Source organism: Mixophyes fleayi, chromosome 1, assembly GCF_038048845.1.
Source record: "Mixophyes fleayi isolate aMixFle1 chromosome 1, aMixFle1.hap1, whole genome shotgun sequence".
In the NCBI taxonomy this organism is placed as follows: domain Eukaryota; kingdom Metazoa; phylum Chordata; class Amphibia; order Anura; family Limnodynastidae; genus Mixophyes; species Mixophyes fleayi.
The window spans coordinates 229,275,379-229,347,467 of record NC_134402.1 but is presented as its reverse complement, the minus strand read 5'-3'; the positions used below and the strand labels follow the sequence as shown (position 1 = coordinate 229,347,467).

General features: G+C 42.1%; 1 protein-coding gene across 3 annotated transcripts; it reads right to left on the bottom strand.

Moving 5' to 3' along the window:
- Positions 1-18,505: 18,505 nt before the first annotated feature.
- Positions 18,506-59,937, bottom strand: B3GNT3 (UDP-GlcNAc:betaGal beta-1,3-N-acetylglucosaminyltransferase 3). 3 transcript variants are annotated; one of them, XM_075190720.1, is made up of 3 exons: positions 59,773-59,936; positions 46,435-46,603; positions 18,506-19,853 (listed from the first exon to the last, which is right to left on the bottom strand). In XM_075190720.1, the coding sequence occupies exon 3, from the start codon at positions 19,844-19,846 to the stop codon at positions 18,689-18,691; it is 1,158 nt and encodes a 385-aa protein (XP_075046821.1). In that variant the 5' UTR covers positions 19,847-19,853; positions 46,435-46,603; positions 59,773-59,936; the 3' UTR covers positions 18,506-18,688. The 3 variants fall into 3 exon arrangements, with proteins under 3 accessions (XP_075046821.1, XP_075046830.1, XP_075046839.1); XM_075190729.1 differs by lacking the exon at positions 46,435-46,603 and having other exon boundaries at positions 59,773-59,937; XM_075190738.1 differs by lacking the exons at positions 46,435-46,603; positions 59,773-59,936 and adding an exon at positions 59,062-59,221.
- Between the last annotated feature and the right edge of the window lie 12,152 nt (positions 59,938-72,089).

Here is a 72,089-nt window from a genome sequence, read left to right as displayed (position 1 = left end):
TACAGGCCGCGTCCAAGCTAGTGAAATGACGAACAGGACATCACTTCCGCTCTTCATTTATTTATTGCAGCAGATGTGCAGCCGAGTTCTGGCGCATTTGGCATCTATTAATCAAGCAGCCCCTCGGGCTAATTATAACATGTCTGATCCTGGTCTCTGATTGGATGTATTGAGTATTTAAGGCAGAGATGGGTTAATATCCCTGCAGGTTATAGTGTCCGTGTGCTGCACAATTGTTGACCAACTCTGTTCTTTGCTGTCCTGTGGAATCTCTGCATCAGACCTGATTCCTGTTGTAACCTTTGGCTTTGACTTTGACCTTGCTTTACCGCGGATTGCCCCTGACCTCTGCCTGTTTACTGGATTACCCCTGTCTGCAATCTGCCGTGACCTCTGGTTTACCCATTTTCTGCTGACCACGACCTTTGGCCTGTCTCTGGTATCTGCTTTCTGTATTCCGGTGTCCTCCATCTTGAGCTACGGTAACTTCTGGTAAGCATTTACTACCCTAGGGTTAAGTCCTGGGGGCATCTGAATACCTCTGTACAAGATCAGTTATATGAGAAAGGTGGCTGCTATAGGTGATGACCTCTATCAGTCTGGTTCTAAAAGCTTATCTTATAGCCGTTACTTATATTTATGGCCGGTTATAATGTTATAGTTATCAGAGGACTGTGCTTCATGAACCCCAGCCAGAAAACTCCTGGTCCTGCCCAGGCCTTGGCAGGTCAGATCCAGACCTTGCCTCCAGTTGTCCAGGAACTGTCCCACCAGTGCCTCTCCAAGAAGAAGCTGCTAAGTCCTCACAGGATACTCTGGCATCATTTGTGGAGCCGAAATGCAATCTCACTTCTCTGGGCATCAAACCTTATTCCGGAATTTAAGAAGAGTGGTATTTCCGCTTAAGGGATTCGTGATCTCTCTCCTCTAGGGGAAACCCTCAGACCTGCGCATTCAGCCTGAACCAAAGCAGTCCTATCCTGCAATCAATTGATGCATCTTTTAACACTTTAGGTCTGCTCTACAGTGATCCAGATCGGGTGGCCTCAGCGGAGTCCCAACTCAGGTCTCTGAAACAAGTCCGGGGCTCTGTCGAGGAATATTGTGATGAGTTTCGGTGATGGTCTACTGACAGCGAATGGAACGATGCTGCCCTACACAGTCAGTTTTGGCTATGATTGTCCGCACAGATTAAAGATGCCCTGGTACAATATCCTTTCCTTGCTTCCTTAGAAACCCTTATGCAACTTGCTATCAAAAATTGATAGACGTATCAAGAGAAGAAAAGCAGAAAAAGAAGCATCTTCATCTTTTGTTCCTTCTGCCTTTTTGTCTGCACCAACGGAAGGAGTGAAAGCCATGCAGTTAGGGGTTTACTGTCTTTAATCGGAAGAAAGGACTAGAAGACGGACCCTTTACTGCGACAATAAAAGCCACCTTCTTCGTTCCTATCCAAATAAGTTGGGAAAAGATCAGGCCTAGAGAATGTAGAAGAGATTTGTCTAGGCCTACAGACCATTTCTTCCAAAAATGCCTTACTGGTTCCCGTTATATTCTTTCAATTCACACTCCACCACTATCTTGGCTTTCTTAGACAGCAGGGCTACTGGTAACTTTTTGAACAATTGAATCTGCCAAGTCTTTTGGGATTCCTCTTGTGGAAATCGACACCGCCATCCCAGTTTGCGGCCTGGATGAGGTACTCTACCCAGTGGCAAGATTTTCTACGAGACGCTTCCACTACAGCTAACAGTGGGGACTCTCAATTTTGAAACCTTACCTTTGTATCCTATTAACTGCCCCTCCCTTCCTGTTATCCTGGGTCATCCCTGGCTCCATCTCCATAACCCAGTTATTGATTGGAACAAAGATGAGATTGCTTTCTGGAGCTCCCATTGCTGTCCCAATTTCAGGATGTGTTCCCCAAAAGAGCGGCTGATTCATTGCCTCCTCACCACGATTTCGATTGTGCCATCAATCTAATTTCAGGATATAAATTACTAAAAGGAAGATTGTATTCACTTTCCGGTCCTAAAATCAAGACAATGCAAGATTATGTGGAGGAGAATCTACAGAACGGCTTTATCAGGCCTTCAAATTCTCCACTGAGAGACAGATGTTTTTTTGTATCCAAGAACGACAGCAGTTTGTACCCTTGCATTGATTTTAGGGTCCTTACCAAGATTACCATAAAGAACACACCTCTAATCTCGGCCTTATTCGAACAGCTTAAGGGTGCTACTATTTACACCAAGATTGATCTACATTGAGTTTATAACCTCATCTGCATTAGAAAGGGCTTCTAGTAGAAGACTGCATTTAACACTCAGTTGGGCCATTACGAATATCTGGTCATGCCTTTCGGCCGTTGCAATGTGCCCGCTGTCTTCAAAGACCTTATCAATTGAGTCCTCAGTTCCTAAGCCAGTTCATTGTAGTGTACTTGGGTGACATCCTGAAATATTCCCAGTCTCTGCCACATCATTATTTCCACGTCAAACAGGTCCTCCTGAGACTCAGAGAGCATCACCTCTTCGCCAAACTTGATACATGCGAGTTTGAAGTCTAGAAGGTGTCGTTCCTTGGATACGTAATTACTCCCAATGGATTCTCCATGGAGCCCGGCCAAGCCATTCTGTATTAGGTGCGTCCCACTAGTCTGAAAGCTATCCAGAGGTTCTTGGGCTTTGCAAACTATTACCAGAGATTAATCCGTTCCTTTTCTAATTTGGCGGATCCCATTACAGATTTTACCTACAAAAGGGCATTCATTTTTGCTCCTGTCCTAAGACTTTCCAATCCAGATTTACTGTTTGTACTGAAGGTGGACGCTGCACTATCGCAAAAGGACCCTGGGGATCACAGACTGCATCACTGTGCTTACTTTTCTCATAATTTTCTGCTGCTGAAGCTAATTATGATGTAGGCAACCGGGAAATTTTGGCCATCAAATGAGCTTTTAAGAATGGCGTCATTGGCTAGAAGGGGTTGTCTATACCATTTTGGTTATCACAGATCACAAAAATCTTACCTGCTTTGGATTTATTATTACCTATAGACCTGGGTCTAAGAACATCAAGGCGGTGCACTGTTTCAAAGTTTTGTCTCTTCTCATGTGCCTAGTCTCTGGAACAATTACCTAGTATTCCATCCTCACTTATTCATGTTGGTCTGACCCAAGACTTAGGTATAACTCTCCATATGTTTCAGAAGATGGCTCCTTTAGAAAAACCTGGGGATCGTTTATTTGTACTAGTTCACCTTAGAAAAGCAGTTCTGAGTGTCACAACAATAAGACTGCTAGACATCTTGGTATCATCAAGGTACATGGTTTAGTAATGAACCTTGTACAGGCGTTGCCACCTTAAATTATTACCTGAAGAACTCGGATCACATTCAGTCTCTTCAATGTGACGTCATCAACCGCTGCCGGCTTCTTCAGGTGCCTTAATTAAGGAAAGTCTACGTTTGAAGGTGCCAGTCTTTTCAGTGAGTCGGCGATGAGCTGTTCGGTTTCATCCTGCCGGGGTAAGTAGTGTCAGCTTTTACAGGTTCGTAAAAGTGACTACCAGCGCTGTAAAAGGCTTGGTCCTAGATTTATTAGGCCTTTTCCCATCATTAAACAGGTTAAACCTGTCGCCTTCAGGCTAAGGCTCTCTTGCTTCCCAAGTATCCCTAATACTTTCCACTGTTCTCTTCTCAAGCCTGCCATATCTTTAAACAAGTTTAGACTCCAACAGCCAAAGAGATCTCGGCTTGGCCACTTGGATTGACATCAGAAGTTTGTAGTGGAGAAAATGCCAGGAAACTGGGATGTTGGGGTTCCTTAACTCCTCCTCAAGGGGGAGTACTGTTACCAGCTGCTTGCTTACAGGCTGTGTCCTGACCGTTGTCATGATGATGAGGACGTCACTTCTGGTGTTGTTGTCCCAGCCATCACCTAGGAAACGGTCGGGATGCTCTTCTGTCATTTATCCTGCGGCTCGTCCCTGCATGTGTGCAGCCGGGCACATGCGCATTTGGCACCTATTAATAAATCTTTAAATTATGACATGTCGGATCCTGGTCCCTGATTGGATGCATTGATATTTAAGGCATGGAGGGCTTAGTCTCCCTCCTGGTTATAGTGTCCATATGCCGCACAACTGCTGACCAGCTCTGTTCTTTGCTGTCCTGGGGATATTCTGCGTCTGACCTGATTCCTGTTGTGACCTTTGGCTTTGACATTGTGTGACAGACCCGGGCCTTATATTGAGAATATCGTGCCAACCCGGTCTGTCCTCAGTGGACCAATTGAACAACCATGGCCCACTCTGATATTAAATGCCGCCCGGTGGCCAGATCTGTTATTGCTGTGGTGTCCAGAGAGGGAGGGGGGAGGCAGCTCACAGGAAGTGTGAATCAGCTGTGGACCCTGTGACATCAAAAAGTAGTGGAAGGGGTTAAAAAGAGGAGGGTCAGGACCTTATGCTAACTATTGTTCTAGCAACTCTGCAACACAGTCCGAATGGCACCATCACCGCAGGGGGAAGACCACTAATGTCATGCACTATTTCCACCCCTGTTACCACCCAAACTCTTCACACCACCAATCACAAGAGGACAATGAGTGGGGGGTTGACCCAGGGAGGTGGCCAGGATCAGATGTCTTGTGAGAAGGGGCAAAAAAGAGCTGTTTGGGGGAGGGGGTTGTTGTTGGAGAATCTTGAGACAGCGAGGACTTGGACTGTTTGAGAGTAACCATATTCTCGCAGGGCCTTAAAGGAATGCTTGAGGCAGGAGCTTCTTGACAGAGATCGGACAGTGTACCTCTAGGACTGATTCTGTTACCACTCCATCGGGAGACACTCGCAGATTCTGGGGAATTGGTGAGCCTACATCGGTAGGGAGACTAATACCCAGGGTCCCACCAAGCTGGTGGAGAGTTGGCCAAGCGGCTGGGATCAGCAAGATACACAGACCCACCTTAAGGATCATCCTGGCCCACTTGGATTGTCAGCTGTGGATTTTATTACCATATTACCAGGAGTTTGGGCCTGCTAGGACTCTGTGCTTGGAGGTAACCTGCTGGGGACTTTGTTGGGGAGTTTTTACTTGCACTGATGATTTTCTGACACTTGATATATTTGGTGGGGGAACAAGTTTCTCCTTGGGGAGCACTGTTGTATTTTACTAAGTGTGTGCACTTTGTGTAATAAAAGGGATTATTATTTATTTTCTGTCTCCTTACCTGTGTGACCTGTGAACCTAGAGGACGGGATATCTAGAGAGCTTTGGTTATACCCCGGTGTCCTCACACCTTGCTTGAAAGCTGATTGCTCCTGACCTCTGCCTGTTCCTTGGTTACCCCGCTTGCTGCTGACCCATAACCTTTGGTCTGTCTCTAATATCTGCTTTCTGTATTCTGGTTACCCTCCATCCTGCGCTACGGAAAATTCTGATAAGCTTTTACTACCCTAGAGTTAAGTCCTGGGTGCATCCGAGTACCTCCGAACAAGACAAGTTTTACGGGAAAGACGGCTGCTATAGGTGAAGATCTCTATCAGTCTGGTTCTAAAAGCTTATCTAATAGTCATTAGCCATAACATGGAGGTGAAATCTTCTTTGAACTTGGCCAAGAGATGTGGCGCATGAATTTCTTTAGCATTTGCCCAAGACCTTTCCTCTGGACCATAACCTTTTCCTCTGGACCATAACCTTTTCAATCGAGAAGGTAATGCTGATAACTCTTGAAAGTTCGGAAATCCAGAAGCTATTTAACCTGAAATTCTTCTCCAAAATCTGTCTTAAGAACAGAAGGTTCTTTGAAAAAATTGTATTTAGTATAAAGGCTTTTAATAGAGAGATATGGAAAACATTATGGATCTTGAGTGAAAGGGGGTAGTTTGAAAGTCATAGGGTTTATTACTTTTGTGATACAAAAAGGCCTGATAAAGTGAGGAGCAAGCTTCATAGTGGGGACACAAAGTCTCAGATTACGCGTCGATAACCACACTGTCACCAATCCGAAGAAGGGGTTCCAGGTTACCAGGTTACATTTGCAGTCAGCATGTTTCTTATAGTGTAGGGAAGACTCAATTTAGACTAGGTCTGAGACCAAATATGAGAAATATCCCAACTCTACTGCTTGGAGAGAACAATTAGAGATCAAGTAGAATTCGGGCAATAAGGAATGAGAACCATAGACGATAAAAACTGGAGAAGAGCCGGTGGACTCGTGAACATGATTATTGTGAGCGAGAAGGTTGCTCCTGTCGGTATGTTTCTCAGATGAGTAATTTATTAAGAAGAGTTCTAAGTCCTGGTTTACTCTCTCAATTTGGTTACCTGAAGAGAAATTAAGACCTTTACCCATTTCCTTACAAAATGATTTCAAGAGGACATTCATGAAGGAGGAAGATAATCTCATTGATAAAAAAGGGTTGCCAGGATAGATGCATAGGGAAGCCCTTTAAGAGGAATTAAGTGTGCCAATATGGAAAATAGATCTACTAATACCCAGGTGGTTTTAAAGCCATGACTAACAGGTAATTCAGAGACAAAATCCATAGAGATGCTAGACCATGGTATATCCGGAATGGGTATGGAGAGCAGAGAACCAGAAGGAAGATGCCAAGGAACTTTATGCCAGACACAAACATTGCATAGCTGGCAAACTTGGGAGTTGTGAGCCCATTTAAGTGCCTTGGTACACAGGTTAGGGCTCAAATAGGAGAAGAGCTGGTGGACTTGTGAAAATGATTATTTTGAGCCAATTCTGCGCAAGCAGGAAGGTTGCTCCACAAATGAATTGGATACCTCAATCAGAGAAGATTTCAAGAGGGAATCCATGAAGAAGGAAGATCTCATTGACAAAAATGGTTATTATGATTATTATTGTAGATTTGTAAGGTAGTGAAGACAAGGACATACATAAAACAGGACATACATAAAACAGGAAGAGAAGAGGCTGGCCAAATGAATGGAGACATGAAAACAAAGGGTATGGAGGATCCTGCTCATTAGAGAGCTTACATTCTAAAGGGAAAAGGGCGCAGCTTAAACAAGAGTGTGGCTCAGAGTGGAGATTGGGATAGTTGTGAGGGTGCATTAGTGTGAATAGTGTTATCGAGGATAAGGTCACCTCTAAAAAAGAGATAGGTTTTGAAAGAGCATCTAAAGATTTGAAGGCTGTGGGAAAATCTGATTGAGCGTGGTAAGGAATTCCATAAGTGGGGAGCAGCATGGGAGAAGTCTTGTAGGCGGGAGTGAGAGGTGGCTATAAGAGATGAGACAAGGAGCAGGTCAGAGGTAGATCTAAGTGGGTGGGAGGGAGAGTATATTGATATGAAATTTGAGATGTATGCAGGGGTGTTGTTGTTGAGGGCTTTGTAGGTAAGGGTGAGTAATTGGAACTTGATTCTGGAGGACACAGGGAGCCAGTGTAGGGATTTGCAAAGTGGTGCAGCAGATGTGAAGCGGTGAGAGAGGAAGATCAGTCTTGCAGCAGCATTTAGGATGGATTGAAGTGTGGATATATAGGTGTCAAGAATGCCAGATAGCAGGAGGTTGCAATAGACAAGACGAGAGCTGATGAGAGAATGGATAAGAGTTTTGGTAACATGTTGAGTAAGAAAAGTGCGTATTCTGGCAATGTTTTAAAGGTAGAGTCGAAAGGACTGGGAGACAGTCTGGATGTGAGGAATGAAGCAGAGGGTGGAGTCAAGTGTGACACCAAGGCAGTGGGTTTCGGAGAAAATTGTGGTGTGATTGACAGTGAGGGAGATTTAAGAGCAGGTGGTGTTTGTTTAGGACATGTTGAGCTTTAGGTAGCATTGGAACATCCATGTGGAGATAGCAGAAATACAGTTGGTTACACGAGATAGTACAGAAGGAGAGGGGAAGAGATATAGATTTGGGTGGTATTGGAGGCCCAATGAGTGAATTAGTGCCCCAAGAAAAGAGGTGTATAATGAAAAAGGCAAAGGGCCAAGAACAGAGCCTTGTGGGACCCCAACAGATAGTGGGAGTGGAGGGGAGGATGTACCAGAACTAGAAACACTAAAGGAGCGGTTCGATGGGAAGTAAACCAGGAAAGGACTGTATCTTGAAGGCCAATGGAGTAAAGGGTGTGTAGGAGAAGAGGGTGATCAACAGTATCAAAAGCAGCAGAGAGGTCTAGGAGAATGAGTAAGGAGAAATTACCTTTAGATTTTGCAGTAAGTAGATCATTGGTCACTTTTGCTCAAGTAGTTTGGAGGCAAAGGGGAGAAGAGCAATAGGGCGGTAGTTGGAGAGAGAGGCTGGATCGAGAGATGGTTTCTTTAGAATAGGTGAAATGAGCACATGTTTAAAGGAGGATGGAAATGTGTCAGTGGAGAGAGACAGGTTGAATAGGTGAGTTAGAGGTGGGCATGCAGTGGAGGAGAGGGGGTGAAGTAGTTGGGAAAGAATAGGGTCGAGTGGACAGGTTGAAGGGTGAGATGATATGATAAGTGCAGAGACTTCATCTTCAGTTACTGGAGAGAATGAATTCAGGCTGGATTGGGGAGTGTAGGTAAAGGTGGGTAGAGTGAGTGGTATTTGGCATGAGGAAATATCTTGTCGAATGGTGTCAATTTTGTCTTTGAAATAGGTGGCAAAATCATAGGCAGTGAGGGAGGAGAGAGGAGGAGGTGCAGGTGTGCAGAGACATGAGTTGAAGGTGGCAAAGAGGCAACGTGGGTTAGAAGACTGAGTGGATATTAAAGATTTGAAGAATGTTTGTTTGGCAATTGAAAGGGCAGTGCTGTAAGATGAAAAGATGAATTTATAGTGGAGGAAATCGGGATAGGATCGAGATTTCATCCAGTGGCGCTCTGCACTGCGGGAGCACTTTTGCAGGTACTGGGTCTGTTTGTTGTGCCAAGGCTGGGGTTTGGATTGTCAGTATATGTAGTAGCTGGAGCTGCATTGTCGAGGGCTGAAGTGAGTGTTTTGTTATAGAAGACTGCCAGATTAGGGCAGTTATTGGAGAAAATAGTTGTGGATTGGGTCAAGAGTACTTAGGTTTCGTTGTGTACGTTTGTATTTGGGTGGAGGGGAAAGGGCATGGGGTAAGGTGAGGCTGAAGGAAAGGAGGCTGTGGTCGGAGCGTGGGAAGACTAAATTGGAGAAACTTGAGATGGAGCAGTAACGGGAGAAGACAAGGTCAAGGGAGTGCCCATCACAGTGAGTGGGAGATGAGGTCCATTGGGAGAGACCAAAAGAGGAAGTGAAAGAAGTTTAGTGGCAGAAGAGACAGTGGGATTATAAATGGGAATGTTGAAATCACCTGGCAGGTCAAAGGATAGGAAATAAGTGAGCCAGGCTGCAAAAAGTTGTCAAGGAATTAGGAAACTGGACCTGGGGAGCGATAAATGACTGCAACACGAAGGTGGAGAGGATAAAATAGACGGATTGTATGAACTTCAAAGGAAGAGAATGAGAGGGAGGGTTCAGAGGGTATGACCTCGAAGGTGCAGCTTGGAGAGAGTAGAATGCTTACTCCACCACCTTGTCCGTTTCCGGGTCTGGGAGTGTGGCTGAGGGAGTCTCCCATAGGAGAGAGCTGCAGGGGATGTAGCGTCAGAGGAGGTGAGCCAGGTTTATGTAATGGCAAGGGTTGAGGGATTTAAAAATGAATAGATCAGTGGTTCCCAAACTTTTGCAGTTCGCGGCACCCTTAGAGTCTCCAAATTTTTTCAAGGCACGCCTCCAATATAATTATAGTAGTTGGGTCAAAAAATTGTAATAAGTATTTAGGTCAGGAAAGAAATACTCATTTAGTTGTATGCAAAAATGCCCCCTCTGCATCCAGACACACTGCCCTCTCTCACACTGCCCCCTCTGCCACGCTGTCCCCCCTCCTCTGCTCTCTGTCACGCTGTCTCATTCTCTGCCCTCTGTCACGCTGTCCCCCTCCTCTGCACTCTGTCATGCTGTCCCCCTCCTCTGCCCTCTCTCACGCTGTCCCCCTCCTCTGCCCTCTCTCACGCTGTCCCCTCCTCTGCCCTCTCTCACGCTGTCCCCTCCTCTGCCCTCTCTCATGCTGTGTACCCCTCCACTGTCCCTCTCACGCTGTGTCTCACTCCACTGTCCCTCTCACGCTGTGTCCCACTCCACTGTCCCTCTCACGCTGTGTCCCCCTTCACTGTCCCTCTCACGCTGTGTCCCCTTCCACTGTCCCTCTCACGCTGTGTCCCCCTCCACTGCCCCTCTCACACTGTGTCCCCCTCCACTGCCCCTCTCCTCTGCCTCGCTGTGCCCCTCCTCTGCCCCTGCTGTAACCCTCTTCTGCCCCTCTGTCACCCTCCTCTGCCCCGCTGTCACCCTCCTCTGCCCCGCTGTCACCCTCCTCTGCCCCGCTGTCACCCTCCTCTGCCTCGCTGTCACCCTCCTCTGCCTCGCTGTCACCCTCCTCTGCCTCTCCTCTGCCCTGCTGTCCCCCTCCTCTGCCTCTCCTCTGCCTCGCTGTCACCCTCCTCTGCCTCGCTGTCACCCTCCTTTGCCTCTCCTCTGCCTCGCTGTCACCCTCCTCTGCCTTGCTGTCACCCTCCTCTGCCCCTCCCGCTGTCACGATCCCTCTAACTCCTCTGCCGCTGGCCAGCCATATAAAAAAAAAAAAAAGAACACAGTAACTTACCAATCCGCCGGGCGCCGGGACCCAGCAGCCTCCTCTCTCCTGCGGGAGAGAGGAGGCTGCTGGGTCCCGGCGCCCGGCAGATTGGTAAGTTACTGTGTTCTTTCTTTTTTATTTATATGGCTGGCCCGCGGCACCCCAGTGACAGCGCCGCGGCACCCCTGGGAGCCACGGCGCACAGTTTGGGAACCGCCGGAATAGATCATTAATAGATGTAAGTTTGTTGCAAACAGATCTGGCGTTCCATAGTGCACAGGAGAAGGGAAGACAGGGTAGTGGAGTCATGTGGATAAGGTTGGCAGGATTGGAAATATGGGATGGATGGAAAGGTTTGGGGTGCAGCGAGGAGAGTGAGCAGAAAATGGGGATTGTGCGTGGCCCAGGGTTAGGCGAGATATCACCAGAAGCCATGAGAAGGAGCAGAGTGAGAAAGAGGACATACGAGGAGAATTTCTGGGTGTGAGGTTTATTTCTATTTACGTAGGCTGGTGAGTGTGGTGTGTGCAGTAGACTAAACAGTTCTACAGACTAGTGAGGATGGAAGTAGTGAAGGGGAAATCATAATCGGGAAGGGAGGAATAGGATGATAAAGAAAGAAAAGTAGTTTGGAGAGAAGTATGGTGACCGTAAATAGGAGACTGTAATTATAGTAGGTGCATGATGGAAAGATGTGAATGAATGTGTATTAGCTAGGGTAGGTAATGAGAGTGTAGAAAGGAACAATTAATCCAAATTGTGTGGGTCAATGGAAGAGGTGAAGGATACTTTACCGCCGCCTAGCTGGGGTTAATGGAGTAGGCAGTTTCTGCCGCTCTGACACGACGAAGTCCAGGAGGATGCTGACAGTTGGGTGCAGAGAGTCCAGCAGCCAAACAGAGATGGTAACAGCGATCACAACTGAGCTCAGTGGGTAGCTGAACAGATTTTGAAACAGCAATGACAGTTGAGCTCTGTGGGTCTCACAGCTGGACAGAGATGTTTTTCAGTATGAAGTCGATCCTCAGCGCTGCTGTGACATTTCCAACAGTTTTTTTTTAAATATCCAAAGCGTTATATTTTTGAGAATAAGAAAAAGTTTGAGCTTGGTCTGCCGGGGTAGGTGCAAAGGGAAGCCCTTTAAGAGGATTAAAGTGTGCCATTTTGGAAAATCGGTCTACTAATGCCAAGGTGGTTTTGAAGCCATGACTAAAAGGTAATTCAGAGACAAAATCCATAGAGATGCTTAACCATGGTATATCAGGAATGGGTAGCAGGAGCAGAGGACCAGAAAAAAGCTGCTAGGGAACTTTATGCCAGGCACAGACATTAAATGCCTGGATTTACTGTTGCACATACGAATGGATAATAGGCCACTAATAATAGCTTGAGAGAAGGAAAAGATCTTATTCATTCCAGCATGGCCAGCAAACTTGGAGTTGTGAGCCACTTTAAGTGCCTTGGTACGCCGGTTAGGGCTCAAATAGGAAAGAACAGCAGATGGGGTCTTGCTGCATGTTACCATTAGGGCTATGATATTGGTAGGATGGGTCTAGGGTCTGGAGTAAATTGGAGATCAGAATTGTCATATGAACACGAGAGGGAGTCTGTTCTTGAGTATTTGGATCCTGCAGTGATGGTAGGAATAAGATTAAATTGTGCGAAGAACAGGGACCAACAAGTTTACCGAGGATTAAAGGAATGTCTGGATTGGAGATAAGAGATTCTTAAGATCTGTACATACCGTAAGCAGGGGAGCAGCCTGCAGAGCAAAGGGGAAGGAGTTCCAGCTCTGCCTCCAACAAAGACACACCGAGGAGTACCAGCACAGGAGCTTAGGCAAGTATGCTGTGCTGGGGAGGGGTTAAGATGGGTTTGGGGGGGGGTTATGATGTGTCTTTGGGGGCCGCGTAATGTGGTTAGTGCGTGCCATGTTAAATGTAATGCTTTATTTCTAATGTATGTATTATATATTGCATGCTAAAAATTAGGAGGCACTCAAAAACCGTCAATATATATATTGGGAGACTCAATTAGACACAATGTTTCTCAGGAATGTCCACAAGACACCTCGCCATGGAGATTTCTAGTGTAATTTCCAGCAATGCGCGCAGCACAATGTCCATGTTCAGCATCGCCAGCAACTGAATATCCCCCTTATTTTAACTTTATAAAGAAATTATTTTGGAATTTAAAATATTATGTAATTTTCTCTCATTATTATTGAATTTATGTTTAAGGGTTTTTGAGTGTTATCTTTGTATGGAACTGCAGAGCCCCTAGAGACAGCCATTTCTCTTCAAACATATAGATATCTGTGATTATTTTTATCACACATATTTTGCTTGTTATATCATTATATAATGCATGGTGTGTTGTGTACTGTGTTTACTAGCTATTTTCCATATTTCATGTACCTATACATTTTCAAAACAGATCCCAACATTTCAGGATCCATATAAGAATCCAGTACCAGGTTGTGAAAGCTGCAATAACAGGTAGGTGAGAGCAACACCATTTTAATACACGATGGGGAGAATTCAATTGCTGGTGATGTGACAAGTGAACATGAATATGGGACCACGCCCCCTTCGGCATCAATTCTACTAGTATGGGGGTGGGGCAAAAGTTGCTGTACCATGGCCCCAAATTCCTCTTGGCAGCCTTGCGTGTAAGTAACTCTTTATCAACAAGAATCCCCCGAAAGAAATCTTCCTAAGGTGTTCTTTTGGAACAGGATAGCGCCAATCCATACAGTAGAAGCATCCACCTCGAAGAAAGGCTGTGAAAGATCAAGTTGAGCTAAAACAGAGGCAGAAGAAAAGGCTTTTTTCAATGTTTGAAAAGCGTGAATGGCTTTGGAAGACCAAGACCTAGTGGGCACACCTTTGCGGGTGAGAATGGCAATGGGTGCAACAACTGATGAGAAGTCCATAATAAACTGCCGTAACAGTTAGCAAAACTAACAAAGCGTTAGATGCCTTTTAAACCCAAAGTTTGGGGCCACTTGAGTATTGCATCCCCCTTCTCCAAAGCCATCTGCAACCCTGATCCAGATACAATATACCCAAGTAAAAGCACCGTAGATAGTTCAAGAAGGTTGCAGTACAAATGATGGTTACGGAGGTGGCAGGGAACCTCTTTCACAGGAGTGTGGTGAGAGGACAAGTCTTTGGAGTAAAACATAATATCATCAAGATAGACTACTACAGAGTGGTATAACAGGCTATTGGTATGTCCTTTAAGTCCCCACTAACAGTCTAGATGCAGATTCCTCTGCTTAGGGAGAAGACAAGACCTCAGGACAAATTCAGGGCGTACCAAGGCAAATTGGCCGGAATAAGCCACATGCAATGGTCTCAAATTTAAAAGCTACTCCTTCGACCTCTGGTGCATCAGGGTAGATGTCTACTTCGGCAGCATAATGAAACTAATGTGTGTCAATGTCCGTGGTATTTTCATTAAAGGTTGGCACATCTCTATCTCCAAAAGGGTCACCTGTTCACCGTCTCCATTGGTTCTGGAGTCCTCTCTGACAACTGCACCGACACATGAAGTACTAGTTCCATTAAATAGGGCCTTTCATGGTCCTTAGTGTTGGGTCCTAGGACTTTAAACATCTCCTCCATCTGTTCAGCTTAGGCCATAAAGAATTGCCCTATATTCCTACTGCTCCTAGACGCATTCCCTGGCCCATTCGCTGTCTCCAACATCTCCTCCATACCCTTCTCGGATTGATCTGTCAGATGCTCTTGCTCCCATTGAATCAGCTTGGCTACCAACATATCCTTTGTGTCACCTTCAGTGACCGCAATTTCTCTGCCTCTGCAGATGCCTTGTAAGTGACATTTTCGCATATTTTTGTTCTCCTGTTCCAGTCCAGCCATTTCCCCTGTGCCGCTCCTTAGTGATATTGTTGGCCACGGGTGTCTATGTGTGGTTGTGCACTAGGTGGTCCTACTGTAGCTGCCGCCAAATGTAAGATCCAGGTGGGTTCTATGAAAATCACCTAGGCGAATTGTTGCAACCAAAATCGTAATTTATTCAGCAGATGGAAAAACAGGCGAGTCGTCTGGATGTACAAATAACAGGCAGAAGAATTCCTTACAAGCACAGCGTATGCACGTGATGTAAGCGAAGTTCCTAGTCACCACAAAGACACCCTGACAGACCAAAAGCACAGGCTAAATCACCTTCCTTATTCCCATGGTGTTGGAGCTAAAGGGGGGCCTATTAGAACGGTAGCTATCTTGTAATTGGTGGTAAGATGCTAGGGCTGACCCCAGAGTATCCTCCATCTGCTGGCAGTGGACCATTGGAGTGGGTTTGCCTGTGGCTAACCCACTCCCTTTGTCACAATATGTAAACATTTGTTTTTTTTTAATGCATATAAACTGCTGTTTATATTTAGTGAAGGATAGACATTTGAAATACATAATGACTGTATTCGATGGCTCTAAAATAAATGCATTTATTTAATTTGTAAATTATGCTTTTATATAATAAAAAGGATCACTCCATTACACAATTGACCACTGGTGTTTTTCCATTAGTGTTCAGATTCATCCTACATATAGGACACTACAATACGAAGATTTTAGGAGTTCATTATTCTCGTACTCTATTTTTCCAGTATTTAAATCATTTACGTGTTTATTTTGAATTGCACATATCTTACAATACATAAAATTCAAAATGAACACATACATTTGTCTACATCAAGATACGCTTTAAGCAAATTTTGATACACTTGAGACAATAGTGTAAATACAAAGCTTTAAAGGAATAATATATTTTCTTTTTTAATTATGACAAGCACCAGTGATCATATCCTGGGCTGATTACAGCAATTGCGGGGAACAAACAGATTGAAGGATCATCCCACAATAGCCACAACTAGTACCATGTTATGACAGACTGGGCTGGTCACATTATAACTAGGAAACTCGCAGAGTGTAATACCCCAATCTTAAAGCGACAACGCCTCAGGCTGTTCAGCATGGGGCTGACCTCCCTTAGGGAATAGGGCCCTCAAAAATCCAATTCATCCACACATTAGTAATAAAAGAGCCCCAAGCACTAGATCTCTCATCAACAAAGTGCCCAGTGGTTGTTGTGGTAATACCCAGTGAACTGTAAGAAATCACCTAATTTCCTACATTTAACCGATTTATTACCCCAATACCCACTGGCACTTGCTTGGGTATTGAGAATAATCCTAGTGTTTTCAGCATGGAGCTGTTTTTATCTAGGTGGAGGTCCTGATTTCCCTAGGAAATAAACTGATGCCGTCTCACATTAAGATAGAGGGACACAGGTTATAGTGTGCCCATGACCAGCCTGCCTTTTGTGGCAGGACCTCATGCTGTTTGTTGCCCCAAAATTCCTGGAAACATACCAGGCTATCAAAGATGTTGTTTGCATCACTTATGAAGGGAGGTACACACTGTATTTTTGTTTGTTTTTTGTTTTAAATGGTCATCAGAATGAATTTTTTCTCCAGGGCTAGTGCACCCCACAACAGATACACCACCTGATAGGTGTATCTGCAGCTGTGTTGACCTCTATCTAGAGCAATTCTGTAAATGCGCCTTTACTGTACTTGGCCTACTCTAACCGCCCCTTCCCTCCCTAGTTCTGCCTCTCCAGACACAAGGAAGCTTAATATGGATGCAATTATATAATAATATTCTGCGCTAGACCTAAGTATTGAATCAATAATGAAATGTCCTAATATGGTAATATTGATCTTTATCAACTGATAATAGACAATACAGTTGGTGGAATACAAGACATGTAAACATTAAGCAATATTGTGAATATACATCATGGATACATCATGTCATGGAGCTATAAAACATTGTAGTTGTCATGGTGCCATGCTGCACTGATGCTGAGGGATGATTTTGATCGATGAGGGATTGATCAATAGTGTAGCGGAAGATCCTGGAGATAAAATGTCCAGAAATACAATAGTGCCCAAAAATAAAATAAGATAAAATAAAATAAAAGGGGAGGAGAGAAAAAGCGATACTTGCACTTGTAGACAGTCTCAAGTATTCCAGCAGGTAAAACAATATCCAGAGAAGGGGGAAAAAAAGGAAAAAGAAGGGGAGGTTGTGTTACTTGCGCTTGAAACAATCCAGGATATAGCGGTGATCCTCAAGATGTCCAATATAGTCCGTGTGAGGTCCAGATGGTAGATAGGTAATCCTCGCGATAGATGTAAAGTGCCGGATATACGGGAGAATATTATGGTAGGTGTGTCGGGCAGAGTACCGAGCGGGATGTTGGCGTGCGTGCCAACGTGGAACGCACGCTTCCTGAGTGTCAACGACCGGATGTGCACAAATCCGTAAGTAGCGGGTGATAGGCCAACGTGTTTCGTCACCTAGGTGACTTTTTCAAGGCAGTGGTATACGTGTAGATGGAGGCGGGTCTTATATACGTGTACACCTTATATATGCATCTCCATGTATAATTATACATATCCACATGTAGTGGTATGTAAGGCATATGCCCCAAACCGCACCCAAAATGTTCTGATCAGATAAACCCCCCGCCCCATGTTGTCCCTGTATTTTGACACATATCAATAATGCTTACAAGCATTTTTTTATATATATGTATATTTGTAATGGTTCATATGTCTTTTTTGTTCCAATCAACATCCATCAACGCGACAGGACATATTCTGTTGAACATCAAGGACACTTAACAGACGGGGAATCACAACAAACATGTGATCCAGACTGTTGAATATCTTGGCACAGCGTATATAAGACCCGCCTCCATCTACACGTATACCACTGCCTTGAAAAAGTCACCTAGGTGACGAAACGCGTTGGCCTATCACCCGCTACTTCCGGATTTGTGCACATTCGGTCGTTGACACTCAGGAAGCGTGCGTTCCACGGTTGGCACGCACGCCAACATCCCGCTCGGTACTCTGCCCGACACACCTACCATAATATTCTCCCGTATATCCGGCACTTTACATCTATCGCGAGGATTACCTATCTACCATCTGGACCTCACACGGACTATATTGGACATCTTGAGGATCACCGCTATATCCTGGATTGTTTCAAGCGCAAGTAACACAACCTCCCCTTCTTTTTCCTTTTTTTCCCCCTTCTCTGGATATTGTTTTACCTGCTGGAATACTTGAGACTGTCTACAAGTGCAAGTATCGCTTTTTCTCTCCTCCCCTTTTATTTTATTTTATCTTATTTTATTTTTGGGCACTATTGTATTTCTGGACATTTTATCTCCAGGATCTTCCGCTACACTATTGATCAATCCCTCATCGATCAAAATCATCCCTCAGCATCAGTGCAGCATGGCACCATGACAACTACAATGTTTTATAGCTCCATGACATGATGTATCCATGATGTATATTCACAATATTGCTTAATGTTTACATGTCTTGTATTCCACCAACTGTATTGTCTATTATCAGTTGATAAAGATCAATATTACCATATTAGGACATTTCATTATTGATTCAATACTTAGGTCTAGCGCAGAATATTATTATATAATTGTACTATCTCAGGTTGGACTATCCTGATATTCCGCTGCTTTCACCTATCTACATCCATAGTGCGCTTCCCCCGTTCTGCATTAATATGGATGCAGGACTATGCATTTTTGGTTCACAATCACATTCTGGAAAAAAAATATTTATGATGAAAACTGGGCTCGTGGACAACATTAAATGAGTCTCTTAGCTGCTAACTTCAGAAAGTTGAAGGTATTCTAATCATCATGCATTTCAGTGAAAGGTATTTTATCTATTAATAAAGATTTAATGTTCTTGGTCCACTCACAATATTGTAATTTTATTTAAAAAAAAAAATACAAAAAAAATAAATGCTAAAACTATCACATTAAATGATATTCTTTTTAATAGAAACATTGGAAATAAATTAACAAAAATGAACATAAATATTAAGACCTTCACAAAAGTTTCTCCATTGAATATAGTACCATAGTTGTTATTTATAGCTGTTTGACAAGTGTCTATTACTTGGCTTTAGGATTTTTGTTAACATTAGTTCATCCCAATTACAGGCCAATATTTACAGACAGTTTTTGGCCACAGTCAAGGTCAGGGTCTTGAACAGCCTTCCACATGACCAGCATCTGATAAGGTACAAAACGATGTACCATTAAAAGTTCTCTATAATAGCAAGGATTGAAGGAGTCCAATTTGGCAGAAGGCACATGCACCCCTACTGTCCTCATGCCCATGTGAGAGGCTGGGACCAGGCCAGCCTTTTCCAAACACATGCCTAAGTAAACATCATCAATAGGGAACAACTGTATATCCTGAGATTTATTGTATATGACATGGGCGGTATATCGAGACATGAGTATTCCTCCACCTCCACAGTACATTGGGTATGATTTGGATGCAGTAACCTGCACAGGGATATAATATTTGCTTCCAGATTCACGAATAGGTCCAACATTGGCTATTAACTGCCCTACAAAGAGGTGAGTGTCTGCTCCATGCTTTCCAAGTCCACGTAGGTAAGTGACTACATTGAAAGTGTTGACAAATACATCATCATCTCCATTAAAAATGAACTGCGCTCCTGGGCAGTAATCCTTTAGCCACTGATGGAAAAGGAACTGTTTTAGAGTGAGGTTGAAAAAGGTGTCATGAAAGTCCCACTGCAGAATATCCCGATATGTTTGACTCTCAATTCTTAGAAGCTGCCTCAAATGTTTGTCCTCCCGTGTGTTCATGACAGTTCCAGAAAGGAAAATACGTTTGACACGGGCACCTTCATAGCTGGTTTGCTCCCCCCATGTTTGACGAATGATGCTTCTCCTTTCATAATTCCCTGGAGAAGACTTTATTGCAAGAATCAGGAAAATCCCTTTAGATGCTGCTACACTTCCACACTTTATTGGTGCGTTAAGGATCTGTGGAAAGCTTCTACAATGTCTATACCTTAAGAAATCTTGAATGTGTGCTGGTAGCATAAGAAACCCATCAATGCTTTTCACTGTTGGGTTCTCCTGACATCTGGACACCCACTCAAGTTTTTTTACCACATTAGGGGCAATAGTAAGGCGGGACGCTAGAGCACGCTCTTGTTCCTTTTTGTCCATAGCTAGTGGTTCATTTTCACTTCCCAGCATAATAAACAGAATACCAGCAAAACCCACGCAGAGAAGGAGTATGCTCTCTACCTTGAGAGAGGATCGCCTCATGTTGTCACTAAAAAAAAAATAAAAAAAAAAAATTAAAATGGGAGAACTTGGTATGTCAAGATAAACAATGGGTTATCAGTAAACATTTACATGACTTTAAAGCGGTGTCTAACTAGCACTTGACATGCATTTAAAAACTAGACAGCATTGCAAGGCATTAAAACACTGATAAACACAAGATAAAAAGTGAAAGTAAAATGTACAGGGAATAGCTAGCATACATATCTGTGTGAATTTCAGAACTTAAAAAATGATTGGGCTATTTTCTTACATACAATTCTTCCTGTTTTATTTTAAGAATTTGGCAATAATGAAAAGGAAGCTTGGCATCATCTAACAGTCATAAATATATATAGTTTTTTTTGGGGGGTTTCATCTCTTTATTTGAAGAGGAAACAGCTTGAAAAAGTATAAACAATACAAGAAGCAATAAAATATGAAATACACAGGTTGCTTCTTTTTATTTATAGGTTTTATAAGGGGGGGGCGAGGAAGGAAACAGAATTCAGAGATAAGAGGAGCTGGTGTGTGTTTGTATTTTAAATAACAGTAGAGAGCTGGCAAGGGTAACAGGATTGCTCCTATCTCTGAGTAACTCTTGTTTTTACAGATGAGTGTTGGAACAGCAAGTCTCATGGGGCTTTCTTCACTGGTACAGTTAGCTAAGCAGTACATGGGCACTATGTAGAACAAATGTGGCTGTATGTATGTCAATAACTTATATGAACCATCACATAACAGATTTTTCTACAAGACTTCAGGAGAGTAAATTAGAATTACTGAACTAGTCTGTTTTTATTATTGCAGTTCTCATAGGAGGCTGCATACATACGTTATGTGTTTTTAATTGATGATTAACAGAGGGTTCTAATTTATAGCACTGGTTATGTTGCCACCCTTCCCTTTGTTTGTGTCAAGGTTTAATTCTTATGATCTTCCCATTTAAAAGTACCCTATTCTTACTATTGTGTTTATTTCCTCTTTCAATGCTAGCCCTGAAGCTTTAAAGATTATATTGTCGCCATTTGCATTATATGGTACTGTTTGGCACCTCTCATCTTTTGTGTATCTTCACCTTTTCATACAGTGGATATACAAAATATCTACACCTTTTCATACAGTGGATATACAAAATATCTACACATCCTTATTGAAATGGTAGGTGTTGTGATATAAAATCTGAAATCAAGATGAATCATGTCAGACATTTTTCCACCTTTATTGTGAATTGTAATCAACACAACTGAAGTGAAAAACAAAAATATTTTTAGGGGAAAACAATAAATAAAAAAAATAAAAAAAAGAATAACCTAGTTGCATATGTGTGCGCAGACTTTCATAATGGGGCTATAGTTGTGTTTAAAGTTAACCAATCACATTCAAAATCATGTTCAAAGGTAATTAGAATACACCTGACAGCAATGAAAGTGATTGTGATTAACTACACATAAACATCAGCTGGCCCTTCAGGATTTCCTTGTAGTTTGGTCCACAAGGTTTCTGGTAACCCATTTAATTATTTTTTTAGTAGGCAGGAGTATTTTTCATTTATACTACATTTTTTAATCCAGTCATTAATATATCCTTGGGTTTTTCTTGCATTGTTTATTTTAATATAATATTATCCTGTGGATTTGAATTATACATGGTGAAGTATGGCTACTTCCATTAATTTCTTCATCTTACTAAAAAGTCTGACCAGCATGAGGAGTACTCTAAAAATTGAATCAAAGTAAACCAGAAGGTCGTCTGTGGTCATGGTATATTATTATCCATGTTGTCAGCATTCATTTGTATTCTCTCTCAAGGTTCTAAGTCTTATGTTATGGATTATTTACATAGGGTGACTAATAATCTTAGCTGTAAAAGACCTAATTACTAGAGATGAGTGGTTTGGATTTCTGGAAATCCAACAGATCTGAGTTTCAGTGCTCCAAGTAGAGTCAAAATATGTCTCGGTTTCTCGCCTGAACATTGGATCTGAAAACAAAGGAAAAGCATGATTTTCGGGAAATTGACGGATCTCACGTGTTTTGGATCGATATCTCAGACATATACCCTTCCCTCGTTCTCTCCTGTGCCATTTTAGAACAGACAGCCCGCGGGGAGGAAGGTAACTGGCAGGCTGTGCTCTGAAAATCGTGTGTACAGAGTGACTAAAGCACTAGACAGGGTGAAATATGAAATTTCAATAGAAAAATACAATAGCCGTTATTATTTTAATGCAGTTTATTTCAGTAGAGATCAGTCAGCTATAATTGTGGAGAGAGAGCTATAGACATCATTCTGAATAAGTATTTAATGGAGAAAAACAGGGTACTGTTTCTCTATGACTGAGAAGCAGATCCCCAAAAAAACACACATTTCTTAATTTCTTTCTTTTAAAATGAATAGTGTGTTTTTCTACTAGTCAAAGCAGTTTTTGTGAGGGTCAGTCAGTGACATCTTATTTATTAAGAGAGAAAAAAGCAGGGTGTTGGTGGTGTGTGAGCAGCACCAACCCCCCAAGAAAAAAGTTTTTTTAAGAATCAATTGTCTAAATTTCAATTATATAAATGTGGAACAGTGTCAAACAACACAGGTGTGTTAACCTGTTGTGGTGGTGGCTACAAGTAGCATTACTGCTCTTGTCAATGTCAACAATGGATCATTCCACATATCAGGAGTATCCCAGTACCAGTACTGGCAGGAGTACTATGTTTTCAACCTCTACTAGTACAAAAGGTCATGTGGGAACAAAGTGTATGGGGCGTATTCAATTGTTAGCGTTAACGATAACAAACGAGTGCTTGAAAAATCTTAGCGTTAATACGGTAATTACTCGCGGAATTTCAGCTCGCTGCTCCCTGAGCTGCGAGCTGAAATTCCACGAGTAAACTACCGTATTAACGCTTTTCGCGCGCAATATTACCGTATAAACGGTAATATTTTTCGAGTGCTCGTTTTTCAGCGTTAACGCTCACAATTGAATACGCCCCTAAGAATGCATACTCAAAATCCAAACACAGTTTGTCAATCTCAAATGAAACATCAGCTCTTGATGTAAGGAGGAGGATTAAGAGAATTTTCTGATGAACACAGTGACAAAAAAAGGAAAATGGCTAACATTCCACACACCACCCGCAGTTGCAAGACAAGACAAGGCTCAGACCATACCCACTATTTGCTAGTAGGGGTCCTGCTACTGCTGGTTCTGGTACACACACTAAAATGCCCAGTGCAAAAAAAGAGTGCCCAACACGGTCATGCATCTTCCTTAATTTCCCATGCACCACTTTCTCACTCAGAGTGTAGGTCTGTCATTGTCATCTCCAAAATATAACATGGAGAGTCTCAGGAGGGTATTTATGTGCTATTTTAGAGCAGCCTTCTTTCCAAATTTCTCAACCATTTTGGAAATGTGAGAATGAGTAGTAATGATGATGATTTAGAGATAAAAATTGAGGATGCTATTTTGGAACTTGCAAATGTGCAAGATGCTGAACGGATAATGGTGTATCTGAAAATGAATGTGTTGTACTTGGACAAGATAATAAGGAGGATGATCATAATTGTGTTGAACGAAGGTAGCCACCAGTGGTACCACCTAATGCCCATGATATACCCTAGCATGATAATGGGTTTAATACGAAAAAAGTACCTATTCTGTTTGGAAATATTCTTATCATAACCCAGATAACAGTTGTCAAGGCATCTGTAGCCTTTGTCAGGCCAAAATAAGTAGAGTTAAGGACATTGATCTAGGCACCTCCTAACTGTTACGTCATTTGCAGCGAGTTCATTCAAGTCATTTGTCATCATCAACCTCCTCATTATTGGTATGTAGTTCAGCATCCAATTGAAGTGTTTGAAAGAGGAACAAAGTCACATTGTATTAGCAGGATGGTGGAGGGTTGCTTTAATGAAATAGTAGCATCTCCGATAGTACCTTTGAATCGAGGAGGGGAAAAAAAGCAATAAGGAGCCCCTTGTACAAAGCAGCTATAGTGTACTTAAAGAAAGAAAGAGTCTTTACCACAACCGGGAACATTGTGAGTGATCATTGGAGATCATTGGAGAAGACTTCCCAAACACAGAAAACTGTTCATCAAAATAAACTACATATCATATGAGGAATACCGTTCCTGACGCTAATTACAAAAATAATATGTAACTCTACATTTCAGTGGAGAAGAACTAATATTGTGCTATGATGATGTTGACATCAGTGATGAAGATGATGACGTTGTCACCATAGAGTAAGATGTTCACTGTTAGCTAAATGTCCATTAGTAACTTGTTAAAATTCCTATTTATTCTCCAGTTTAACAACCCAAATTTTTGCTCTCGTGGGCACCCAAACAAATCAAGCACTTCAGCAAAAAAAGTGGTAGTACCTGTTGCTGAAGTGTTTGGTTTGTTAAACTATGGGTGTGTCCTTTTTAACATATGACTGGGTGGGCCCAAGGACAATTCGATCTTGCACTGTTTAACATTAAGACCTTGGTCTATCATCATCTGCTAAATGTCTAGTCATGGCCAAAAGCTTTGAGAATAACACAAATATTTTTCACAAAATGTGCTGCCTCAGTTTTTATGATGGCAATTTGCATATATTCCAGAATGTCATGAAGAATAATAAAATGAATTGCAATTAATTTCAAAGTCCCTCTTTGCCATGACAATGAACTTTATCCCAAAAACAACATTTCCACTGCATTTCAGCCCTGCCACAAAAGGACAAGCTGATATCAGGTCAGTGATTCCTTCGCTAACACAGGTGAGAGTGGTGACGAGGACAAGGCTGGAGATCACTCTGTCATGCTGACAATTAGAACAACAGACTGGAAGCTTTAAAAGGAGGGTGGTAATTTGAAATCATTGATCTTCCTCTGTTAACCATGGTTATCTGCAAGGAAACACGTACAGTCATCATTGCTTTGCACAAAAAGAGCTTCACAGGCAAGGATATTGCTGCTAGTAAGATTGCAACTAAATCAACCCTTTATCGGATGATCAAGAACTTCAAGGAGAGAGGTTCAATAGTTGTGAAGAAGGCTTCAGGGTGCCCAAGAACGTCCAGCAAGCGCCAGGACCATCTACTAAAGTTGATTCAGCTGGGAGATCGGGGCACCACCAGTGCAGCTTGCTCAGGAATGGCAGCAGGCAGGTGAGTGCATCTGCACGCACAGTGAGGCGAAGACTTTTGGAGGATGGCCTGGTTTCAATAAGGCTAGCAAAAAAGCCACTTTTCTCCTGGAAAAATATCAGGGACAAACTAATATTCTGCAAAAGGTACAGTGATTGGACTGATGAGAACTGGGGTAAAGTCATTTATTCTGATGAATCCACCTTTCAGATTGTTTGGGACATCTGGAAAAACGCTTGTCCGGAAAAGGAAAGGTGAGCACTACCATCAGTCCTGTGCCATGCCAACAGTAAAGCATCCTGAGACCATTCATGTGTGGGGTTGCATCTCAGTCAAGGGAGTGGGCTCACTCACAATTTTGCCTAAGAACACAGTCATGCATAAAGAATGGTACCAAAACATACTCCAAGAGAAACTACTCCCAACCATCCAAGAACAGTTTGGTGATGAACAATGCCTTTTCCAGCATGATAGAGCACCTTAAAAGCCTTTGACACTTATGAAATGCTTGTAATTTTATTCAGTATACCATAGCAACATCTGAAAAAAAGAAGGTCTAAACACACTGAAGCAGCAAACTTTGTAAAAACCAATACTTGTGTCATTCTCAAAACTTTTGGCCATGACTGTACTAATGCTGCCATCTGTCTAATGAGCTCTGATTAATGCCTCTTCACTTTCCATGAGGAATGCTGTCTAACATTTAAAATATACTGGGCCTGAGTAATTAAGCAGCATATCTGCTGTTTTTTTGCATTTCCTCTGCAAAACCAGTCTGTGTATGTTCACAACCAGATGATCTAGGAGCAAACGGCAGTTACTACAACTTACAATTTAGGTGTCATGAATCGGGGTCTTTGCCCTGTTTACACCACTCGGCATTATCATATCACCATACATCTCCCTCCTGGCAGAATGCAGTATTCTAAATCCTGGGACACAGCGTGATTTCTGTCTGCTGCACTAAAGGCTGAGATTTTGATGCATCCTGCTTATTCTGGGCACATGACTTCATCCACCAATTAGCTCCCTCTGCAGGCTATAAAAGTCACCTCCTACACATCTAATTGCCAGTGCAAAACTTTCCTGGTTCCAGCTTACCACTGTTGCTGTTTGTTTGCTGCTTCATTCTGCCTGCTGCTGTACAGACTTCAGCCATTAACCCTTCAAGTGGATTCAGTGTTACCATCTGCTGTACAGATTCCAGCTTTCGACCCCTAGTGTTGATCCAGCTCTCTTCAGGCTATTCCTCTGACTCAAGTACTGGCGATTTGGGGTAGTAGGTTACTGCTCTGCATCTTCCAACTTCTGGAGCCATCTCTGTGTCTTTGGATACCGGCTTCCAGTTCCAGGCTTGATGCAGGTTCTGAGCTGCCCAGGGACCAGTTCCAGGCTTATCAAGGAGGTAGTCATCCTGATAATCCGCTGTCTTAAGCTGGGTACACACTACAGAATTTTCCACCAACTTTTTATGCCAATCGTTTTTACATGCGGTCAATGGTCTGGTCGCTCGGTCCATGGACTGCAAGCACACTAGTCTTATTTTAGACGGTAAAGGGAAGAGCGGATGTCCCTTTAGCGACTTTTTACAGCCATGTTGTCATGAGCAATAAATTTCAATTTCGTACACACTGAAGCATCATTTGTGGGGCATGTAACGATATACCAAAGATATTAGCATAAAGGGGCAGAGCTTTCACTATAGTTAAGACCCAAAGCCGCATAAAAACAGAAGGCAACACTGTCTCTTTATGCATTCCTATAAAATAGAAGTTTTAGAAAAACATTTAACTGGTAAAGTGCAATGCAATGATTATTCCCTAATAATAAAATCCCTTTGTATGTAATTGAATGATCCATTCTCTGCGGGCATCATCGCTGATTGGTCCACAGCAGAAACGAACGCCCCTATCTGAGTGTATAAAATGACAGAGGAACCTGTCTGGCATCAGAGATGGTGCTGGAAGGGCCAAAAAATGTTGAAAAAGTTAAGGTGGGGGATGGAGATACTCAAGAAGAGCAAAGAGCAAATCCAATGAGCCCAAGAGAGGTGGAGATGATGGTCAAAGTACTGGACCAGGATGACAACAACATTAAAAAAGGTCAGTAGCACGTGTAGTGTACCTGTTTGAAGGACTTTATTTCATTCTAGTTTCACACAAAGCAATGTAAACGCCTAATTTGCAACACAGTTTTTTTTATGTCAGAACGAAGAATTAACGGTGAGAAGGCCAGTTTAGATACCACTAATGTAACACCTGTTATCAAACAAGAAAAAATTGAAAAAGAAAAAGATATGAAAGAAGTTAGACACAAAGGTATTTCAGTTAACATGTATAGACAACTAAATGCTTTGGGCACATACCTGTACCGTTATAATAACCACAATGGCGCCTGTTTTCCAGAATATTATTGCGATTGCGCCACAGGAACCAAAACATAAACTGATCTCAAGCAGTTTGCAAGGTAAGAAAATGAGAGTATTTCTGGCGTTGGATATAAATTACAGATATAGAAGTTTAATGGTAAACATTTTTTATTTCCTTGTTTCGTAGGTAAAGAAATCAAAGGGAATAGAAACCCAAGCGACATCAAGACCTGTTCTGTCACAAACCAGTAGCACCTTTAAAGTGTAATACTATTTTTTTCACTTGTCATATTGTAAACATTTTTGAACTTTTTTCCTGCAATAAAACTGTTGCATGAACACTGTGTGATTTATTCTGTGTATTTTACAAATATTAGTTAATAAAGGTTAATATGACTTTATAACTTTAATAGTTTATAAAAGGTTAAAGTTTATAAAGAGTAAATATGAATAGATTGCCAACATAGATGCAAAGGGTAATAACACATGTGCTTTATACAAGTGTAATGGTCTGCAGTCAGACAGGTGTAATATACATTGATACAAAACACAAGCCTGTGATGTGCAGATACCACACCACGTGGGACTGGTACAGACATCACAAATTTACATACACACACCCCCCCCAGGTCGAGGAAGTATCGGAGGATTGTCATGGATCGGTCGGAAACGAGATTGGAAAGAAAATATTTAACGGTACGACCAACCAGATGAGGCGACAGTCGTCCATTTGGGCAGACTTTCGACCATCGTGTCACTACACACACTGACCTGACTTTTGAACGAGCGGTGGTATGTCGGCTGGTTGAGCCGATTATTGGACAAAAACCCTGTAATGTGTACCCAGCTTTAGTTCTGAGCCTTCATAGTTCCAGTTCTGGTACTATAATCGTCTGAGTTTCTGGATCCTTGCGGGTACTTAAGTCTCTGACCGTGGGTTCAGTCTCTCTTTTCCTGCATCCAAATTCCAGTCCACCAGGTCCAGATTCCACTCACTTATTCCAGTATGGAGTCCAGTACAGCATTCCTCCTCCTGTCATCTGGTAGACTGAAAAGAGCACATCCTCCCTCCATGAGCAAGACTTTTATCCGGTTTCCACTTCACCCCTTCCACAGCTAGTCCCACTGGTCCCAAGACGGATCCCAGAAACCCTAATGCCATGACATTAGGGAAGTGAGCAGAGTGATAATGGGTGGATTCACGTAGGTAATGTAATGTACAGTAAGTGGCTTCCCATGCAGCCATGTCCAAGTCAACTTCCTGCACACAGAGAAATGCACTGAATTTCTGCTGTATCGCCTGCTTCAGCTAGTGGTCTAGTTGGACCTGGTGGTAGAATACAGTCTAAAAAGAAATAACTTTAAAAAACAGAATTCTCCACCTGTGAGGCCACCAGTGTTAGAACCATAGTTCGCTAGGTACCGGCACCCTAGGTTTACGGAATCATGGAGGTAAGGCCACAAGAGAGAGATAATAATCTCTTTATTCACACAAGTGTACACATTGAGTAAATGCAAACAGTGCTCAACATAGGAGAAATAGACCCCCCAACAAATATACAAGTGTTAGCAAAATCACCAGTAAGTCAATAAAACCACAGCAATAACCTCACCTTACAGAGATCTCAACAGGTTCAGAGTTCCACACCAAAAGAATCTAAAATTGCTCCACAAGATGGACTAGTTCTGTAAACTTGATGATCCACCAGCCCAGAGTACCAGTCTCCCTACAGATGTAGGCTCACCAGTTCCCCAGGATCACCTGTATCTCCCGATGGAGCAAGGATGAATTAATTCTCAAGAAGTTCAATATCCAATTTGAACCCCAGGAAGTCCAGCAGCTTTCTCTGACATTGATAGAGCTGGACAGCTCACCTTCAGTTCAAGTTCTCCGGCAGAGAAAATGCAAAGCAACCCCCTCCCTCTGGGATCACCTTTATCAAGTCTGACAAAGTCCCCCAGTCCTGGGTCCCTCCCTGGGATACCCCTCCCCCCACCAGACACAATCCATATTTATTGGTGACAAGCAGAAATTGGGTGGTGACAAGGGTTTGGGAAAGAGTGAGACCTCAGCAGCAGAAGCCTCCTGCTGTTCCCCTGCCACAAAGACTTATGTATACGTTCTTAGGACAGTATTCAGTCAATACCAGAATCCCACCATTTTTAAAATGTCTATATATGGGGGTCTTTCAAGTGATATGGGTAGAAGGTGGAATTTTTTTGAGGTTGGTATTTGTAAAAGGTGATATATTCATGTTATTACTGCGAGAATCTTTGCTAAGACCGTCTAGCATAAAATACTTTTTGAGGCTCAACTTCCGAATAAATTTGTGAATATCAATATATGTATTGAATTTATTCAATCTTGTGCTCGGGGAAAACTTGAGACGCTTAGTAATACAGCTTTCATACTGCTGCCCAGGCAATATCCCGGGTATATGAACCCGGGATATTACCGGGGAACAGAGGCTCCCCTGGAGTTAAAATCCCGGGTAGACGGCGTTCATATTGAACATGGGTCAGACCCTAGAATTACCCCACCAAAAGACCAGGGTCTAATTCCCGGGTCTGATGACCGAGAATTAGAATTGGGTCTATTCATACTGCAACTCGACCCGGGTCGTTTCGGCTTGCCCAGGCAAAAACCTGGGTTTTTGGTGCAGTATTAATGGGTTATAAGTAGCTTAGTCTGTGGGGCATTCAATGTAGTTTGACTAAGGTTAAAAATCCCTCTTGGTTCTATTTCCTTATTTTCTCGGAAAGAGAGCTTCTTGGAGAGGAATTAGGATCATGTAGTGGTAAACACTGCCTACCAAGAAATATTGGAGGAAAACAGGGAGACCTTTTTTATATCTAGTAAAATAAGAGAAAGAAACAAAACAGCCCAAAATAAATGTTATCACACAATTCAGTAGTGAGGCTAAAGAGTTCAAAAAAATAATCCGAAAACATTGGCCTACGTGAGATTCTCCCAGAAAAACCATGTATAACCTATAGGAAGGTCAAAAATCAGAGAAACTATCTAGTTCCTAGTTTTTTTATCCTCCACAAAAATTACAATAATTAATGCGCGGGGTCAGCGGTCCCTCTTTCTCAAATGAATTGCACAAGTTTTCGCGCTGCGCTAACTAAAAACGGTCGCTATTGCAGTTAAAAATCAGCGGGAGATATTTTTGGGGTTTTTTACGCTGCGGGGAAAGAAAAAAAAAATTGCGGCCAATTAAATACCCCCCAATGTATCAACATCCCTGAGGAAGCTCTTATTAGAGGGAAACGCGTTGGCTTGGATTGATACTGTACTTTTTATTCTACACTTCATTCAAAAAAGTTTACTTACTGACACCGCAGATTTAGAGACTGCATATCAGTAGGAACAGCACAGGATTTGCAGCGCTTAACAGATGAGAACTAATTGCCAGCATCACAGTTGTGATAAGACTGATCTGAACTTTCAGCAACTTCAGGCTGACAGTTGACCGACTACATACAACTGGCTGCCTCACAAACGTGGTAGGAGCAGGACCAGTGAAAGGAGCACAGCAAGATTTGCATTTACTCTTTCATTCATTTTTATCCTGACACACTGCTTATATTTGGGTCAAGGAATTAATGTGGGCTAAGAATACAGACATCCTCTCGATGAGAAGGAATTTATATCCAACTCAAGTACTGTGTCCATGAGATCCGCTAATTCTGAATAAGGTACTTTTGTTACAAACATTGGCTGTCAGTTTCAGACAGTGTAATCAATATGGATTTGTCAATTTCCATCTATCGGGAATAAGAAAGAAATAGTTATTCATGTATTGATCACTAACACCTTAAACATGGAACTCTCACCTGTCGACTTGAATGCAATTATTATCTGTAGACTTGCATGCAATTATTATTTACCATTGGATCAGTGCATGGTTATATATGCCGGTTTCCATTGTTTTTATGTTTATGAGCAAGCTGATTCTGGCCAGGAGCAATGAAATTGTTTATTTATTGCTTTGAATGGCACACTTTTTATTAGTGTACCAGAATTCGCTATACCATAAACCGAACGGACATCCAGTTTTTAACCCACTACTTTGTGATGTCACAGGGCTCCAGCTGTTCTTCCTATAACAACCTCCATCTCTGTCCTGGGACATAAAGCAATGCAGGATATGGCCATTGGATGGAATTTGATATCAATGTAGTCAGCCAGTGTAATTCAATTGATAGACAGACTGGGTTAGACCGTTATTGCCCCGATGTTACCCAGTCTCCTCCCACACCCCCCCCAAACAGATTAACCTTAGTGCTGCTAGTCGGGGAGGACAAAAAACGTGGGGCCCCCCAATTTTATTACAACCAGGTGGCACTATAGCAGGGGAACCTGCATCGTTGGGTCCCCCTGACATAATGACAACCAGCCCCAGGCTGGATAGCATGGGGCTGTATTCCCAAGGGGTCCGCAAAAAAAAATTAAAATGCCCCTCCATGCAGGATGCAACATACCTGGGATATGTGACTGGACAGGGGATGGTCAAACCGAAGTTGATGAAGTGGAAGCCTTAAAAGACTGGCGCAGGGAGAGAGAAAGACCCAACTGAGGACATTTCTTGGCTTGGAAGGTTACCACTAGTCGGTTCATGGAGAACTTTTTCACTCGGGCTACTCCAATAAGGCACAAGAAAGCCTGTCCAGACAAGCTAAATTGGTCGGCAGAAGCTGCCTCCGAGGACCAATAGATGGATTTATGTACAGTGCCAGTGCTACAAACACTTGATTTCAGTAAGAAATTCTGTCTGCAGACTGATGGCACGGGAGTAAGCCTGGTCTTGGTACTTTCACAAAAGGTGGATGGAGAGGGGGAAGCCCATTGTAATCTCAGTCGCAAACTCTTGCCAAGGGAGAAAAAGTATGCGACTGTTAAACAGGAGTGCCCCCACCATCAGTGAACCGTGGTTTTTGGCATTGTAGCCTATCCACTTCATCGTTGAGAATAGACCTGGAGCTATGCATAAAAATACAGATGTTCTCTTCTGCAAATATGCACCCCCCACAGTATTCACTTTGGATAGATTGGCGAAGCCAACGGGAGAGGTATCTGGCAAAAAGGGCAGTTTGCCACAGACTGTTAAGGGAGAGACTAATAGTTTCTCTGGGAGTCTACAGACTCATGCTGCAGACAGGGTTAATTATCCACTCATCTCTACACACTGAAACAGGTTCACAGGTTGAGCACATGGCTGTGATTGATTTCTGGTTTATGAAGTTGGAGCTTGGAGAGGAAGCATAAATAAATGGGTTTGTGTTGTGGGTGGGGCACCCGATCCCAGACTGAGATGACAAAGTGTCTAGCTTGAAGCAGGGTCACAGGAAATTGTGTACACTTTGTTTGATTGTTGGAACTACACCTATTGCCGACTTCCTGACATTTAAAAAAAAAAAAGTACAGAGAAGTGGTTCAACAAACTGTGTGAGTATCCTATGTATTCCGTGCTAGTAACACTACATATTTACACATACATATATATTAACCCCCACATTATATATATATATATATATATATATATATATATATATATATATATATATATATATGTATATACACACACACACACACACAGAGAGCGAGAGGGAGAGATATATATATATATATATATATATAAATAAATGGCTAGTGGCGTGTGTTAGTCTGTCTGTGGAAAAAATAAAACCAAGCTGCAGCGCCACCTGCTGGGTGGAGTTATACACTGACCTACTAAATTCTTAGTGTGTGTGGAAAACAAAATTCAGAAAGGGCTGAAATTTGGTATACTAAGATGTCTTTAATTTGTTAATTGTTAAAAGTGCTTCTAAAGATTTAAAAAATATATATATATATTTCTTGAAGGAGAAGTGACAGTTGGGAGTGGTTGGTGGTTGCCGGGGGTGACAGTGGGGAGTGATTGGTGGTTGAGGCCTGGGCTATGGCCCAAATGCATGACAAGAACCTTTTTAACACCTTAAGTAGCTTGATTTGACTAGAATGCATGAGTATCATGCACGGGTTAAACATATATATATATATATATATATTATATATATATATATATATATATACACACACATATACATACACACACACACATGCATACATACATACATACATACACACACACACATTTCAGCAAAGGGAGTTGGGAATTGGTCAGGATTAATGGTGTTCATAATGCTGAGAAAGACAGGCAGGTACCATCATGCAATACCATCAGAGAGGCATCCGATTGGCAAGCCTATATCCACAGAAGATCTGGTTAGTTCCCCAAGATGTTTGGAACAACCGCACTGCCTAGTTCCCTAATCAAATATTGATTTGATTGGATTTCTCTTCTGTTCATTTACTTTGCATATTGTTAATTGATAAAAATAAACTATTAACACTTCTATTGCTGAAAGCATTCTTACTTTGCAGCGTTTTTTTTCCACACCTGCCTAAAACTTTTACACAGTACTGATACAGAGATATATATATACACACTATATGTACAAAAGTATTCAGACGCTTGACCATTACACAAACAGGGACTGTAATGACATTGTATTCAAATACATATACTTTAATATGAAGTTGGTCCTCCTTTTGCAACAATAACAGCTTCCACTGTTCTGTGGGAATTTGTGCCCTTTCATTCTATAGAGCATTTATGAGATCAGGCACGGATGTTGGACGAGAAGGCCTGGCATGCAATATCCGTTCCAGTTTATCCCAAACATGTTCGATAGGGGTTGAGGTCTGAGCTTGGAGCGGGCCAGTCAAGTTCTTCCACATCGAGCTCATCAAACCATGTCTTTCTAGTCCTTGCTTTGTGCACTGTGGTACAGTCATGTTGGAATAGAGGAAGGCCTTCCCCAAACTGTTGCCACAAAGTTGGAAGCATGGCATTGTCCAAAATGACTTGGTATGTTGAAGCATTAAGATTGCCCTTCACTGGAGATAAAGGGCCTAGCCCAAACCCTCAAAAACAGCCCCATAGAATTATTCCTCCTTCACCAAACTTCAGTTGGCATAATGCAGGTAACGTTCTCCCAGGATCCACCATACCCAGACTCGCCTGACTGACAAACAGAGAAGAGTGATTCGTCACTCCACAGAATATGTTTCCACTGCTCCACAGTTCAGTGTCTGTGTGCTTTACACCACTCCATCTGACGCTTGGCATTGGTCTTGGTGATGTGAGGCTTGTATGCAGCTGCTTGGCAATGGAAACCTATTCCATTAAGCTCCCGCCGCACAGTTTTTGTGCTAACATTAATGCCAGTGGCAGGTCGGAACGCTTCAGTTATGGAATCAGCAGAGCGTTGGCGACTTTTACGCACCATGCGCCTTAGCAGTAGTTGACCCCATTCTGTGATTTTACTTGGTCTTACGCTTCATGGCTGAGTTGCTGTTGTTCCTAAACGCTTCCACTTTCTAATAATAACACATACAAGAGGACCATGAAATATCCAGCAGGGATGAAATTCCATGAACCGTCTTACTGCAAAGGTGGCATCCTATCACAGTACCACGCTTGAAGTCACTGAGCTCTTCAGAACGACCCATTCTGTATCACAAATGTTTGCAAATGGAGGCTGCATAGCTAGGTGCTTGATTTTATACACCTCTGGCAACGGGTCTCATTGAACAACCTCAATTCAATAATTAACAGGTGTGGCCAAATTAACATTTAGGAAAACCTGGATGTGGTGACTTATGACACAGTGGGTCCTTTCTAAGGCAATACAGAGAAAAAGCTGCCATCCTGTGCTATAAAAATACATGAATATTTTTGCATGATCTGCGACTGGTTTAAGCCTCTGCTCAAACTTGTTGAGTTGTCGACTACACATACTTCCAATATTCCTTTTATAGAAACATATCTTAGTTTATTAAGTTTAACTATTAAGAAACATCTATTTGATCAGCCAGCCAAAGAGGCATATGAGCACCTCACCACACTGTTGTATCCTTCCCTAACATCCTGAGATGCAAACTAGCAAACTACCTGTCAACTCTCTCTATTTAAAATATATATCAGGTGAAATAAGTATTTAACACATTAACATTTTTCTAAGTACATATATATTTAATGTGGCTATTGTAATGAAATTTACACCAAATGTCAGCAACAACCCTTGCAATCCACACATGCAAAGAAAGCAAACCATAGCTGTCCATAAATTAAGTTTTGTGTAATAATGTGAAATGATAGAGAGAAAAAGTATTGAACACATGAAGAAGGGGAGTTACAAGAAGGCATCGAAAGCCAAGTCACTAGCTGAAATCTATCAGTAATTAAAAAGAAATCCTGCCAAGCTGGTTCAGCCACAACTGATGGCCTATAAAAACATCTCATGATCGGTAAAAGCAAAGAGCTCTCTCAGGACCTTTGCTACCTTATTGTTGCAAACCATACTGACGGCATTGGTTACAGAAGGATCTCTAAACTGCTAAATGTTCCTTTGAACAGTGTTGGGGCCATAATCCGGAAGTGGAAAGAACATCATTTCACCATAAACTAGCCAAAACCAGGTGCACCTCGCAAGATTTTTGACAAAGGAGTAAAAAAAAATATCAGAAGAGAGAGATGTCCAAGAAACAAAGATTATTTGTGGAGAGCTTCAGAAAGACCTGTAATTGGCAGGTACAATTGTTTTAAAGATAGCAATAAGTAATGCTCTCAATCACCATGGCCTGTATGCACGCTCACCATGCAAGACTCCTTTGCTGAAGAACAAACATGTTGAAGCTCGTTTGCTACATAACATTTGAACAAGCCTGTGAAATACTAGAAGAATATAATGTGGTCATTTGAGAGCAAAATTGAACTCTTTGGATGCCATAATACACATCATTTTTGATGGAGAAAAGGCACTGCACATCACCCCAAAAACATCATACCAACAGTGAAGTTTGGAGGTGGGAACATCATGGTGTGGGGCTGTTTTTCTGCACACGGTACTGGCATACTGCATATAATTTAAGGAAGAATGAATGGAAAAATGAACCGAGACATTCTTGATAAAAATCTGCTGCCATCTTCCAGGATGCTGAAGATAAAACAAGGGTGGACATTTCAGCAAGACAATAATACCAAACACACAGCCAAGGACACTCTCAATTTGTTTCGGAGACAGAAAATAAAGCTGCTAGAATGGCCCAGCCAATAACCTGACTTGAATCCAATTGAAAATCTATGTCAAGAACTAAAAGATCAGAGTTCATAGAAGAAGCCCACGGAGCATTCAAGATTTGAAGACTATTTGCTTTGAAGAATGGGGCAAAAATCACACCTGAGCAATGCATGCGACTAGTTTCACCATACAAGAGTTGTCTTGAAGCTGTCATTACCAACAAAGACTTTTGTACAAACTATTAAATACATTTCTGGAAGCTTGTTCAATACTTTTTAACATTATTACACAAAACTTAATTTATGGACATCTATGGTTTGATTTCTTTGCATGTGTGGATTGCAAGGGTTGTTGCTGACATTGGTGTAAATTTCATTACAATAGCCACATTAAATATACATTTACTAAGAAAAATGTTTATGTGTTATATAAATAAATGGTGATGATGATGATTTCACCCACACACAGATATATTTAGCAACCACATAGCTGGTGGTGTATTGAGATGCCTTATTTTTCCACAAACCGACATTTCTTTAAGTAGTAAAACACCTTTATTTATAGCACTTTATCAAATACATCACAGGGTTTTAAAATAAGAAAGAAGAACTCATTGAAGCAAAAGCTGAAATGCCCCCTTTGATAGACTTGGTGATAACAAATTGGTGGTAAATGTAAGATGGATAGGAGGGATATGCAGGGAGGATGAAGATACTGTAAAAAAATAAAAAAATAATCGGTTTATTGATAGTTAACTATTAACACACTTTCTACGAACATTGAATAAATTCAATGTGTTTTCAGGTAGCTCTGAAAACATTTACAGAACAATTTACATCTAGTTAGTTGTGTTAATATTTTATCAATGTTCATTCTTGATGTCAGGTTCACTTTATTTTCCAACACTACACATTGTTGTGCTTTCACTGTGACCTGTAAGTTAGAAGGATATAAATTATTTTCTAGATAAATGGATATGCACACATAATACAATTAAAGCTAGTTCCTCCCAATGAACGTTAAATAAATAAAAAAAAAATCAAAGTCCTTGAGAATAGCACACCTGGATTTTGTGTCATAAAAGGGAGAGGCAAGTTAGGTCATTCAGATAAGATTGATTGTTTTGGCCATAGTAACTGTTTTTATACTAGGATTTTCTTATAACAATTACATATACAATAAAATCAGATGTGTGAACGGTATAAATAAACTGTCAAATCACAGACAGCAACAAAAATGTATTACTTATACAGTCATGGCCAAAACGAAGAATGACACAAGTATTGATTTTCATGAAGTTTGCTGCTTCAGTGTGTTTAGACCTTTTTGTTAGATGTTGCTATGGTACACTGCAATAAAATTACAAGCATTTGATAAGTGCCAAAGGCTGTTATTGATAATTACATTAAGTTTATGCAAAGAGTCAATATTTGCAGTGTTGACCATTCTTTTTGAAGACCTCTGCAATTCGCCCTGGCATGCTGTCAATCAACTTCTGTGCCACATACTGACTGATGGCCTCCCATTCTTGCCTAATCAATGCTTGGAGTTTGTCAGAATTTGTGGGTTTTTGTTTGTCCACCCGCCTCTGAGATTAAGGTCTGGGGAGTTTCCTGGCCATGGATCCAAAATTTCAATGTTTTGATCCCCGAGCCACTAAGTTATCTCATTTGCCCTATGGAAAGGTGCTTCATCATGCTGGAAAAGGCATTGTTCATCACCAAACTGTTCTTGGATGGTTGGGAGAAGTTGCTCTTAGATGATGTTTAGGTACCATTCTTTATTCATGACTGTGTTCTTAGGCACAGTTTCTCTTAAAGGAGAGATGTTTTTTTCATGGCAAAAATAAAAAAAGTATAAGAATTCAGTTGAATCCATACCATAAATCACACTGACTGACACAGAAAAAAACCCTGCAATGTTGTATACACCATTGAACGGTCACCAAAAATTGGGATTGGCCCACTAGAATCACAAAATTTCACAGACTCCCCTGTTCTCTCCTACCTGTTCTTGTCACTTTCAGCACCTGTGTCTGGATCCTGGAATGTTGGGGCCCTAATTTGGAAAAAAAATAGGTACATTTAGAAAATTACCGCCAGCCCCGGCGTTAAATGAATCGCACCCACAATTAATAATTAGGCCTTCCTCCAGCCCCAACATCAAAATAATAGTATTCCCATTTAATAAATAAACATATTTCCCTCTCTCTAAACAGCCCCAGCAATACATTAATAGTTTTTACATTTCATAAATATACCTATTTCCCGCAACGATCACTGCCATTAAATAACTCAAAGGCACATTTAAAAGATAGATACCTCATTCTCCCCAAACTCACCCCCACATTGAATAGTCCCCAAACCACCCCATCTTAAAATTAATAGTCCCCACTATTAAATTGCCGAAACCATCACCCCACAAACAAAATTGCACCCATTAGCCACCACCTACCTCACACTACATTGCCACAAGCCCCCTGTGCCATCACAAACACACACTGCCACAAGCCCCCTGTGCCATCACACACATTACTGTGCCCCTTCATCACCACGTTGTGCCCCCTTATGATCACACTGCGCTCTCCATTCTGCTTCCCCCCCTTCATCTGGCCCCCATCATCACACTGTGCCATGCTGCCCCCCCTCTCCATCACTCACTTTCTGCTGTCCAACTTTTTCATCATACTATGCCTCTCCCATCCCCTATTTCATCATACTGTGCCTCCCCCCCCTTTTTCCTCATACTGTTCCTTTTTCTCTCCCCCTTTTCCCCCATACTGTGCCTTCCCCCCCTTTTCCGCATATTGTGCCTCTCCCTCCCCTTTTTCCACATACTGTGCCTCTCCCCCCTTTTACCTCATAGTGTGCCTCTCCCCCTCCTTTTTCCTCCTCATACTGTGCCTCTCCCCCCCTTTTACCTCATAGTGTGCCTCTCTCCCCCCCTTTTTCCTCCGCATACTGTGCCTCTCTCCCCCCCTTTTTCCTTATACTGTGCCTTTCTCCCCTCATTTTGCCTCACACTGTGCTTTTCTGCTTTCCTCCCTTTTACTTACCTTTGTATTAGCTTCTTTCTTCTCTTCTGTCTTCTCTCCTCTTGCTTCTGTCTTGGTCCTCTCTGCGCCGCTCCTCACTGAATGAGAGGAAGGAGGAGGGACGCTGATGCCACGATCATGTGAGTGTATATATATATATATTTACTACCCTGCTCCCCCACCTACGAAGGGGCGGAGCCCCACCCAAGCAGAAAAAACAAATGAAAAAAGCCAAAAGAAAAAATCAATGTAAGTTTAAAAAAAACAAAACAAAAAAACCCCAAAACCTGCGGGCATCAAGGGCCCAGGCTGGGGCCCCTGGCATGCCTGGGCCAGGTTAATTAGTACCACTCCCCCGCATCGGCGGCCATGCATAGGCTCACGGAGCCTTGTCGGCTGTTTATGCCGCCGTGATTTATGTTACACAAGTATGCAGAGGAGAGGAGAGGATGTGCATTACATTCAATTATTATTATTATCATTTGTTAGGCGCCACAAGGTTTCCGCAGTGCCTTACATAGTACAAACAGTAGACCATACAGGGCGAGACATTACAGAACAATAAACACAAAGTACCAATGCTTCAGAAACTCCGGGCAGACATATTGAGTAAATACGGAGCAGAAGAGTCGGTATGGAGACAGGAGGGGAGAGGGGCCCTGCTCATGCGAGCTTATATCCTAAGGGAAGGTGGACAAAACAGGCACGAAAGGGAGTAAGTGATGCGAGGGAGAAAAAGGGACCAGGGAAGAGGGGGAGAACAGCAGAGTAGATAAGGGGTTAAGTGGATGGTTGGAAGGCTTTCAGGAACAGGTGAGTTTTGAGTGCCCATTTGAAGGAGCACAGATTGGGAGCTAGACGGATGGAGCGAGGGAGGTCATTCTAGTGCAGGGGGGCAGCTCGTGAGAAGTCTTGGATTCTGGAGTGGGAAGAGGTAATTAGGGTGGAGGAGAGGCGATGGTCGTTTGCCGAGCGCAGGGAGCGGGTAGGAGTGTGGATGGTGAGGAGGTTAGAGATGTAGGTGGCAGTAGACAGGGACAGAGCTTTGTAAGTGGTAGTAAGGAGTTTAAAGAGGATTCTGTAGGGGAAAGGGAGCCAGTGTAAGGCATGGTAGAGAGGGGAGGCAGAGGAGGAGCGGCGTGAGTGAAAGATGAGTCTAGCAGCCGCATTAAGTACAGATCGGAGGGGGGCAAGATGGGAGAGGGGGGGGCCAGTGAGGAGAAGGTTTCAGTAGTCAAGGCGCGAGATGATGAGTGCGTGGATGATAGTTTTGGTGGCGTCTTGTGAGAGGAAGGGTCGGATGCGGGCAATGTTGCACAGTTGGAAGCGACAGACTTGTGCAAGGGATTGGGCGTGGGTGGTAAAAGAGAGCGCAGAGACCAGGGTGACACCCAGGCAACGGAGTTGGGTGACAGAGGAGATGGTAGTGTTATTAACAACGATAGAGAGGTTGTGGTGGGAGGGGAGTCTGGAGGGAGGAAAGACAATGAGTTCAGTCTTAGAGATGTTAATTTTGAGAAAGCGTGAGCACATCCAGGAGGAGATTGCAGAGAGACAGTCGGATATACGAGAGAAAAGAGTGGGAAAGAGGTCAGGAGAAGAGATGTAGAGTTGAATTTCGTCAACATAAAGGTGATACTGAAGACCAAAGGAGGAGATGAGCGCACCAAGGGAGGAAGTGTAGAGCGAAAAGAGAAGGGGCCCTGGGGGACTCCTACTTGGAGGGAGGAGGGGGCAGAGGAAGAGCCAGACGTGGAGACAGAGAAGGTGCGGTTGGCGAGGGAAGAGCAGAACCAGGCGTGGACAGAACCAGAGAGGGCAGAGAGAGCAGAGAGGGAAGAGAGGGAAGAGAGGGCAGAGAGGGAAGAGAGGGAAGAGAGGGAAAGAGAGAGGGAAAGAGAGAGAGAGAGAGAGAGAGAGAGAGAGAGAGAGAGAGAGAGAGAGAGAGAGAGAGAGAGAGAGAGAGAGAGAGAGAGAGAGAGAGATAATATAACATATATATATATATATATATATATATATATATATATATATATATATATATATATATACACACACACACACAAAGATAGGAGGAAAAAATGGCACCAATATAAAGGATTGTGCTAGCTGGTAACAAAATACAGACAGAAGAGCACACTTTAAGCTCTGAGACCGTATTTATACATAATTAGAGACACATGTATGTTAAACTCTGTAGTGATATAAACTCTATAATACGACTTCTAGAATAAAAGTTAGGTTCTTAGTTTACGCTTTCATCAAACTGTGGACGTCCATTTACCACGTCAATTAGGGGAGGCCTGATCTCATGTGACCCTTTATCCCCTGGCTACAAAAATAAAAATAAAAAGCCATTCTTTTATTTCTGGCCCTGTAAGGCGGAAAGCATTTAAAGTTCAGATATTTAGTATCCATAAACTCAGGAATACAAAACATTTCTATTTTTGTTATAAAGGGGTAACATTATTTTTAAACAAATGAGAAATATAAACAGAAAAAAGGTTAAAAAAAATATTTTTTGTATCATAAACAATTCTGATAAGCGCCATTGTCACTGTTGCGCAAACGACAAATGTTTCAGTATAGTGTATATTTACTATACCTAGGGTTTATTATTATATACAAATTTACAACATAAACTAAAATACAGTATAGGTCAGTGGTTCCCAAACTTTTGCAGTTCGCGGCACCCTTAGAATCTCCAAATTTTTTCAAGGCACCCCTCCAAAATAATTATTGAGCAGTCCTGTTTTAGAAGTAGTTGGGTCAAAAAATTGTAATAAGTATTTAGGTCAGGACAGAAATACTTATTTAGTTGTATGCAAAAATGCCCCCTCTGCATCCAGACACTCTGCCCTCAGGCACTCTGCCCCCTCTGCATCCAGACACACTGCCCCCTCTGCATCCAGACACACTGCCCCCTCTGTCACGCTGTCCCCCCTCCTCTGTCATGCTGTCCCCCCTCATCTGCCCTCTCTCACAATGTCCCCTCCTCTGCCCTCTCACACGCTGTCCCCTCCTCTGCCCTCTCACGCTGTGTCCCCCTCCACTGCCCCTCTCACGCTGTGTCCCCCTCCTCTGCCCCACTGTGCCCCTCCTCTGCTCTCTGTCCCCCTTCTCTGCCCTGCTGTCCCCATCCTCTGCCCTGCTGTCCCCATCCTCAGCCCTGCTGTCCCCATCCTCTGCCCCTCTGTCCCCATCCTCTGCCCCTCTGTCCCCATCCTCTGCTCTGTCCCCTTCCTCTGCCCCGCTGTCACCATCCTCTGCTCTCCTCCTCTGTCCCGCTGTCCCCCTCCTCTGTGCCCCTGTCACCATCCTCTGCTCTCCTCCTCTGTCCCGCTGTCACCATCCTGTCCCCATCCTCTGCTCTCCTCCTCTGTCCCGCTGTCACCATCCTGTCACCAACCTCTGTCCCGCTGTCACCATCCTCTGCTCTCCTCCTCTGTCCCACTGTCACCATCCTCTGCTCTCCTCCTCTGTCCCCATCCTCTGCTCTCCTCCTCTGTCCCGCTGTCACCAACCTCTGTCCCCATCCTCTGCTCTCCTCCTCTGTCCCGCTGTCACCATCCTGTCACCAACCTCTGTCCCGCTGTCACCATCCTCTGCTCTCCTCCTCTGTCCCGCTGTCACCATCCTGTCACCAACCTCTGTCCCGCTGTCACCATTCTGTCCCACTGTCACCATCCTCTGTCCCCCTCCTCTGCCCCACTGTCACCATCCTCTGCTCTCCTCCTCTGTCCCGCTGTCCCCCTCCTCTGTCCCACTGTCACCATCCTCTGCTCTCCTCCTCTGTCATCATCCTGTCACCAACCTCTGTCCCGCTGTTACCATCCTCTGCTCTCCTCCTCTGTCCCGCTGTCACCATCCTGTCACCAACCTCTGTCCCGCTGTCACCATCCTCTGCTCTCCTCCTCTGTCCCGCTGTCACCATCCTCTGTCCCGCTGTCACCATCCTCTGTCCCGCTGTCACCATCCTCTGCTCTCCTCCTCTGTCCCGCTGTCACCATCCTCTGCTCTCCTTCTCTGTCCCGCTGTCACCATCCTGTCACCAACCTCTGTCCCGCTGTCACCATCCTCTGCTCTCCTCCTCTGTCCCGCTGTCACCAACCTCTGTCCCGCTGTCACCATCCTCTGCTCTCCTCCTCTGTCCCGTTGTCACCATCCTGTCACCAACCTCTGTCCCGCTGTCACCATCCTCTGCTCTCCTCCTCTGTCCCGCTGTCACCATCCTGTCACCAACCTCTGTCCCGCTGTCACCATCCTCTGCTCTCCTCCTCTGTCCCGCTGTCACCATCCTGTCACCAACCTCTGTCCCGCTGTCACCATCCTCTGCTCTCCTCCTCTGTCACCAACCTCTGTCCCGCTCTCACCAACCTCTGCTCTCCTCCTCTGTCCCGCTGTCACCATCCTCTGTCCCGCTGTCACCATCCTCTGCTCTCCTCCTCTGTCCCGCTGTCACCATCCTCTGTCCCGCTGTCACCATCCTCTGTCCCGCTGTCACCGCTGTCACCATCCTCTGTCCCGCTGTCACCATCCTCTGTCCCGCTGTCACCATCCTCTGTCCCGCTGTCACCATCCTCTGCTCTCCTCCTCTGTCCCGCTGTCACCATCCTCTGTCACCATCCTCTGCTCTCCTCCTCTGTCACCAACCTCTGCTCTCCTCCTCTGTCCCGCTGTCACCATCCTGTCACCAACCTCTGTCCCGCTGTCACCATTCTCTGCTCTCCTCCTCTGTCCCTCTGTCCCCCTCCTCTGTCCCACTGTAACCATCCTCTGTCCCCCTCCTCTGCCACGATCCCTCTCACTCTGCCCCGCACCAGGCGCCAGCCATAAAAAAAACAAAACACAGAAACTTACCAATCCGCCGGGCGCCGGGACCCAGCAACCTCCTCTCTCCTGCAGCTTGTTACTGACATCGATATCAGTGACAGCTGCAGGAGAGAGGAGGCTGCTGGGTCCCGGCGCCCGGCGGATTGGTAAGTTTCTGTGTTTTTTGTTTTTTTTTTATGTCTGGCCCGCGGCACCCCAGTGACAGCGCCGCGGCACCCCTGGGAGCCGCGGGGCACAGTTTGGGAGCTGGTATAGGTCTTTTTAGAATATTTATCCTCAAGACTGTCAAGAGTCAACTAGATATTGAACCATATAATGGTTTAACTAGTTTTTCTAGTTAATACCTGGATTTCACCATACACTGTGAGCGTGAGACATTAAAGAGAGCACAGCATAAAAAAAAATAGTATCTTTGCATCTGGGCAAAACCATGTTGCATTAGAGGGAGAGGTAAATTTAAAATGTGGTGATAGATTTATAGTTGGGGAAGGGCATGTCCTAGATCAACTTTACATTTCAATATAAAAAGAAAGCTAGCAAATATTTGTTTAGTATATGAAAAACAGCCGGTATTTAATTTATGTGCAAATAAACTAATGTGCACCCCTTGCATTGTAACATGGTTTGTCCAGGAGCAAACATTTTTTTTTTTTTTGCTTTGCTCTCCTTAATTACTCAGGCCCTTTAGCTCTTCTCACCTCCCATTTCCTTCTGTCCGATGCCTGTTCTTCGAGTAACTTTCAAGTGTGTAAGCAGAACCTCAGTACAGTTTTAATTCTTTCCTCATCTTTTTAGAGTGCATCATACAGCATTATACAGGGATATACAACCATGGTGTAAAACATATGATATATAATCACAGACCAGAAAACAACCGTATGCAAGAACATTATAATAAACAAGTGATGTTCATATATGTATAAACTCCTCTAAATAATATCAGTATCAAAAGCGAGTTCTGATTCATTACTTCAGTGTTCATTAGGAAAACTTGCTTATTATAAAGAGTAATTCATTCTCAACTGCAAGTTATTGTAGGTATCTTTTCAGTGACCTGTATAAAAACATTTGACTATGATTCTGTGGTTTTAGATGGTTACAGAACTCTTTGGTGATTTCTAATATTTGTCATTTGTAGTAAAGAATGCATTCTCCTATTATCCTCAGATTGTAAACTGTCAAAAACAAGGCTCTTCCTACCCTATTGTTCATGTTTGAAGCATCTCCATTAGCATTGTTAATTTTAAATATACCATAAAACACTGCTGCACCTCAAGTTTTGTATAACAAACCATAAAAATAACAAATCGTACATAGAAACAGAGTAAGGATATAAACAGCTTAATTACTCTGGCCCAAACAGTGTAAAACTTCCCATCCAGGATACAATGATGCTGTAAGGCCAATTTTCTTACTGATCAAGGACAGTGATGACGGTCAAAGAAATATAGAAGCATGCAGTCAGCAATCTAAGCAGAGATGAGAATTGCAGTATTTAAGGAATAGTAATACAACTCAAACACATTAAGTTTCTTCTACAGCATCTGCTTCTAGTTTACTTCAAACTTTGATCATTCGAAATTTTGTGAAAATGCAACTATTTTTTTTCATGGTTACAAGTGAGTTTATGACGCCTAAGGTCACGCATGCGCAGAGACTTTTCACGCATGCGCAGAGACAGCAGGGTGTAGTAACAGGAGAGAGCAGATAACCTGCAGTGATGGATCCGAAGATCTGCTACTGCAATGCTCTCCAGGATTCAATGACAAAAATGCCATCTTCAGATGACGTTAGCTATTGCGAACAAGTTCCGAAAATCTCCTGTGTTAGGCGTTTCTTAAAGTTTTACTTAAAAATTCCTAAGCCATGTGGAAAAAGCAATTTCCACATGGTTTAGGGCTTCATAAATAGGACCCTTAGTATCTAAGCTTCACTCACTGCTATTTAGTTCTACCTTGCGGGTCATCTCTCAATAGTTCTCTCTGTACAACCTGCCACTCCCTTGTGTATTACATAAGTCGGCACAGATCCAAAACACTTCAGTGTATTTTCTCACTCCATTATCTTATCACAACGAATACAAATTTTCAAACCTTTTCTCTTTTGTTTGGCATACTTTGCTTCTTTCACCAACCTCTGGCTACAGTCCCTCGCCTTGAACCGTCTGTGTAATGTCAGACCACTAGCCTGGCCGATGTCCAACTTTCTTTGGGGGGCCTATATATATAAATGCTGATTTTACTGTAAATTCACAAATGGACACTGTAAGGGTAAAATTATATGATTTAATATCTATCATGAATTAAGCTTTAGAAACTAATATGTTATGCTATAACCTTAAGAGAAATCAGCAGATATTATGTTCAGTTTTGAAGAATTATTCAAGGTTGTGAAACTACATAACAGGATGTTCCCAAGAACAGACACAGACCAAGGACATGCAGCAAAGCAAAACGTTCTTTACAGATAAAACCCAAAGCTGGGGGCAGCACAAGAATATTGGCAGAAAACATGTAAAGAGATAACGCAGAAAGAAAGAAAGAATTGTTTGAACTTTGATGAAGAACTGCAATATATGTAATTGTTGATTGACTTACTTTCATAATCTACTTTCTTATAATCGGTTGTTAAGCATCTATACCCCTAAACTTTTATGTATAAATAAAGACACTGAAGCAGTCTCATACTAGAACAGAATAAAAGTTGCTCAGCATTATATCATACAGGTGTTGAGTATTTTCTCTTCACTAGTCGACTGCAAATCAAGGAAGATCTGACTGACATTGAAGGTGATTGATAGAAGTATCAGTGAACCCCAATACCCCAACATTTCTGGGGGCTTGTCCGGGATGCCCCAATATCTCCACTGATGTCCAGAGAACTGCTGAACTAAATTATGTACGGTGAGTAAGAAAAAGTGTAGATTTCTACCTTCTTACTCTGTTCAGTATTTCTTTGTATGTCTAAGGAAAGTCAGTTGAGGTGATTAGAGGGTATTCCATGAACCCAATGTTCAGTCAGAGGAAAGGATAGTGAAATTATAAATGTATGGATACTGTAGATTATGATGGATGTAGATATCTTGAGTTAGAAGATAATAAGAGAGGTGTATGTAAGAATTGTACCTGCTGCATTGTTCAGAGAAAATATTCAGGTTGCAAGGGACCTAGACTAGAGAGTGTTACAACTACAAAAGCATATTACGGTTTTGTGAGTAATGAAAAAGAACTATATTGTACTTCAGGGTGTCATTTGAATCAAGTACTAAAGAGGAATTTAGGTCAGGATTGGTCAAACATAATTACATACTGGCCATGAAATCATATGTTACCAGATTAAAAACCTATACGTCCATACACGTACTTGAAGGGAAGAATTAGATCAGACATAAGTCTGAGTCTTTTAATCTAAAGCCGATAAAACTCACATCTGGTGCTCCTAGAGTAGACTAGGAGATAAAAGAATAAAGACACTTGTAGTCTGTACAAAGGGGAAAATTGTATTACCTTATTCCGCTTACAGGACATTGTATCCTAGATACTGACAGCACTGTGACCAGTAACTCAGTAATGGGGGCCAGAACAGTAAGATGCCTATTATAGGTAAACCCGTGGATATAATGAAGGAAACAGAATGTTGTAAAGCTCTTAAAAGAATTCAAAAAAGTACTCAAGAGAGCAGGATTTCCCCCAGAAGGAACATTAGACTTGAAGAAATGGTCTTGGTTTTATTTGAATAATAAAAAATGGATAAAAAGGCTTGGCTAGGAAGATCAGGTCAATACGTGGATATGTTAAATGCGTGAGAAGCTGAATAATATACTGAATCAAGTAGGCTGTGTACTATAAATGTATGTTTGATACTGTGCAGCTGAAAGAGAGAAATGTGCCCCCCCCCCTTATTCTGTGTAAAAGATTTCAGTGTGTTGAGATAAGAAGGGGGCTGTGAGCAGCTCCCCTTTCGCTCTCCCCCTATCCGTACAGTGTGAAAGAAATTTTGAAGAAGGATTCTGTTTTTGTTTTCTGACAATGTATGTAAAACATTGATAAAAAGGTTCTTTGAGTATGCTTCAATGTCACACGCTGGCCCCGCGGACGGGTACAGACGTTGTTACCTTCCTCCTATAAGCGGTGATCAGGGTGTCCTGCCTTCACTCTCGAATCAACATCCCCAATCTAGTCTCTTGTTCTGCGCATGTGCAACCAACTACCCTCTCTTATGACCTCCAACCTGTTCCCATTGATCCTAGCATTTTGGAGCACTATTTAAACCTCCCATTTCCTTCTGTCCGATGCCTGTTATTCGAGTTACTCACTCTCAGTAAGGATCTGGCTTCCATCGGTCTGACTCACCTGCTGTTGCTCTGTACGAACTTCCTCTGATCAGCTGAGTTCTTCTCTGCTGCTGCCTCTAATAGAACTGCTTGCTGCACCTGTATTCACCAGCGTGCTCTGAGTGACCACCTACGGACCAGCCAGGGGCGGATCTAGAAAATTGCTATACCCCGGGCGATTTAAGGGGGGCGATTTAGGCCACGCCCCCTTTCTGACATCTAAGGCTGCCGGCGGCTGCACACTATGTGCAGGTCCGCTCGGCAGTGACAGTGTGCTGCCCGGCTGCTCTGATTGTGTTTAAAACACAATCAGAGCAGCCGGGCAGCACCCATTCACTGCCGAACGGACCTGCACATACTGTGCAGCCGTCAGCAACAAGTCCCTGCTAGGGAGGGCGATTGCCCCGATCGCCCCCCCCCCCCCCCTGGATCCGCCACTGGGACTGGCTAAGTTCTACTCCACTACAGCTTCTATTAGAACTGCCGCTGTACCAGTAACTCACCTGCTGCTGCTCTGATTTACCATCTACGGACCAGCTAAGTTCTACTGCACTACTGTTTTTATTTGAACTGCTGCTGTACCAGTAATTCATCTGCAGTTGGCCTGAGTGGCCATCGACGTCTCAGCGAATTATATTCAGCTATTGCTTCCATTCGAACTACCACTGGATCAGTGACTCTCCTGCTGTTGCTTCAAGTTACCACTTACAGATTTGCTACTCCCTTGCTACTCTACCATTACCCTGCATTCCTATGGCACTGGCTCACTCGCCACTATCTTCATTACTTCTCTGACTTGTCGTCACCGCTCCACTGTATCAAGTTCCACCTGTTATTCTGCTAACACTCATTCAGGGAAACGCGACCTGCGGGATAGGAGCAGCGAAATCCATACCCTCTTGCGGGGGTCACTGGCGAACACCACCTACCCGTTAGACTCCGCGCCCCTGAATGAGCTCTATCATTTGGCAGATACAAGGGATCCACTAAATATCCAACGGATTTGTGACATTCAATAATTCAAGAGTAACTAAAATATGTCCGGAGGGGTGAGTGGTAATAATATATTGAAGCGGACTTGTATTTAGTTTAGTGCTGGGACTTGCAGTTCCAGCGGTAGGCTGGAAGATATCAGTTCATTTTTCTTCATGTATGTGAGTCCTGTGTCCGTCTTACTGCGTGTGAGGTAGATCAGTGTTTGTCTGTCTTGACTGGTTTAAAAGCTACATGTTTCAAGGTTGAAAAGTTGTATATTTGTAAATGTAATGCCTGCATTGCTCAATTGTAAGCTTTTGAAGAGATGCAAAACAAGTTTTAAAATATTTGGTCCGTGAGTGCACGATTCAGTGGACGGACAAAACTGTAAATAATGCACAGATAGTGTCAGAAGAAAACACTGACCTCCAGCTGGCTGGGGTCCAACGAACTGTTTCTGTAGTTGAACAAAAATAATTTTATCTGTGAATTTGAGAAAAATAGCTTTTTCATTAATGAAGTTGAGAATTGTGGGAGTGAGCTTTTACATGCAGATATTACAAGTGGTTTTGATGTGTGTGATGGTTTGTTATGCCCATAAAGAAATGTTACGAGCTAAACTGCCGTCTGTGAGCGAGACTTGTTTAAGTGAATATATTTAAACTTTCAACACGGAAATCACAGCATCTGAAAATATGTGTGAATATATGGTGATGGGAGATTCTGTTGGAAAAATGCTGAGTGATTTGCAGACACAATGCGAGGTGTCTATCGAGAGTACTCTGATTTATGAGAGAAGTGTTGCTTTCAAAATGGCTGAATGCCTGAAACCTTTTGAGAACTGGCTCATTGAATGTTTGTAAACCCGGAAAACACATTAGAGTCATTCAAGGGGGCTGTGCTAGGTGATGATGAGAAAGGAGTGGTTGTGAACACTCGCCCAAATCACGTCACTTTTACATTCCCTGTTTGTGAGATTAGGGACTGTCCCTTTGAGGAAATCATATTTTCATGGCATGGAACACATAGCGTCACAGTTAAGCTACACAGAGAATCACATAAACAAGTGTTTTATTAGCAGCTGTCCGCTGAACAAAAATATTCACTGGTTTCCTGATATTGACAAGCATGTTACATTCAACACACACTGATTGGGATATGTGAATTAATGACAGTTACTGTAATCTCTAATGAATAAATGTTAATCACTATGCAAAAGTTTTTTTCTTCACAGAAGGTCTCCAGCTACAGAGAAAGACCCTTTAGGTAATCCAAATTGAAAGTTTGCAATATATCTTGGTCCACAGCCACAACAAACATAAGTAGAAACTAATGAAGTATTTAAATGACGTAGACTCTGCTGAGTAATGATTATGATGTTTTGGAAAGAGATATTAGACTTTATGGGCTTTTGGCATAGCAAATGCATGAACTAGGTTGTTTTTCTGTAAGTCGCAAAAGGTCAGAAGGTATGTTTTTGAAAGGAAAAGGAGAAATGGACTAACATAGTTGAATATTAAAAAAAATGATGTTTTGGTTTGTTTTTGAGGTTTAACTAAATTTTATACTAGATAGTTTGAAAGAAAGTAATGCAATGTAATGTCAAATTATGGTAGATAACAAAAGGGTTTTATTTTTATCCTCACAATAGTTTTGAGTCAATCAGTGTTGTAAACACATTTACTGCCCTTATTTACTTTACTGTAAACGTCATGTACTGTAAATACTTCTTTGTATCGTGGGTATGGTAATGCATTGATGAGAATGTTTGTTTGTACATAAATAAAAAAGACAGAAGACTTAATGAGCTATTATCCGTGCTCCTGCATTAGCACTTCTAGATGATAGCAAGTCAGTTACACTGTCATCTGAGCAGAACCAAATGTTTAACCAATTTTAAGCTGAAGTAACTTCAGCGCCAGCACTGGCTTTGCCAGATTAAGACAAGCCTTTCACATTATTCTGCCATGAGCAGTCAGGAGATGCTCTAGGGGTCCTGGACATGGAACAAAACAAAGGCCACTGGCCTATTATTCGGCACAACTCGATCCAGTTATAATAGGCTCTCCATCATGTATAAAAGCAGAAGCAGCAGCATCAATACTGAAAGAAAAGGTAGCAGATATGGTATTGGACCATGCACTTGTTATTCAAGTTCCACATGCAGTCACAGAAATTCTCAATCAAGCAAGGACAAAACATTTGTCTGCAGCGAGACTAACTAAATATGAGGTAGCCTTGCTTAGCGCCTCACACGTAACAATTACCAGATGCACAGTCCTCAATCCAGCAACCCTGCTCCCCATTGATGATTCAAAAGAGGGGAGTAAGTTGAGTCACAAAGTAGATGAATCATCAGACAGGGGATATGAGGACTTGAGTGAAGCATCTGAAGAAGAAACTTTAGAAATATAAAAACCCTTTTTTCTGATGATTATTGTATTGAACTCATGCAATTAGAAGCTTTGGGCCTAACAAACATACATGATACACCACTCCCTGATGCTGACATAGATCTATATGTAGATGGCTCACGCTACTACATAAAAGGCACACCGTATACAGGTTATGCTGTTACTACACAGACACACATATTGATTCAGCAATCACTCCCATCCCATATCAGCACAGGAAGCTGAGTTAAAAGTACTGATGTTGGCCTGTACATACACTGAAGGACAAAAAGTCAACATTTACACAGACTCACGCTATGCCTATGGTATAGCTTATGACTATGGCCCAATATGGAAAAACAGAAACTTTATGGGATCATCGGGCAGACCCTTAAAACATGCAAACCATGTAAGAGAATTGTTTACTGCCTTTTAGATGCCTGCCAAACTGTTAATTAAGGTGAAAGCACATACCAAGGAAACATCGCCCGAGGGGAAACAGACTGGTAGACCAAGCTGCTGTAACGCCAATCCCAGAAGGGAAAGTTGCCTACATGGTAGCCCCAGACCCCAAGTTTGACCGAACCATACTCCAAGCTATGCAAAAGCAAGCAACAAAGAATAAGAAAAGAGCTTGGGTTAGACTAGGTGCACTAGAAGTGCAAAAAGAATGGTGTAAAGATCAGCAATTATGTCTGTCAAAAGCACTTTACCCGATTATGGCCAATATAGTACATGGGAAAGTGTACCTGGGGAAGGATGCTATGGTAGCACTAACAAATAAATACTGGATAGCACCAGGATTTGCTCAAGCAGCACAGGCTTTAGTGGCTGGTTGCCTAATCTGTGCACAAAACAAACTGGGTAAGTCTGTCCCAACTCCACAGAAAATCACACCTCAGACTGTATCCTTTTCAAAGGATTCAGATACATTTTATTCAGCTTCCCAAATGGTCAGGGTATGAAAATGTGTGTGTGGACCTTTTCAGTTGCTGGGTGGGTAGACACGTGAGCATGCAGAAGAGCAAATGCAGAAAATAATGGTTGAAACAGACCTGCCATGGATCTCATGTTTACTTATGGCCCTGCACTCAGTAAGAAACACTCCTAGGAAAGACACAGGTTTAAGACCATATGAGATTCTGTTTGGCACAGCACACAGAACTGGCTGTTATTTTCCATAGCAACTACGGCATGTACATGGTGATTTGTTGAACTATGTTGCCTTATTACAGAAACAACTAACTGAAGTATATGGTCAAGTGTTCTCTTCCATTTCAGACCCTAATTTTGATACAGGTACCGACAGACTGCAACCTGGGGACTGGGTGGTCATGAGAAAGCGTGCCAGGAGAAGTCTTGAACCCAAAAACAAAGGTCCTTATCAAGTCCTGTTGACGACTCCCATGGCAGTGAAAGTACAGGAAAAAGACACCTGAATTCACGCATCACACTGCAAAGTCTTCAAATCAAGGGAGTCTTGTCCAAATATAAATGTACTGTCTTATGATATGGATATGTCTTTCCAGAATAGTTGTGACTGAAGTAGGGATCAAGGCCTTCCTAACCCAGTGTGAAAGACAGATAAGTGACACATTTTCTATGCCACTTTGAGAAACATAAAGGGAAAGAGTGCTCAACAATTTTCACTCATAGGAGAGTAAACTCTGAAAATGCCTTTATGAAGATGCATAACCTCATTGGCAAAGTTGTCAGTAATGATTCATTTTGGATATTGGGAATATTGGCATTAGTAGAAAAGGGTTTGGCAATTCTGTTGATTGTATATACAGTAGTGAAACTTGTTATATTTTTGATTAAGAAATTACTGACACTTGATTGTTGTTCCTGCAGGAAAAATAATGTGCTTCCTGAACCAGTAATGATCACTGAAACTTCTACAAATTTAATGCCTGGGACAAACAGTGAACATTATAAAAAATGGTCAGCATTCAAACCAAAAAACTGCAGAGTCTGCAACAAGAGATTGACAGTGACCATCGAGAAACCAGAATATATATATGCAGGCTGATCTTTATACACCCATCCATTTAGGAATAACTCAAGAATCCCTTGTGTTTCTAACTTCCATTGTCCTATAGATTGTAAGCTTTCGAGCAGGGTTCTCTTACCTCTCTGTCTGTATGTATTACCCAGTATTGTCTTATTAATGTTTGTTACCAATTGTAAAGCACTACGGAATTTGCTGGCGCTATATAAATAAATGTTGATGATGAATTAATTCAGATTTTAACCAGTCACAAATTGCCCAGTTTAAATTGGACAGAAACATTACTAAAATGTTTGACTGGACAGTGTGCAATATGCAGGAAATAGCACAGGTAATGCAGAAACAAGTCACCCAAACCCGATTCCTTGGTAAAGATGAAGAATTCTATAGGTCACTATTTAACTTGACCAACACACTCTGGTCCGAGATGAGTACAACAAAGGTAGAATGTTCAGATCAAGCCTGCACGGGGGTACTAGAGGTGTTTAATGTTACAAAAGAAAAGACAGTTTGCAAATTTATGATATTACCAGTAGCCCTGTCCACACCATCTTTATTTGCGAATAAGATAACATAGCGTATGTTTAGTCATTAATTCTAGACTACTTTGACAACTGTTAACCCCTAAAATTTTGCCATCCCCTTGACTTCTCAAATACTTTTGTGCTAAAATGATAAAGTTTGGAAAAATATCAGTTATAGGAAAATAATTTATAATATTTCAAGGCCAGGAAATTGGAAACTGTGTTAACAAAGACACATTACAGAGAACAACTAGACAGACATGGCATCTGACTACTTCATCATATCTCTAAAGGGTCCTTTACCTTTGTGGGACTGCATTTTTTTGTACAATTATAACCAATGTCTTTGTTCATTAGAAATTGTGCCTCTTTGTGTCAAATGCAGGGCCTGATTTAGCATTAGGCACAGTAGAATGTGTTTAGTGGTGGCAGAAGACTCTTTCCTTGCACAATGTATTTGTCAAACTTATTTTTCACATTCATCGGGAAAGATTGAAGGGATGAGAAAAATCCACTGATGCGGGAGTATCCAAGGAGGAGATAATGTCTCAATTTTCTGCCCTGTCTAAAAAATGTCCTGTCCAAAACTGATGTGACTAGTAAATTAGTGGGAGAGGCATAGACCCAAGTGATATGAAATCAATCCCTCGTCAAATGTTTAGATGGATAAAATCCTCTATTGAAGGCCTGGCTCTACAGGTACTGTAAAGCTACAAGCCCCAGCATGCTTTGCCAGTAGACAGCTAGCAAAGCATGCTGGAACTTTTAGTTTCACAACATCTTGACAGCAACAAGTTGGCCAGGTGTGGTCTATCGTCTCCCAAAACTGTGTACTCAACTTCTAAATTAAATATGTTAGCATCTACATTGGGTGTGTTTTTGTGAATTTTAATTCATGAGCATCAACTTGTTTGTTCCCGAACTTAGAACTGACTCTCTTCCTGTATTAAGCTTTGAACAATTAAATAACCAATATAAAAAGCGTTTAACATCCGCTAATTAATTGTTTCGTTTTTTTTACTTAAAAAGGCAGTGCTCAGTTAAAAGCCAGACAAATATCACCTAGATAGAATCTCAGCTTTTACAAACTGGAAGCAGTCATGGCAATTTTATGGTATTTGCCTTGTTGGTATAATTTAAACAATGTGGTAAAACCACTGAAGTTTTTGGTTGATCTAGGACATGCCCTATCCCAACTATAAATCTGTCCCATTTTAAATTTACCCCCCCCCCCCCCCCTCCAATGCAATATGGTTTTGTCCAGGTGCAAAGCTACTCCTTTTTAATGCTTTGTTCTCCTTAATTACTCAGGCCCAAACTGTAAAACTTCCCATCCAGGATACAATGATACTGTAAGGTGAATTTTCTTACTGATTAAGGACAGTGATGACGTTCAAAGAAATATAGAAACATGCAGTCAGCAATCTGAGCAGAGACCGGGATTGCAGTATTTAAGGAAAAGTAATACAAAGCAGACACAGTAAGGGCTAGATTTACTAAGCTGCGGGTTTGAAAAAGTGGGGATGTTGCCTATAGCAACCAATCAGATTCTAGCTGTCATTTTGTAGAAGGTACTAAATAAAAGAAAGCTAGAATCTGATTGGTTGCTATAGGCAACATCCCCATTTTTTCAAAACCGCAGCTTAGTAAAGTTAGCCCTAAGTTTCTGCTACAGCGTCTGCTTCTAGTTTACTTCAAACTTTGACCATTCACAATTTCGTGAAAATGCAGAACTATTTTTTTTCATGGTTGCAAGTGAGTTCATGTCACCTAAGGTCACGCATGCGCAGAGACTTTTTGCGATAGAGCAAAGGGCAGCAACGGGAGAGAGCAGATAACCTGCGGTGATAGATCCGAAGATCCGCTACTGCAATGTTCTCCAGCATTCAATGACAAAAATGCCATCTTCAGATGACGTTAGCTATTGCGAACAAGTTCCGAAAATCTCCTGCGTTAGGCTTTTCTTAAATTAAAGTTTTACTTAAAAATTCCTAAGCCATGTGGAAAAAGCAGTTTCCGCATGGTTTAGGGCTTCATAAATAGGACCCTTAGGTTCCTATTTATCAAAGGTTTCCTAACAATGTATGGGGAGTGCTCAGTAACGCTATTTAACAATAAATGTAATTAACTTTTCAAACATGTTAATGTACGTCAGCTGAAGCTGGCGTACAATATCATTAATGAAAAGTTTCAGTGCTGTCAGCTCTGCTCCAAAGAGCAGAGCTGGACAGTGCATGTGTGAAGGGATCACATGATCCCTCCCTGTCACTCACCGCTCGCTCTCTGCAACTATAGTTGTAGAGCGAGAGCAGAGATGTCTGTGCGCATGCCGAGGGTTTCACTCGGCGCATGCGCACTGGAGTAAGAAGAGGCCCGCATACTGCTTCGGGAACGAAACCGCAGTGGTAAGTATGTTTTCCACTTCACAGGAACAGCAGTTTTTCGGAACTGCTGTTCCTGTGTTGCTTTTTTTAATAAATATGAGAAATAGTTCAATCCTTATCAATGCGATAAGGATTGAAAACTATTTTTCCTATTTTGCGAGTTTTGATGAATGTGCCCCTTAGTATTCAAGCTTCACTCACTGCTATTTAGTTCTATCTTGTGGGTCATCTCGCCATAGTTCTCTCTGCACAACCTGCTCCCTTGTGTATTACATAAGTCGGCACAGATCCAAAACACTTCTGTGTGTTCTCTCACTCCATTATCTTATCAGAACTAATAAAAACTTTCAAACCTTTTCTCTTTTGTTTGGCATACTTTGCTTCTTTCACCAACCTCTGGCTACAGTCCCTCGCCTTGTACTGTCTGTGTAATGTCAGACTACTAGCCTGGCTGATGTTCAACTCTCTATTTATGAATGCTGTAAATTCACAATGGACACCAATAAAAGTATCATGTAAATTTATGAATAGTGCTTTGCAGCAAATATCGTCGATATCTGCAGCTTTGCTTCGAAATGCAGCGCAATTCCCATACATGTGTATGGAGAGTGCTCTGTAAAGCAATGTAATAAGTGTAGAAAATGCCCCCTTGGTCACGGCAATGTACGCCAACATTACTGTATTTGATAGTTTTCAGTTCTATTCCGCTCTGCTCTGAAGAGCGCAGCTTCACAGTGCATGTGTGGAGGGATCACAGCTCTCTTTAACTGTACGGTGCAGGGATGTTTGTGCGCATGCCTAAGCTTATCAGTCAGCGCATGCGCACGCGCACTGGAGTGAGAAGAGGACACCGTGGATCGCAATCTTCCGAAGTGGAGTAGGAAAGGTAAGTTTTGTACCTAACAGGAACAGCAGGTTTTCAGAACTGCTGTTCCTGTGGATTTTTTTTTAATAAATATGGAAGATCGTTCAATCCTCATCTATGCAATAAGAATTGAAAACTATCTTTCATATTTTGCGGTGGGTAATAAATAGGGGCCTTTACTACACACTTCTCTGTACATCTGCATTGTGTGTTTTTGTGAATTCTAATTCATGAACATCAACCTGAACAATTCCCTCCAGGGATATGTGTTTGCGCCTAAACCTAGCACTGACTCTATTCCAGTATTAAGCTGGGAATAATTAAACAATATAAAACAAGCATTAAACATCAGCTAAATAATTGTTTGTTTTTTTATTTAGAAAGGGCAGTGATAAAAGTCATCTATCACCCAGATGGAATCTCGGCTTGTACTAAATGGAAGCAGGCAGCCATAGCAAATATACGGTATTTGTTTGATCTACTTTAAAAAAATGATTAATGCTGTAATTGCAATTTACTTACTGCTTAAGGATAGTGATGACTTTGACATAAATATAGCCTTGTGCAGTCAGCAATCTGAGCAGAGACCCGGATTACGGTATTGAAGGAAAAAAGTAAGGCAAGGCAGAAACCTTAAGCATCTGTTACTAGCATACTTCAATACTTGACAATGTGCAATTTTGTGAAAATGTAGAACTACTTCTTTCCTGATTACAAAAGAGTTCCTGTCGCCATATTGCCAGAAAACGTGACGAGGTTTTGATATAACAGCTTAGCGGAACAGTAAAATTGTAATATTGGCAACACTCGCAGCAGTATCCGCTAACTACCTATGAGAAGGAAGCCGGCAATGAGCACAGCACTTAATCAGAGAGGAAGATGACATTTAGGCGTGGAAAGTCTCTATTTAGAGACTGTATCTACTAAATGATCTTACCATTTCCTTTCACACTATTTAATGGTCTGCCCCGAGTACAGGGAGTGTCTGCTACATGCTGCCCCTGGTATTACTAACACTAATGACTAGGAACAGCCAATAACGCCGGTTCGCGGCTAAACCAGCAGAAATAAAAGTATGTAGCATACTTGTAGCTAGGCGCATGGCACAATCTGTTATTGGGTGACCATTATTTGGAGTGCAGTAGGTACTATATTTGGATTAAATCATTTACCATGCGAGATCCCCCAGTAACATTTGGTAAGTCCTTGCTAATGTTTGTATTGCATGTACTTACATGTGTGTACCACTTGCTGCCTGTCCCAGTCCCGACACTAATGTCCTTCCCAGTCGGCTCTCAGGAGTACTTTGCACTTACTAGGTAACTTAGTATCCAAGCCCCACTCACTGCTATCTACTAATACCGCGACGGCCATCAATAGTTTCCGAAGCAGTGACCCGACCACTCCCTTGTATATTGCATTGAAGTCGTCACGCATCCGATACCCTTCTGGGTGTTTTATTTTACTATAACTGTCTTCGTTCTCTTATCAGAGCTAATTAAACTATAAAACAATCTCAGTTAATACTCATTTATTATGTTTTAATCGCTCATTGTCATTTGTTTGGCATACTTTGCCTCTTGCACCTACGCCTGACTACAGTCCCTAGCCTTTTACTGTCACGTCAGACCACTACCCTGGCCAATGTCCAACTCTCTTTACCACACTTCTCTATACTGCTTTATAGGTTTTCTTTCTCAATTCCTCTTTCCTACCTGTGGCTCCATTTTTACTCAATAAAATGTATATTATTTTTTTTTCATATCCTCTCTTAATTCTAATTTCCCTTTTTGCTGTCTCCATCCTGTGCAATCTTTTCAGCTATTGCCTTAATTTCTCGATCATTAGTTTTTCTGACCATTATGAATGGCTTTGCTACCTTTCCACTTTACAGCTACACGGAACTGTTGCCCCAGATTTCAGAATGAGAAGCAAAGGACACTTACCTTGTGCAGGTTCAAGTCTGAGATTCCTACATTGGAAAAATGAAACAGTCGTCTTGAGAACATAGGAGGAGTGTGCGAGTAGGAGGGACTGATGGGAGGTGAAATGAGTATTAAATTGCAGAGCACAACTTTTAGCCTGGTGCAAGGTTCTTAACATATCTCTGCACAATATGTTGCTATAATCTGAAAAGACATTATTGCTATACATTTTCTTTTGCCAGTCATATCATATTTGTATTGTCCAGAGCAATTTTACATCTTTTTGTTGCATCTGCAATGTCAAGACTATTTCCACAGACAGTCCTCGCATATTAATTTCCAAATATTTTAAAGGTGCTACACTGCTGTAACTAAAAGTACAATACACAATGCAAGGTTCTTAAAGAGTGCACCAGCATCTGGACTGTGTATGTGTGTGTGTATATATATATATATATATATATATATATATATATATATATATATATATATATATATATAGTAACACACACAAAGATTGCTTTACGAAACCTATTTCTAATTGATGTAAACTTTCCCCACCTCCTTTGTAAGTTGTGCAACCATTTCAATTCCTGCAAGTCAAAAGGGAAGTGGCTTGAGCAAGGTTTCACAATGCTGGGCTTGCTTCTAAGACATATTTGCAATATTTGAACCTCAAAAAATGAACTCCAGTATAGACCTGGTGTTGGGCAGGTGTGGAAGTACAAGGGACCAATGCAAAGCACTTAATGACCAAATATTCATGAAGCACTAGCACTTATTATGACTAGCAGACCACATAAGAAGATTTCCCCTCTCATCAGCCACCTTTCTAATATAAATCAAAATGAGCACAATCTTGATTACATGGCTTACCTCAACCAAACATTTCCATTTTGCAAGGGGCAGAAACAGTGTTTTCTCTGCAGGCTTCTTTGTGAAGTATTGCGTAGTGGTTGTTTTGCATCAAGGGGCTATAAATACAAGTAAAATGATGGACAAAATATGTAAGTTGACATCTATGTGGTTTAAAAGTCTATGTGGTTTATCCGTATCGTCTCATGTAGCCCTTCTTCAGACCTCTCTGATAACATTACTCTTGAAAAAGTTCTTAAACAGAACGAAATGCGTAGAGGTGTTATAACATACTGCAAATTGTTATTGTCTTTTGTATTGGACTTTTTATTACTGCAGCGTACAGCTGTCATTAGAATCGATTGGAATAAAGTTATTCTATGTTCGAATCCCGCCTCCTTACTCCGTGGAACAGAATGAGGGGTAATAAGTGGGGTGGAGAGTATCTGGTCTTTGCAAATTGAAACTATTCGAGAGCACTGCACGTTACCGTTCAAAGGATCGTGGTCATTGCATACAATTTATCCCGCGGAGACCGGGTGTCTACAGAGACAGGGGTTTTTTGTACTGGATATTGAACGAAATCGGATCTCCTGAAACATACATGTAGGTAACGGATGTTTCAGTATTTGGTTTGAAGGCTTATGGTGTGTTTCTTTAACTTACATGGAACGGGAGTGTTATCGGAGAGGTCTGAACATATGAAGGGCTACATGAGACGATACGGATTATAGCAGAACATAATTGAGAACTATTCAACATTTGGACCTTGTCGATGCACATGTATGATAAATATATAAGTCTTTAAGTGAAGGTGAACAAATGTGGGAGGTGTGGTGAGAGTTGGCTGAGCGCTGCAGTGTCTATCAATAATTGAGTGTATTTAGGAGGGTGGGATCTCCTATTGCAATTCCTTGATGTGTAGATAGAGTTCGTGCGCAGAGGTCATATTTTGCTATTTAGAACGGAGGTGTCAAGTTGGGAGATATTTTGAGACAAGTGAGGAGATGTATGTCGGTGCAGTTTTGTTGATGGCTTTGTATGTTAGTAGAATAATTTTATATTGGATTCGTTGAAATACAGGCAACCAATGTAGAGACTGACAGAGTGGCTCAGCAGAGGAAGAACGGTTTGCAAGGAAAATCAATCTAACCGCTGCGTGCAAAATAGATTGTAGGGGTTCAAGTCTGATTTTGGGAAGACCAGTAAGGAGGGAATTGCAATAGTCGATGTAGGAGATGATGAGTGCATGAATTAAGGTTTTTGCGGTGTCTTGTGTGAGATATGTGCGTATTTTGGAAATGTTTTTTAGATGTATGTAACATGATTTAGATATTGAGTCATCAGTTGTGAGTCAAGGATTACACCTAGACAGCGAGCTTGTGGGGTGGGATTAATGGTCATTTTATCAACAGAAATAGAAATGTCAGGCTGGAAGCTTCTGTTTTTGGGTGGGAATATTAATAATTCAGTTTTTGAAAGATTGAGTTTGAATAGGCGATAAGACATCCAGATGAAATGGCAGAAAGCCAGTCAGTAACGCCAGACAACACAGATGGTGAGATATGAGAAGAAGAAAGATAGATTTGTGTATCATCTGCATAGAGATGATACTGAAACCCAAAGGAGCTTATTAGTTTTCCAAGAGAAGTGGTGTAGATGGAGAATAGCAGAGGACCTAGGACTGAGCCTTGTGGTACTCCAACTGATAAAGGAAGCGGAGCAGTGGCGGATCCAGAGAAATTAACACTGAAAGAGTGATTTAGGATGAGGACCAGGATAGGACAGTGCCTTCAAGACCTAGGAATTCTAGTGTTTGTATGAGGAAAGAGTGGTCAACAATGTCAAATGCAGTAGAGAGATCCAGGATAATTAGAACAGAGTAATGGCCTTCACTTTTTGCTGTGAACAAATCAGTGACAACCTTGGTCAGCGCAGTCTCTGTGGAATGTTGAGAGCGAAAGCCTGACTTAAGAGAATCCAGTAAGTTACCGTAAGATAGTCTGTGAGACGAGTGTAGGCTATTGTCTTGAGAAGCTTGGAGGGGCATGGGAGCTGAGAGATGGGGCAGTAATTTGAAAGAGAGTTTGGGTCAGAATTTAGGTTTTTTTAAAATAACATTAATCACTGCATGTTTGAATAGTGATGGAAAAATACCAGTAGAGAGAGAGAGATTACAGATTTTAGTTAGAGGTTGTATAAGCACAGGAGACAGGGACCTACCAATTTGTGAGGGAATGGGATCAAGAGGACAGAAGGTAGAGTAGTAAGATGAGAAGAGAGTAGAATCTTCCTCTTCATTTGGGGGATCAAATGAAGAGATAGTGTCAGAGGGTGCTACAAAGGAATTGAGCTGATTGCTTGTCGAGGGAGATGATACCATTTCAAGTCTGATCCTATCTATTTTGTCCTTGAAATAAGAAGCAAGATCCTGGGCACTGATAGTAGTCAGAGGGTTTGGTGTGGGAGGATTGAGAAGAGATTTAAATGTGCTATAAGGCGTTTGGGGGTTTGAAGCCTGAGCATAGATGAGAGATTGGAAGTATATTTGTTTTGCAGTGTCCAGAGAATTTCTATAGGGGTGATAGATACCAGTATATGTGATGAAATCATTAGAGGTTCAAGATTTATGCCAGTGACGTTCTGCTTTACGAGAGAGTTTTTGTAGAGTTCGTGTTACTTTAGTGTGCCACAGTTGGCAACGAAGTCTATGCGGAATATTGGAGCCACTTGATCAAGGGCAGTTGCTAGTGTTTGGTGAAAATGGGGTACTGCCCGATCAGGGGAGGAGAATGTAGAAATTGGGGAGAGAGGGTGTTGGAAAGAGGTGAAAAACTGTTGAAGATCAATAGAGTTGATATTCCTGCGATTGTGAGGAGGCTTGGAAGAGTTTGACACTGGGGAGGGTAAAGAACGGGGGGTGAGGGAGTAACTAATAAGGTGATGATCTGAGAGGGGGAAAGGAGTGTTAAGGAAATCAGAAACTGAGCATAGACTAGAGATAACAAGATCAAGACAGTGGCCATCCTGATGAGTAGCGGATTCAATCCACTGGGAGAAGTCAATTGAGGATGTTAGAGAGAGTAGTTTGGAAGTAGCATTGGAGTGTGGATTAGCAATACGGATGTTGATATCACCCATGATGATGGTGGGGATGTCGGAGGATAAGAAGTGAGGGAGCCACGCAGAGAAGTGTTCAAGAAATTGTTGGTGTGGTCCAGGGGGGCGATAGATGACAGCAACATGCATATAGAATGGGTTAAAAATCCTAACAGCATGTACTTCAAAAGATGTGAACGTGAGTGATGGCATATTTGGGAGAACTGTGAATGTGCATTGTGGGGAGAGAAGTAGTCCAACCCCACCTCCTGGTCTGGGGGTGTGGGTGAAATGGAGACCACTATGTGAAGGGCCTGCAAATGAGGTAGTGTCTGATTGCGTGAGCCATGTTTCTGTTATTGCTAGAAGGTTTAGGTTGTTTGAGAGAAAGAGATTGTGTATGGAGGTAAGTTTGTTACAAACAGAGCATGCATTCTAAAGGGCACATTTAAAGGACTTTGGAAAAGAGGGGAGACAGGTGATGCGTTTGAGGTTTGCTGGATTTCTGTAGTGTTTAGATATATGTGTATGGGAGAACCGAGGGGGGCCTGAATTAGGTGATATATCACCAGCTAAAAGAAGCAGTGAGGAAGAAAGTTAGGAAAGATGATTGTAAGATGTGTCCTTTTAGGAGCTCCTATGAGAACTCTTCACCTATAACTTCTATATTTGTTCTTTCACACTTGTCTACCTGGTTCCCAGTCACCTTGGCTAACTGCTGCCTCCACCACTTCACTCTGTACTGAAATGGCATTAGGATACTGTGGTCTGTATCCATATGGTTTCTTTCAGTAATGTGAATAGGGAGGCTTCCGGTAAGGGTTTTGCAGCTTAGCACACTCTCCCTCTGGCACACTTTCAATTTCTTCTGGCTTCTCTCCTCCGGTATCACTGTGTTGGTAGTTGTGCTGATAGTTTCGTGGAGGACCTCTGTGATACAGATAGTGCCTATATGACTGCGATCCATTGCATATTTGCTGCCTTGGACTAGAGCACCACCAGGACCGGTTACATTAGTTGCCTCTGCACTCTTCCTCTTTTCTATCACATCAAACTCTACAGACTTTCCATCTCCCACACTACGAAGATACTTCCGTGGGTTGTTCTTAAAATATTTTAAAAACATATACAATTGATCATATCCTTGTGTACCACACAAAGAGAAAACAACAAAGAACATTTTACCTATATTGTCAGACATAAATCAAACAGCAATATATATATGTCTTTCCATAATTTGTTCAATATTTCCTTTTTAACATATGTCAGTGCTCTGACGTGGTTCCCCATTTTAGCCCATATCTATATTTCTATAGGTTTATCATTGTTCAAAACTCTTGTTTTTATACGATTCTGTAGAATTAAAGCATTTATAAATCTGGACTTTAATATCTCTTGGAAGTGAATTTATATAAGTCCCCCATACATCAAATAGTTTATTTACCTGTTTCTCTCTCTATATAGAGACTTCCACCCATTCCATTTTAAACGCATATGGTAATTTCTCTTTAAACAGTGTTAAAGGAGGGGATAGGGACTGAATCCAAAACTGTAAAATACACTTTTTTTGCAAAAAGTCTGTTTTAACATATTCCTTAACTTGAATCCAAAATCGTTTTATATATCCACATTCCCATAAACAGTGATATAGTGACGCATCCTTTTTATGACACTTTATACATTTTGAAATATTACCAATCCATATATTATGAGATCTCGTGGGTGATATATATCCCCTGTAAAATAGTTTAAAAAACATTTCACGATTTGTAGTCGCAGTTAGAATAACAAAAAGTCTCTTGAATAATAGAACAATTTAAAAGTGGAAAATGTGTCAACCATTTAGACATATTCCATTTGTCTTTCAATATCATAGTAAGGTATCTGTACAATTTTATAATAATTCAACAAAACCTTTTTAGTAACTTTTGTAGTACCCAGTGCAGTATCAAGAGGATTATGAAGTCACATATTGTTGCACAAGAACAATAAATAAAGTAGGAATATTAATAAAAATCAAACTTAGTACAGATCTCAGAGAAATTTAACACTTTTTTTTTTCGTTCTAGATTAACAACATCACTTATCATAGAGATACCTAATTGTGCCCAGATATAATATGGGCTAGTTGATCCACCTCTTTGAAAATCCCAATTCCCCAAAAAAGGCAAAGATAGCGAATATCAATATTGAAGTCTCCATTTACTTCAAATTTTATGCCATATTTGCCAATTTACAAACAACAAAGGATTTTCCCTTATTTCCAAAGGAATATTTGATCGAGACATTTTGCAAAAAATATCTAAGATCTACATATGGAATGAACTGTTGTTCTATTTTTGTATTTGTATATGTATGTGTTGTTTAAGCCAATCTCAAAGATATCTTCAAATTGCAGCTTGATTATATAGAGTTATACCAGCCAGGTCGCTGCAGTATTTGTCCAAAAGTGTATCAACATAAGAATGTGACCTGTGAGGTGGTCAAAACGGACTTCAAATAACTTGAAATTAGTGTTAGTGAGGTTAACAATAATGTAGGAGCAAAAAAAGAACAAAATTATGTGATTTTAGCATATTATAGCAATTTTCCTAAAAAAATACAAATCCAAAACCAAACCCAAAACACACGAGGGTGGTTTGCTAAAACACAAAGCTAATCCAGATCCAAAACCAAAACCACTTCACGGGGGTCAGTGAGCACCTCTAGTTAAAAGCCATTGCCGTTTTAAATTTCCCCTGCAAAGTCGCCGAATTCCGGTCATTTGCAAAAACCGATGCTTCATTAATTTACCCCAAGGACTCCAAAAATTCCAAGAATAGTTAGTACAATGCAGTTGGGGCCCTGCTCATAAAAGCTTACATCCTTAAGGGAGGGCAAACAGACAGATAGAGCGTGGGAGGTCATTTCACTGGAGGGAGGCAGCCCAGGAGAAATCTTCAATTCTGGAGTGGATGAGGTAATCAGAGTGGAGGAGAGGCAAAGGCCATTGGCCAATAACGGAATGGGAGGAAGTGTGAACAGATAAGAGGTTGGAGATATATGGGGCAGTGGAGTGGGAGAGGGCCTTATGGGGCAGTGGAGTGGGAGAGGGCCTTGTAGGTGAGGGTGAGAAGTTTGAAAAGCATTCTGTAGGTGAAGTGAGGGGATGCAGGGGAAGAGCAGCTTTAAAGTTTTGTGGCCGCGTTGAGTATACAGCGAACGGGGGCGAGGTGGGGGAGGCGGGTGAAGAGAAGGTTACAGTCATCAAGACAGGAAATGATGAGTGCATGGATCATCATCATCATCATTTATTTATATAGCGCCACTAATTCCGCAGCTCTGTACAGATAACTCATTCACATCAGTCCCTGCCCCATTGGAGCTTGCAGTCTAAATTCCCTAATATAGAGACACACACTCACACACAAAGACAGACAGAGAGGGAGAGACTAGGGTCAATTTTGATAGCACCCAATTAACCTACCAGTATATATTTTTGGAGTGTAGGAGGAAACCGGAGCACTCGGAGGAAACCCACGCAAAGAGAGGGAGAACATACAAACTCCACACAGATAAGGCCATGGTCGGGAATTGAATTCATGACCCCAATGCTGTGAGGCAGAAGTGCTAACCACTAGGCCACTGTGCTGCCCCGGATAATAGTAATTGTGACGAAATGAGTTTGATAACCCTGTGAGCATGTCTCATTTCTCACATAATGTGGATTATAGTACTTTTTATAGCCCATGCTGTTTGTTTCCCAGCTCACCAGACTACAACTGCATTGTCCAATAACATGTGGCTAAGGGGACATTGTAGTTCAGTGTACATATGTATATTGTTTATTGTATATTGATAACTTGTAGTAAGGTTGCTATTCATTGTCTTTAAAGTGAAGCCAGGGGGATTATGGGTAGGGATCAGGTTGCCATGTGCCTGAGTAGGAAAACTAATTAGTGTCCATTGTTCTCACCAGGCTAGTCCAGACAGGCCATCTAACAGGGGAGGTTCTCTGAAAGGACAGCTCATCTTCACTCCCCTGTCCAACCCCCCCCCCCCCCAGTCCAGCACTGACCAATGGTTAAGTAGAATAGACACAGGGGTTTGCCCAGGGAGGGGAAAGACTGAGGAAATTAGACCTGTGATACATAAGGAACAACTCCAGGGGGGAGGGGGGTCATGCTTGGATTTGATTCAGGAAGGTGCAAGATGGAGTTTTGAATTGTCGTTTTCTAACTCGAGTCTATATATGCAGCTGAGAGGGATCCATGGGTCATGAAGTCTGGACAGCAGGTGACTATATCTCCTTAAGGAATTGGGCTAAGGGACAGATGATGTGGTAAATCTGCCTGGCATTTATTTAATGTGTGTACATAATATTGTAGTGTGATTTGTATGACAATAAATATACTGTTGTATTTTTATAACTGCATTTTGCCTGAGTGACCATACGAATCCTAGAAGGTACTGGGTAGCACTGGGCCAGATAAACCCGGTATCTTCACAGTAATGGATAATGGTTTTGGTGGCATCCTGAGATAGGAAGGGCCAGATGCGGGCGATGCTGGAAGCGACAGGACTGGGCAAGAGATTGAATGTGGGTGGAAAAGAAGAGAGGGAGGAGTTGAGGGTGACACCCAGGCACCGGCATTTGGAACTGATGAAATAGTAGTGATATTGACAGTGATAGAGAGATCAAGATGGGATGAAGATCTAGAAGGAGGGAAGACAATGAGCTCGGTTTTGGCAATGTTAATTTCTCTGTAATACCATAATAAAAAAATGCAGATTTTTTCTCACAGTAGTATTTAAAGTGGGGTATTCAATTTACGGCGGGATCGCCGCAAAGCCCGCGCTCGAAAAATATTACCGTTAATACGGTAATATCTGAGCTGCGAGCTGAAATACAGCGAGTAAATTACCGTATTAACGGTATTTACGCGCAATATTACTGTATTAACGGTAATATTTTTCGAGCGCAGGCTTTGCGGCGATCCCGCCGTCAATTGAATACCCCCCTAAAGGTCAAAATTACAAAGGACAACCTTGTGTTTACATTTACATTCTAATTTAAATATTACACTTATTTTAAACTAACATTTTAAAAGTCTTGCTTATTCTCATTTACCAATTTATCATTTTATCATCTTCCACTGCCAAATTCCCAAAATACATCACTTTGTTCTATCTTCAAATATCTACGTAAAATACATTTTACAGTTCACATATCTGAACACACGTAAAGGCAAATTCTATGGCAGATTCAGAAAAGTGATAAACAAATCAAATAATTACCTTACGTCCTAGGTTCCTTTCAGCATCTCAGCAACCCACAAAGTGAGACACCAGTATATTAACACAAGATAGTGAAGGATATAAAAAAAATACAAATACAGCTTATCCTCTATAGCAGTTAAAAGTAATCCATCCTCTGTTCACAGACTGGAGTTTCTGGGTCTTAGGCGAAGTTTGGCAAGAACCCAATTATAAAAGTAAAAATAATTGATTGTCCGATCCAGTTGCTTAAAGGGAAAAAAAATACAGGTATTAGTAAAACATTAGTTTAAAATTGATTTACGCAGCACTGGTAACATTAGCCTAGAGTTTCATTACTGACCATAGTCCGTAAGAGGTAAGTTTGTATACTATTTGAACCAGTGGTAATCGGAAAACCGATTACCACAATTACGACATTAGGAATCCCTCCCAAAAAAATCTGAAAGAATCAAAAATAATGAGACTTAGCTTGAAGACGACGGTGGAGATGACCGAACAAACCATCATAAAGACAGCAAGAGATTCTATTTGAAGAGCTCACCAGCAGTGCAGGCTGACATCATTGCGACGTGTGTGAATAAAAATTTAAAAAAAGTGATATGGAAACTGTTCAATGCAGGATAGTTTACGTATCAACCACGCACAACTGTTTCATATAGGTCAACAGTTTTGACATGATATCCTTTCAGAATTGCCCTGCTCCCAGTACTTCTGCTTTACAGAGAACTTGGACTGATTACCTTGCCTTACCAAGTAAGGTAAGGTAAGTAATTTTTCCTCCTTATGATCTGTTACTGGACTACTGGCTCAGTGGACTGTCCTGTGAGTGTCAGTCATGTTAGGGTCATATTCTATGTCCCTATGCCAACTAAATTACTCAGTCGGAGACGCATATCCAGGGCACCTAAAGGTCTTAAACATAGTGCCTGTGCAATGTGCTGGTTGCACTGCCACACCTTTAACCTCTGGTTCGGCAGCTTGTAACAAATGCAGGAAGGTGGGCAGCTGTCAGGTCAGTTGATCTGTGTGGGGATGTGTGTATTTCCTGCACTCTAAGGGCCTGAGTCATCAAGGCAAGGAAAGGAGTAAATGTTCTCTGGGACAAACCATGTTACAATGCAAGGGGTGCAAATTAGTTTATTATTTTGCACAGAAGTTAAATACTGGCTGTATTTTCATCTAGCACACAAATACTTGCTAGCTTTATTATTGCACTGAAATTTAAATTTGATCTAGGACAGGTCCTACCCCAACTATAAATCTGCCCCACATTTTAAATTTACCTCCCCCTCCAATACAACATGGTTTTGCCCAGGTGCAAATGTTACTCCTTTTTTATGCTTTGCTCTCCTTAATGATTCAGGCCCTAAGACTTCCTGCTATAAAATTTCTGAGCCACATGAACAGTTAACCCTAAACCTGCTCAGAAGGGTAATGTGCAATCACAGTTACCAAGTGGAAATACACATTCCCCCCCCCAATATGTGCTATAGTGGAATACAATACTCCTCCCACGCACTCCTTGGCATGTAAAGGGATTAGGCTAGTATCACCTCCTGTAAAACATCTTGCATTTATTACTATCTGGGTCTACTCGTCCTTATATTAGCTTATGAGGGAACACACCTTTTCAAGTTAAAGTTTTGAGCAAGGCAAGTTCAGGCAGAGAGGGAGGAACACTTTTTCTCTGCCCTTCATCCCAGTCAGCCCCTCAACTGACACTGTGACCCTTTCCACCCGTACCTGAATATGTAAAGGGTTAAGGGTAGAGTCACCCCACTGGGAACCTCAATTAACTGTTCCATTTTGTATTTATCCTTCATTGAATTCTTCCTCCATCGATGGCTAAAAGGGAGATAGGTTGTTCTAATGCTTGGTCTCCTTTCTCTTTCCTTGGGTGTTAACCGAGTCCTCCCGATCTGCATAGGCTCTTCAAGAGTAGGGGAGGTTGAGTGGGGACGAAGAGCAGGTTTGAAGGATGAGCGGTTGGGATGTTCGCTTCCGCAAAAGGTCGACAGAGAAGGAAGATCCACTTTGTAATAAAGTGAGAATATTGCATCCAGAGTGGTAGGAAGTTCTTGAGATGCCAATACATCATTGATTTTGTCCGATAGACCTTGCCAGAATGCTGCTACCAAGGCGTAATTATTCCAAGACCGTTCTGAGGAGAGGGTACGAAATTTTATAACGTATTGAGTGACTGTATTGGTACCATGACGAAGTCTGAGAATGCTGGCAGAGACTGAGGAGACTCGTCTGGACTCGTGAAAGATCCGCCGGAAGGTAGCCAAGAAAGCAAGGTAGTTGCTGAGCAAGGGATCTTCTCGCTCCCATAGGGGAGAGACCCATGCCAATGCCTGACCGGACAACAGAGAAATAATGTAAGCTATTTTAGACCTATCAGAAGGAAAATGTTGGGGCTGTAGTTCAAACTGAATGGAACATTGGTTAATAAAACCACGACAGAGTTTGGGGTCCACATCAAATTTTGCCGGGTTAGGTAGTCTCAGAGAAGAAGATGGACTCTGCAGAGCAGGGCGCTGGACCCGAGGAGAAGCAGCCACAGATGGATGAGTAGCCTGTAGAATGTCCAGGCGACCAGTCAGATTCTGAAAACACTGCAAAAGTTGCCGTTGGATACTATCCTGTTGCTCTATGCGTGAAACCAAGTGTTGTAGTAGGTCTTTTGCTGAAGGCTCCACCGGGGGATCAGACATTTGGCCTGTTCTTACTCTCATGGTTGGCTTATGGGAAATAGATTCCTAGGCTCTGCTGAACATGGCTTGGCCCACCCACAGGCACGGAGTCTAACAGGCAAGTGGTTTTCACCAGGAACCCCCACAAGGAGGTATGGTCTTAGCGGCACCAAACCTGCAGGTCGCGGTCCTGTAAGTGGGTGAACAGCAGAACGGTAGGGAGGAACCAGGTGAAGCGGATGGAGACTTAGAGCCCACAGGTATATGGTATGGAAACAGGAACAATAATGATAAGACTGATGGACAGCCACAAATGAGGCACTAGGAGAACGGATGTTCTGCGGTGAAACAAGGGGAGAGCATAAGCTGTCACAATGATGTATCCAAGAGTGATTAGTAGAAATACTGGAACAGCAGGAGTACAGCACT

What these genes read in the sequence shown, in the direction of transcription:
- B3GNT3 (XM_075190729.1), bottom strand. Translation starts at nt 19,846, where the DNA reads ATGAGGCGATCCTCTCTCAAGGTAGAGAGCATACTCCTTCTCTGCGTG.